Below are 72,089 nucleotides of genomic sequence, written 5' to 3'. Positions count from 1 at the left end.
ATGCGTTCATTGCCGGTCTGTCTTCGAGCGGGATACGCCGACGATTGTTAGAAAACAGAAGTCTGGACTTTCAAGATGCATATGAGCTAGCTCGTGCTCAGGAGCTCGCAATTGCAAACACTGAGGCCTATCAAACATCAACCAGTTCCATGGCGTCCAGCGGTGCATGTGCGTGGGAGTGGCCAAACGGACAGGAACGACTTTCCAGTCAGCAAGAACCGCAGTGCGCCGAACCAGAGCTTCTTCAGGCAGCTTATGCTAAGCAACTGTGTTACTTCTGCGGAGAAGCTCGCCACCCCAGAAGGGAATGCCCAGCAAGAGATTCAGTTTGTCACTACTGTTCCAAAATCGGACATTTTTCGAGAGTCTGTCAACAACGTTCTGTTCGTTCTAAATCTAAACAATCACAGCGCACCAAATTGAACACTATCCGAAGCTCAGTACTAGCTACAGCTAATCTTTCAGCAACGCAAAACAATAACAACGTTTTTTGTGATGTTTTAATTGACGGTTTTACTGCAAAATCATTGATGGACACGGGGTCATCAGATTGCTACGTTACCAAAAGATTTGTCGATCAACATTCCTTAAAGATTCATCAAACATTGGGCGAAGTAATTTTAGCCGAAACATCTGTTCGTTTGCCAATCTTAGGGCAATGCTTTGCTACCTTGATTGTAAACAAAAATGAATATTCGAATGTTGTTACGGCCAATCTCTATACAAATCAAACGTCATATAAAACCGTTCAGGTCTACTGAATCTTACGTCATGGAATTTTTCTTAGAAATGAGCCAAAATTGCATCATCGTTCGTAAGACTTGTGTCAAACCTGTTTAAACATGAAGTATTGCATCATCATCTTTGAACACCTGTTTGAATTGCGTGACAATGTCTTTCACTATTACGTCACAGTACTGCGTACGTGAGTTTGAGATATTGATATCTATTCTGGTCATTCATTTTAAAATTGTTGCTTGAAGAGGTTGGTCGCATGTTTAACTGGTTTGCTTAGTGCTTGTCAGCTGGACGAAAATTTCCGTCTTTTATCCAAGTAATGTGTTCTGTAGTGACAAGTTTTAGTGGTGTACGGCGTTGCATCCCATTTTCGACAGCCAGGTGGCTAATTTTACAGAAATACAATTTTGAATAGACGTTTCAAAGGAGTGTTTCTTTTTCGGTCATTACATACAGACGAACGGATTCGAGAATCTTATGTTACAATTTTCCCACGAAGAGATTATGGTTTACCGCTGTGACCATAAAAAATAAAAGACGTGACTTGTTAGCTGGTAGGCCAAGAAACACTAGAAGCACATAAAGAATAAAAGACGTTACTCTGTCTAGTGTTTGGTGCAGAAGCAAAAGAAAATTAAAGACATTTCTTCTCAGTTGGTACTGAAGAACTTCAAGCTAAAAGTTAAAGGCGTTTCTTTGTCGGTTCTGAAGAAAAAACTACATTGACATTCATTGGCAAGATAAAGGATTAAAGACCATCGATCTGTGCTTGAAGATTCAAGTCGAAGAATCCAAGCAAGTTTTGTGGAACTTTAGGACTTCATATACCCGTACAACTACGGTATTGTGCATTTAAATTCCTTTTTGTATTTTTATGGTCTTTGCAGTTAAGTTTTTTATAACTACTGTAATAATTTTGTGTGTTTGTGTAACTTAATTTTTTAATTGGTAAATTTGGCCTCAACATTTAATAAGTCTACACTCGGTGGCGACAAGGACTCGGCCGCCGTCGATTCGACTGAGTTTAAGCCTGATGATGTTCTTAGCGGTGGGCAAGCCATTCTGGGGAGGGACCCAGTAACGATGAGGCTAAGTCAGTTCGAGAGGCCCGGCATCTTAGAAGGGATATTTTAACTCAAATTGGGGAACTTTCTGTAGCCCTAGGTTCTTTGAGTGATAAGCAGGAACTGTTAATTTTTAGATCTAAGTTCTCTACTTTAGAAGAGGATTTACGGCATTTCCATTCTCTTTTGACTAAAATTTTTAACTCTGCAATCTTGGCAGAACTTCGTGATAAGGTAGATCCCGAATTTAACTCGTTAAAAAATAACTTTGAACAAAAAGTAAGTAAGTTCTCAGATATGTTGGATGCTGACATACATCCTGAGGATAGCGCCTCAAATATAAGCACTAGAATGTCTGAGAGCTCGTCACGGATAGTTGCACAAATTAACCTACAGCTAAGACGAGAGGAGCTCCAGATCCAAGCCGAGGCCGAAGCGAGAGCTGCGGCCATACGAGATGAGGCCAAAGCAAAAGCTGCTGAGGCCGCCGCGAAAGCTGAGGCCATGGCGAGAGCAGAGGCCATACGAGCTGAGGCTGCCGCGGGAGCTGAGGCCGAAGCTAGAGCTGCTGAGTTCGCACTCAAGGACGCTCAGTTGAGGGCTGAACGTAAAGAGGTAGTTTTAGCTGAATATCGTTCAGAGTTGGGCTCCCGGCGTAGCTCTAAGAAGGGATCTTCTAGGCATTCCAGAACTGAACATCAATCACAGTTTAATTTACATAACCTTTTCCAGACGCCTGTTCAATCTGTAAGTGGACCAGTGCAATCCACACGTTTTCAAGCTGTTTCAGGAGGTCTTGGGGCCGCAGCTAAGGGTGTTCCGAAGGCTGTAGAGCCAAGGCCTGTGAATTATAACCGAACTCCTCCCCCAGAGCGTGCAGGTCACGGGGCCGCCATTAGCAGTACTGCTTTGCCCGATTCACAGTTTTCTGCGCCGCTAGTTTTTGATCGCCCAGCTACACGTAATTTGCGTGATTGTGAGAGGCGTATCGCGTCTTCTGATGTTAACTTGTGTAAGGATCGTGATCGTGCTGTGCATGTGACTGAGCCCCTCAGCCCCTTAAGGGATACAGCTTGTCTTCTTCCGCTAAATCGAGTTCTCAACAACAGGATTGCTTTTTTGAATACCAAAATAGTAGGACGTTTTTCGATAAGGCGGCCTTGATTGGTTACGATGGTAATAATATGCCATTTATCTTCTTTAAAAATCGTATTACGGCCTTAATGGCAGCTTCGCCCTTTAAAGGAACTCGTTTGACTTTGTTACAAGCAGTTTGTGTTAGAACAGCTGCGCAAACGATTGCTAATTTAGTTTCCGACACTCCTGGCTTGTCAGAAGAAAACAGGATAGAAATGTCGTTAGCTCACTTGTCCCAGCGTTTTGGGGTTCGTGGAGGTCTTTTTGCAGAACCAGAAATTAGAAAGTATCGCTATGGTAGCAAATTGACTTCGATCTTTTCCAGTGATTTGAAAGAGTTTAAAGATGAATTGTCGCAGTGTCTCCTCTTATGGTCAGCGTGACAAATTGGAAGGACGTTTTGTTTTGGAATTTGCTAAGCGACTCCGTTGGACGCTAAGCAGCGTTACCTTGACTTTTTAGGTGATCAGTATGGTGGTACTGATGAGCCTACTTTTCAGAGTTTGTTTGAATTTGTAGTACGGGAGGAAACGAGCAAGTCGACTGATTTTAGCATTATGCTAATGGGCGATTCTGGTGAGTCGCAGCATTTTAAAAAGTTTGGCAAAGGAAAATTGCCTTCATGTCCGGTTAGGCAGACGTCGGTAAAACCCCATGATAATGTGATTTCAGGGAGTTCGCAGTACTCGACTGCTGTTGGCGCACCGCGCGGTGGTGTGGCCAGACGTAGTGACATACCGGCATGTTTTTATTGGTCAAGTTGAATATCATTTTTTGTCTAATTGTAAAGAATTTTTGCGCTTGACACCTAAAGATCGAAGAGATGTCATTGTGAAAGCTGGCAAATGCTTGAATTGTTTGCGCCAGCATATGGTTAGGGATTGCGTTCATGCAAACAACTGTCGTAAGTGTGGGCCTAACAACGATAGGAAACACTATTTTCTTCTGCATGATTTTTATGTGACGTCACGTGATTCTCTGGATTCTGTTGGCAAAGATGATGCTGGTGCCAGAGTTCCAGTGCGTAATGTTAAGATTGGAAATGTTAAAGCAGCTTTTAACCGCGTTACTGCTGCTCGTGTTTTGAATCCAATAACTGGCAAATCGAAGTTGGTGTATTGTCAGCATGATCCTGGTTCGCAGTTGACGTTTGTTTCGAGTGATTTGGTGTGCGAACTTGGCGTTAAACCGTATGACAAAGCGTCGTTTAAAATGGATACTCTGGCTGGTCAGAAACCTACTTGTGCTAACCTTGTTAAACTCAACATCCAGTCGTTAGAGACGAATGAACTGTTTTGTGATATAACTTCGGTGGTTAACCCAGCTTGGGCTGACGATGTTAAAACTTTACCCCATAAGCAGGATTTAAGAGGTTTCCGTCATTTTCATGACGTGAATATGTTTCATTTGAATGATTGTAGTACTGTAGATGTGCTGATTGGCAACGACAACGCTTATTTGATGTGTGCTAAAGAAGAGCGTGTTGGTGAAAATCGTAGTGAACCACATGCTTTGCTCACTCCTCTCGGTTGGTTGGCTTGTGGTGGTAAGTCACCCTTGGATGAAAGCGTTGCAAATGTGTGCAGAGTGCAGACGTCTTCAGAGTCGGATGTCATCTCTGGCTTTCAGCGTAAAATTGAGTCTCGTGATATGGAAATAGCAGACCTGAATAAAGTCATTCAGGATTTGACCTTGCAAAATGAAACCTGTGAATTGTCTCGCAATGACATTTTGGCTAGAGAACTTGTCGAACCGAATATTGAGTTGAAAGATAGTCGATTCGAGATACCTGTTCCGTTGAAGGAAGATATTGATCTACCTAACAATTTTGTGTTGGCGTCAGATAGAGCTGCTGCTTTAAGGAAGAAGGCTTTAAAACAACCTGAACTTTGTGATTTCCTTACTGACACCATGAAGGATCTTAAATCTAATGGCTATATTGAGCGTGCTGGTGAAGCAGAAAATGTAAAGGGATTTGAATGGTATTTACCATACTTTGTGACGTCACAATTAAAAAAGCGTATTGTTTACGATGGCAAGTCAGAATTTCGAGGAACTTGTGTTAATGATGTAATGTTTTCGGGTCCTGATTTGTTAAACTCTCTGGCAGATCTCTTGGCTAGATTGCGGCTTGACAGATTTGGTTTCGTGGCCGATATGACCAAGTACTTTTTTCACATTTTGGACTCTTCAATTCGTAAGCCCAATTTTATTGAACTGCTTACGTACACAGGCAGTGCCGTTCGGATCGTGAACGAACGCCCTTTGGTACCTTTGAGTGACGACCCTAGGGATTTTACTGTCATCACCCCTGCCTCACTTTTGACTCCATACTTAGACCCATACTGTGCTGTTGGGAAACCACATGATCGTGACCAATTAAGAAGGGATTATCGGTTCAATTTGTCACTTTCTCAGCAGTTTTGGAGTAAATGGATCGATTTTTACTTGCCAGGTCTTCAGGGCCGGAAAAAATGGCTAAAAATGGCCGAGAATTTGGAGCCTGGTCAACTTGTAGTGGTGGGTTCTCTTCAAGACATTGGTAAACGTGGGAAGTATCAACTTGGGAGGGTGCATGAGGTAGTTCCACAAATTAGGAAAGGAAAGCCTGTGGTTCGTAAAGCCAAAGTTGCCGTCTGCAACCTATGATGACAGTACGGGGAAAGTGAAAGTAGACTACGTGTTGAGGGATATTTCGTGCCTCGCCCCCGTAAAGAACACCTAAGTGATAAGGTTTGAGCCTGGTTTTGTCTGCGGTGGCCGACACTTGTCTGAGCCCAGAACAGTCGGTTATTATCGTAACTATTGTATGTATATAGCGTTATTTTAGCGTGTACCTATGGTACCAATTTCATGTATCGTCGTGTTTATTCTTATTGTTGTTCATTCTTTGCATGCCCTTTGTATTTGCGTATTAACTTAAAGTGAGTGATTCAAACAATTTGTGTATCGTGTGTTTTATTCATTGGCTCACGATTGTCCTTAAATTCCTTTTTTAGTTATGCCATGTTAGACTGTCATAACTAGGGGCCGCTATGTTACGGCCAATCTCTATACAAATCAAACGTCATATAAAACCGTTCAGGTCTACTGAATCTTACGTCATGGAATTTTTCTTAGAAATGAGCCAAAATTGCATCATCGTTCGTAAGACTTGTGTCAAACCTGTTTAAACATGAAGTATTGCATCATCATCTTTGAACACCTGTTTGAATTGCGTGACAATGTCTTTCACTATTACGTCACAGTACTGCGTACGTGAGTTTGAGATATTGATATCTATTCTGGTCATTCATTTTAAAATTGTTGCTTGAAGAGGTTGGTCGCATGTTTAACTGGTTTGCTTAGTGCTTGTCAGCTGGACGAAAATTTCCGTCTTTTATCCAAGTAATCTGTTCTGTAGTGACAAGTTTTAGTGGTGTACGGCGTTGCATTCCATTTTCGACAGCCAGGTGGCTAATTTTACAGAAATACAATTTTGAATAGACGTTTCAAAGGAGTGTTTCTTTTTCGGTCATTACATGCAGAGGAACGGATTCGAGAATCTTATGTTACAATTTTCCCACGAAGAGATTATGGTTTACCGCTGTGACCAAATGTTTCCTTCAACATTTCAGACAATTTGGCCACGGATGCAATAATCGTACAGAAAATCTTTAAAGAATACGAAAGCGTTGTATTTAAATTCAATGGACATCGTCCTGTGCTGACTCTTAACGCCTTACCAAAAATGAATTCGCTTCACCCTAAGCCCTTCGACCATTTAACACAAGATTGCCATCCGTTTGCTGAAAAGACCAGACGATACTCCAAACAAGACAGAGATTATATTCATGAAAAAACACAACGCTTGCTACAAGACGGCATGTTATAGTCGTCATTTTATTTACGTTGAATATATGTAACTCGTGACCAGCGTCACTACATAATCACAGTTCAGCGTTTTCTGGTACAGACGTTGGAATTGATTACCACCGCACTGCGCGTGTAATCAATTGAGCGTTCTGTACCACGTTCCTCAGTTGATTGCTTTGCGTTTCTTTCTTACTATATATTGCGTTGATTTCATACACTGAATCAGTAAGTAACAAGAGGTAAATGGTTTTCTCACTTGGTTGGCTATCGCTACAATTATTATTGTTTATTTTATATTAAACGTCTGGAAATACAACAGACATTTAACTGGCGTCGTCGGCAGGATCTTTACAGAATTTCTACAGGATTTTAGAAACATGGAGAAACTGATCGAAGTCCTGCAACAACAAATTGCCAACCAAGAACGCCAAACGAAGGAACAAATTGCCAACCAAGAACGCCAGACGAAGGAGCAAATTGCAAGACAAGAAGAACGTCACCGAGAACAAAAACAACGTCACCAAGATCAGACGAAACTACTCATGAAGCAACTACGAGAAATGCGAGCCCAAACTTCAAGACCACAACCAACAACAATACAACAGCAGGTAACTTTACCTAAGTTCGTAATGTTTGATGCCACCACTGAACTGTGGGCAGACTATTGGAAGAGGTTTAATACCTTTGTAGCAGCACATTCAGTCGCACAAGACAAAATGCCGCAGGTTTTTCTCACCAATCAATCACCTACAATCTACAAAATGTTAACAAATTTGGCTACGCAGGAAACAAACCCAAAAGAAGTCAACGATCTCACCATGACGGAAATTACAAATTACATGGCTCAACAATTCGACCCAAAACGCTTCATCGTGAGGGAGCGATTCCGTTTCTGGAGCGGAATGAAGCGCAAGCACGGTGAAACAGCTCAAGAACTAGCCATCCGCATACGCCAGGCAGCTGCCACCTGTGACTTCTCGTCCATTTCAAATCCATTGGACGAAGCTTTACGTACTCGTTTTATTTGTTCAATAGGTAACGAGGCGGTGCTTAAGGCGTTATTCAAAATCAGAGCTGATGAACTTACTTTCAAACGTGTGGTGGAGGTTGCATCAGAAACCGAAGAGGCAGCCAAGGTGGCCAAAGAAACTGTTTACGGCACTCCACCAGTACCAGTTGCGAAAGTAAGGACCATCAGCAAACCTCCAAAAACTAGGCAACTTACAGGTACTTTCTTTTCTTCTAAAAATAAAGAATGCTATCGCTGTGGTAATTCCAACCACAACGCCAATGACTGTAGGTTTAAGAAAGCCACTTGCCATTTCTGCAATATTACGGGACACTTACAGAGTGTTTGTCGAAAGAAAGCTAGACAGTTCAAGCCTTCTAAGGTAAATTGTATCGAGGAAATTAACATGCTTTCTAGTTCTTGCAGAAAACCTCGAAATTCAAAGTTGGAAGTACCGATCTCCATTAATTCGGTAACCACACACTTAGAACTGGACACAGCTACAAATGGAAATTTCCTTTCCAACGACGTCTGGACTCGGGTAGGCGCACCTCAATTGCAAGCACCAGTGTCGCAGTTCCAATCTGCTACCAAGCATCTAGTACCAATCACGGGTTCTTTCACGGCCCAGGTAACTTGTCCTTCCACGGGAAGGTCAGATAATATTCCTTTTGTAGTCACGACAGTCAAAGGACTGAACTTGCTAGGTCGTGATGCAATCTCGTCTTTAGGAATTTCTATCGATAAATTCCTTCTGTCTAACTATTCTACTTTACAGAGTATCCAGTCATGCGACAAGCCTGATAAGAGTCTGGAGAAAGCATGCTCCCTCTTATGTGACGAGTTCAAAGATGTTTTTAAGCCTGAACTCGGGTGCTTACGAGATTATGAACTAGACATAGATTTTAAGTCTGATGCTAAACCTGTTTTTCTCAAACCTAGGCCTGTACCTGTCGCGCTAAAGGAGGACTTAGCACAAGCCTATGATTCGGGCATTGCACGTGGTGTATGGACACCAGTTCAGTTTTGCGATTGGGGCACACCGGTTGTTCCAGTCCGTAAGCCTTCAAACTCTTCAGAAGCGAAGGCCAAGTTACGCATATGTGGCGATTATTCAGTCACGGTGAACCCTTCCCTGGAGACCCATCGTCACCCGTTACCCTTACCAGAAGACTTAATGCAAAAGTTGGGTGGTGGGTACGGTTTCAGCAAGATAGACTTGGCTGATGCCTACAATCAGATTCGACTTGGTCCTGACAGTCAAAAACGACTCGCATTAAGCACTCACCGTGGCGTACTTTTACAAAATGTTTTACCTTTTGGCATATCTTCTGCTCCAGGTTATTTTCAGAAGATCATGGACGACCTTACAGCCGACCTTCCAGGGGTCGCAGTCTACCTAGACGACATTCTTGTCAGTGGCACTACTGCTGAGGAGCATCTCCAGAATCTTAGACGGCTCCTCGATCGACTTCACTCAAAAGGCCTGAGGTGTAGGAAAGACAAGTGTAAGTTTGCACAACCTCAGGTAGAGTATCTCGGACACATTTTGTCCAGGCAGGGCATCTCCAAAGGTCCCAAGGTAAACGCCGTACTGGAGATGTCTGCCCCCACTGACGTATCTTCTCTTCGTTCGTTTTTAGGTTCCTTACAATTTTATTCGAAGTTTCTACCGTTGAACGCTTCTACTGTAGCAGAACCACTATACCATCTCACGAAAAAGGACATTCCTTGGAGATGGGGAAAACAAGAGGAAAACTCTTTTGCTCAGCTGAAGCATCATCTATCTACTGATGAGGTTCTTACACATTTCAATGCGTCACTTCCGGTAGGTATCGCATGTGATGCTTCTAGTGTGGGCATTGGTGCTACTTTGTTTCACCGTTACCCAGATGGCACAGAACGGCCTATAGCAAACGTTTCAAAAGTATTAACAGCCTCTCAGAGAAACTATAGTCAAATTCAGAAAGAGGCTTTGTCGATAATTTTTGCGCTAAATAAATTCTATCAATATCTTTTTGGTAGATCATTCATTTTGGTCACAGATCATAAACCATTGCTTAGTCTTTTTGGCCCGACCAAATCGACACCTTCTTTGGCAGCAAATCGTTTGGCTCGTTGGGCACTCTTTTTGTCGCAATTTACATACACTATTGAGTACAGGAAGACAAAGGATCATCAAAACGCTGATGCTTTGAGTCGCTTACCAGCAGGAGGGGATAAAGTCTTCGATGAAGAGGAAAGTGCGGATGACATTGATATCGTCTGTGCTATCGATGCTTTGGATTTGCAGGTCCAGACCCCAAATGCTGCCTCACTGCGTAAAGAATCTTCTAAAGATCCTATCATTTCCACGGTAATGCGTTTCATTCATGAAGGATGGCCGGCCAAGTCTTCTCCACAAGACCTGGTCGAACCGTTCCGTAAGTACGCAGACTCTCTTTCTACTTGTTACGGATGTCTACTTTACGGTTCCAGAGTGGTCATCCCTTCCAAACTTCGTCCTTTCGTCCTTTAGTTGCTTCATGAAGGACATTTCGGCATTGAGAGAATGAAGCAGTTGGCAAGGACGTCCGTCTACTGGCCAAACATCGATCGAGACATCGCGGAACTTTGTCACAAGTGCAGTACCTGTGGCGAATATCAACCGCAATCTAAAACCCAGGTCCAATCATGGACGGTTCCAGAAGCACCGTGGAGTTGCTTACACATAGATCATGCGGTAGAATTCATGGGTTACCATTAGTTACTCAGCATTGATGCTTTTTCTAAATACCCTTGTATTCATGCTACTACTTCCTTATCTTCAACAGCTACTATCAACCTGCTTGAAGAAGATTTTGCTCATTTCGGCTATCCCCATACTGTAGTTACCGATAATGCTACTACTTTTAAATCCACAGAATTCCAAACTTTCTGTAAGGAGAGGGGTATGGTACACATCACGGGTGCCCCTTACCATCCGGAAACCAATGGAGCGGCGGAACGCCTCGTACATACGTTCAAGCAAGCACTTCGCAAATCTTCCCTGCCCCCGAAACAAGCAGTCTTGGAATTCCTACAGCAGTATCGACGCACGCCCACTCCGAGTGGCTACTCTCCAAGCCAATTACTCAACAATCGTCAGATTCGAACCAAGATCGACACGCTTCTCCCCACACCGTCTCAAGTGGTACCCCGACAAAACCCTCACAACACGAACGCCTCTGAAGTTACAAAACGACATTTCAAACCGGGAGATCCCTGTTACGCGCTATCATTCACTCCACGACGGAGCCAGGATCCTCGTTGGGTTCCAGCCGAGGTGATTAAGCGACAGGGTAGCCGAATCTTCCTGGTACGTCTGCTGCCACATGGTCCGACGTGGAGGCGCCATGTGGACCAACTGCAACCTCGCTATGCATCATCGGAGGACCAGGAGCCGGGAGAAACTCCTGCACCAACGGTCGACTCCTCCGCTGTCTCCACCTCAGCTTGAACGGATTCGGACGACACACCGACTGTACCGGAATTCGGGCCACACAACCCACGAAGGTCGAGCCGTCGCCGCAGACCTCCGGCCCGTTTCGGACTTTGAGAGTTATTGTTTAATTCGGTGTCTTGTTCATATTTTTCTTGTGTATAAAAATTATCGGGGGAGGTGTTATAGTCGTCATTTTATTTACGTTGATCATATGTAACTCGTGACCAGCGTCACTACATAATCACCGTTCAGCGTTTTCTGGTACAGACGTTGGAATTGATTACCACCGCACTGCGCGTGTAATCAATTGAGCGTTCTGTACCACGTTCCTCAGTTGATTGTTTTGCGTTTCTTTCTTACTATATATTGCGTTGATTTTATACACTGAATCAGTAAGTAACAAGAGGTAAATGGTTTTCTCACTTGGTTGGCTATCGCTACAATATTTATTGTTTATTTTATATTAAACGTCTGGAAATACAACACGGCATGATTGAACCAAGCAATTCCCTGTGGAGGGTTTAGGTTTTGGTTGTCAAAAACGAGCAATCAGGGAAAAGGCGCATGGTCATGGATTACAGCAGAACTATTACAGTCGTGGCCAAAAGTTTAGGACCACCATTCAAAATTCTGGATCAGACAACAAATAGCATATTTACTCAGAAATAAACTCATGAACTTGGTATATTATGTGAATATTGCACATAGTGAACGATTTTACACATAAATCGTGTGCGTTTAACACAGAATTTTTAGAAAAGTCAATATTTTGTTGGTCCGCCATTAGATTTGATTACATCCTCCAAACGTTTTGGCATGCTCTCCACAAGACTTCGGCAGTAGTCAGCTGATATTTCAAGTACCCAGACTTCTTTGATTGCTTTTGCCAGTTCCTTAGCACTACTTGGCTGTTTCTCCGAAACTTTGTCCTTCAAAATAGTCCACAGATTTTCGATTGGGTTCAAATCAGGACTGTTTCCAGGCCAGTCCAGGACTTGGATTTTCTTCGACTTGATGAACTGAGTTACAATCTTGGAGCGATGGCATGGTGCTCCATCGTGCATGAAAATTGTGCAATTATGAACGGCCATGTGTATTTCCAACTTGTCTTTCAACAAATCAAGCTATTTTTGGCCATTCATGGTCGTTCCTGGTGGTAGGAAAAACAATCCAGCCGTTCCGTTTACCGATATTCCCCCCCAAATCATGACACTTGGGGGGTGTTTCATAGTTTGTACAGTGTACCGTTCATGAAATCGTTTTCCAGTGGGTCTACGGACATACCGCTTGCGTGTAGTGAACTGCTGTATGGATGATTCATCCGAAAAAAGCACCTTTTGCCACTGTTCAATTGTCCATTTTGCGTGTTTCTTGGCAAAGGCCAAACGCTTAACTTTCATGGCCGTTGTGAGTCAAGGTTTTTTTGCCGGTTTATGGGCTTTCAAATCAAAACCATCAACCGAACGTCGACTTACAGTTCTGCGACTGACGTCAGCACCTTTAGCAAGCAGCACTGACTGTATCTTGCTTGCAGAACTCATTGGAGACCAAACAGCTATCCTCCTCATGACATGGTCGTCCCTTGGTGTGGTTTTTCGTGGTCGACCAGACCTTTAGTTATCTTAATAAGACTATGTTTTCTGAAATTTCACGACTGCATTATGCACTGCTGTTTTGCTACACCTTACTTGTTCACTAATTAATCGTTCAGAATATCCTTCCTTGTGAAGAACCACGATTTGAGCACGCTGAACATCAGAAAGTGAAGATTTTCGACCCATTTTCGTGGGTTTTCAAACACTCAAAAACAAGCTGAATTCAGTCATCAACAGATGATTACTGCTTGATGGGCAATTTAAAAGTGACTGCAATAACCAGGAAGAAGAATGGTGTAATATGATGCAATGAATTTGATTTATGATGCAATAACTGGGTTCAGCAGTAAAAATGCTAATTTCTGCATGGTGGTCCTAAACTTTTGGCCACGACTGTAACAGTTTCACTCAGCTTGATGCATATCCATTACCACTAATCGAAGACATTGTCACCGAACTTTCTAAAAATAAAGTATTTACCACTGTCGACCTAAAGTCCGCTTACCACTAGATCGAACTTGATCCGAAGGATAAAGAATAGGCTACACCGCTTTCCAGGCGGGCTCTGGCCTGTATCAATGGCGACAGGATATCAAATCGAACATCAGTCAATCAAACCAGATCCAGACAGAGTGCAACCACTTCTCGATTTACCAGTACCCAAAACGCACAAAGAGCTCCAGCGCCTGGTTGGACTATTTGCTTATTAAGCACGCTGGATTCCTAACTATTCGGACAGAATACATCCGCTTATCAAAGCTTCATTGCCTCTGCCAGAAAGCGCCAATCAAGCCATTCAAGAAATCAAGTCAGTGCTGGCTACAGCTTCGTTGCATCCTATCGACAACTCCCTACCCTTGACCGTGGAAACTGACGCTTCCAATTTTGCTATTGCTGCGACTCTTAATCAAGATGGACGCCCAGTTGCCTTTCACTCACGAACCTTGTCGACGGGTGAACAGCGTCATTCTGCTGTGGAGAAGGAGGCATATGCTATCGTGGAGGCTTTGCGCAAATGGAGACACCTATTAATCGGACGTCACTTCACATTAATCACAGACCAAAAGAGTGTATCGTATATGTTCGACGTCAAACACGCAAGTAAAATAAAAAACAAAAAGATAACTAGATGGCGAATTGAACTCTCTCAAGTTAGTTACACGGTCTTACACAGACCAGGGAAGGAAAATGTAGGTCCTGATGCACTTACACGTGCATTCTGTGGTGCAATTAGTAAAGACAATTTGCGTGAGCTTCATGTTGCTCTGTGTCATCCTGGCATTACTAGAATGACTCACTTCGTGCGAAACAAGAATCTTCCTTACTCCGTAGCAGAAATACGAGACATGGTTTCCAAGTGCTCCGTATGTGCTGAAGTCAAACCACGCTTTGTCAGATCGGACCAATCTCAATTAATAAAGGCTACCCAAGTATTCGAAAGACTCAACTTGGATTTTAAAGGACCTCATACCAACGCAACGAAAAATAAATATATTTTGACCATCGTCGATGAATATTCCCGATTTCCATTTGCTTTCCCATGTGCCGACATGACGCCAACAACAGTAATCAAGTGTTTAACGGAACTGTTTGCTACTTTTGGAATGTGTTCATATATTCACTCGGATCGCTGGTCTTCCTTTCAATCTCAAGAATTAAAATCTTGGCTGCACTCTCATGGGGTAGCTGCCAGTCGATCGACCAGCTACAATCCTAGAGGAAATGGACAGTGTGAAAGATACAATGGAATTATATGGAAGGCGGTCCAATGTGCGTTAAAATCTCGTCAGTTGCCACCTTCCCATTGAGAAGACGTTTTGACCGATGCCCTGCATTCAATCCGTTCATTATTATGCACGTCGATCAACTGCACACCTCATCAACGATTCTTCCAGCATGCTCGACGCTCGGTCAACGGAACTACTATTCCGTCGTGGCTTAAACCAGGTCCAATTTACGTCAAAAGACACGTGCGTAATAAGAATGATCCTTTAGTGGACGAAGCGGAACTGCTTGAAGCAAACCCAGGTTATGCTCACGTTCGTTTAACCGTATCTGTTACTGGCGTAGACCTTATGGTCTCGCCCTCTGCTAATTCAGCAATTTCACATAGAAGCAGTGACGCTAAAAACCTGAGATTTCTTGACTTTTACTTTTTTTTCTTGCCCCAAATTTTAATCCCGATTATGTTGGTATCGGATAATTGTGAAGTTCACAATAAACCTTTTGTCACAGCCAGTTATGAAATGCAAGAGATTTGCCGATATTCAATAGCTTGATTGACAGTTTACTATTAGCGTGCGGTTTCATTTTGTGTTTGTCATTCAAACTGGGACAGCGCTAAAGTTCCATTCTTCATGGCGAGTCGGTCTCTGACCAACGACGCGATATTTTGGTCTTGCCTCCATGGCTTGGCACAAGAGAATGCGCATCATTTTCTCATGTTACATTTTTTCAACGTGTGGTGATAGAAGTATAAAGTATTTTGAACTTTTATAAACGCCGTAGAGAATGACTCAACTCAACCCATAATACATTAATGCTGTTATTGTTACGACATCACATTTGTTCCAGTGTTACGTCAGTTTTACATTAGCCTACTATGTAATATATAACTCTTACAACGATTAGAGATAAAACTTCGTCTTGTATCTGGCTGGAACAGTTTGTTTTTGTCCCGACAATCGAACATCTACCAACGTGGAATCAACATAAACGTAAGATTTAGTATAGATGATCTGACCATTGCAGTTGGCCTATATATTTCTTTCAAAGTTTTGTGCCACTTCAATTTCACTGTTAGAATCCAGTTAGAACATCAGGTTTACAGTGTTTTGTTTGAAAATTTATAATCTGTTATATTTGAGGATAGAATAATATACATGCAGAGTAATGTACACCAGAAATTATTTAGACTGTTTGATAAAAAATTATTTACCATTATAATACATTTTGCTTTATTTGTTTGTTTCATGCATTTTAAATTTAAATATAAATGTGCTTTCAACTCTAACCAATAATTTTTTTTACATAATTATGCTAGCTGAAGATGCTATTACTATGGCGAAATCGGTTCTTTGAATATATTATGCTTAGAAATTTGATTGTTGTGGAAATGCCAGCATTTTGAACTACAATGAGATAAATGCATATTAACAGTACTTAGTCATAGCAATATTGAATGTTCTAGGTGGACAAAACTAGATACCTTGTAATGGCTTCAAATTCGAATGAAACTTATAACGCTATTCAAGCAGCAAATATACTTGCAAACATAGAGGACGAAAATGAAGTAGACTTTTCCGACAGTGACGAGGATTTGCCGTTGTGTGATGGCGAAAACGATCCTATAACGTCGGGGGAAAGCAGTGATGAGGAGGTAATTATTGCAAGACCGAGGCAATCGCAGCAACGGAGGCATCATGTCGTCAATTTGGTGGATAATGCGCTAGACGAAGACAATTTTCAACCATGTCCTGATCAGGAGGAAGAGCGAATTTCGGTTGTAATTGATAAGAGAACTAAAGAAAGTGTGGTGTGGACAACTAATCGTCCTACAAGAATAGGGAGACAAAGTTCAGCTAATGTTATTCATAACACTCCTGGAGTCAATCTTCCCTATAGAAACGCCATGACATCATTCGTGGCCTGGCGCAATTTTTTCACTGTCGAAATAATTTACATTATAGTAGCAAGCACCAACGCAAGCATTCGAGAACGATTGGCAAAGATATCGGATGAGCAGCGAGTATCTTGGCGTGCTCAATATTTGGTGGAAACTAATGCGACAGAGATTGAAGCATTTATTGGTCTATGGTACGTGAGAGGGTTACTGAAGCATACCTTTCACAGAATTCAGCATTCTTTTTCTCATGTGTATGGCCATCCAATATTTGCTGCAACAATGTCGTTGAATCGATTTAAATTCTTGTCGGCCAACCTCAGATTTGACGACAAGTCATCCAGAACCCGTCGTTGGAAGAGCGATCGATTTGCCGCAATGAGAGAAATTTTTATTACAAACTGTGCGGCAGTTGTTACTCCAGAAGATTTTTTGTCTTTAGACGAAACGTTGTATGCTACTCGTGTGGGAGTAGCATTTCGTCAGTACAATAGAAACAAGCCAGCGAAATACGGATTGCTATTTAGAAGCATCAACAGTGCGCGTGTACCCTACACATATACGTCCATTGCATATGCTGGAAAACCAACTGGAGATCCAGGACCACATTACCTGAGCAATGTTTTTGAATATGTTCGCACTCTTGTGTATAATTTAGAGCAAGCGACCTCGTTAGAAGGGCGTAATATTTCCCTTGACCGGTTCTATACATCGCTGGAGCTGGCAGAATGGCTGTGGATGAAACGAATCACGTTGGTGGGAACGTGGCAAACCGCCAGGAAAGGTGTTGGCGATATAAGCTCTCTTATCGATAGAGAACCGCTCAGTACAAAAGTTTATTGGGAAGAATCAAAACCTCATCTTACTGCTACATCTTACGTGGTCAAGCCGAAATCTTCCGCAAAGCGAAATGTCCTGGTACTTTCAACCATGACTCCTATTCTAGGAGTAACTAAAGATGACGGTAAGAGGAAGCCAGCTATCATAAAATTTTACGATTTTACGAAAGGTGGTACAGATGTAGTCGACCAAAAGATGGGATTTTATTCTGTCAAACCAAAATCATCAAAATGGACGGTGTCAGCCTTTTCCTATCTATTAGATGTAGCTCGAGTAAACGCAACGACGGTTAGCTATATGAATAGAGGGATGCAATTGGCAGATGCACGAGCAGACGAAAGCTTCCTCGAAGGTTGGGAGCTCGCTCTATCGTTGATAAAGCCTCACATGTCGCATCGTCTAGATAACACGCCAACACTCAATGATCACTTACGGAAGACGATGGCGTCGTACCTAGGAAGAAGTATTAGGCCTAATCCTCCGCAGTTAGATCAGCAACCTCAACCCTCAAAGAAGCAATGCTCTACATGTTTAGACGGAATCAGAGGTACAGGATATACAGCAAAAAGAAAGAAAATTGGTAAAACAGTGTATTGTTGTGAAAAGTGCTCCAGCCCGCTTTGCATAAAACACGCATACAAATTGTGCCCCTCGTGCAAATAAGTTATTCAAGTCAGTCGTTCATCATTCTGGTCGTCAAAACTATGTGAACTGAGTTGCAGTGATGTTGTAAATATTTGGGCTAAGAAGTGTTTGATATTATTCAGAAAACTCTTGCTCCACTTGTAATATTTCATTACTGTATACTGCAAGTCTGCTTTATAGTCTGCCATTTATGCGACGTGAATTAGCTGAGCGCACTGTATTGCCAGTGTACAAAATGGCCTGATTTTGTGTTGATGGAACGTCATGAGACATTGTATCAACACACCTACGCGATTAATGTTACCAAGTGGAGTGTAATTTGAATGAACGGGTCAACCAGGCTGAAGAATACGAAACGTTGTTATAACATTAAATTTCTTTTACCCAACAGGAATCTATGAGCCAAAATATTGGTAAACATTTGATCTAAAACGGAGTCCATTTCTATTATTCTACAGACGATAAAAACCGCTTTGTTTGAAACGTTTAGATTCAAATGTTTATAAGTAGTTTGGCCCTTATATTCGTTTTACTTTATATCATATAATCCCATATTTTATGCTCCAAAAGTCCTTCTGTTCTAACTAATGTGTGTAATAGATTTCATTTCATTGAGGTTTTCTTTTGATTATAAATTTCCCTCCGACGTGCTTTCCCTGTTTTTGTTGGTTTATAAACAAGTTGCCGAATTCGAGCTAACTGCGATGATCAAAAAGCAAATTCACACAATCTGTAAAAAAGTTGAGTGAACGCTTGCTCAAACGTGCGCATCCAACCGCATCCGACATATTTTCGTAGATTTATCATCACTATAAGTTGAAAACTACGCATTGTCTGTCGACAAAACAGTGGCGCAGCTTAGCCATAGTGCAGGCAATGTCTATCCAGCTAGCAAAATCAGCCGTTTTTACGTTGATTCAACGCCCGACGACATTGAATCAATGTAACAACGACCGATTTTGCTGGCTAGATAGGTGCCTGCCCAGCTAGAAAAATCACCCATTTTTCCATTGAATCAACTTGGGGGATTTAAAATTGGGGGATTTTGCTAGCTGGGTAAGTAATAAAATTTCTATTACAAATTTTAGCAAGTTATCGAAGAAGAAAATGATTTTCACTACAAAGTAATTGAATTGTTTTGACGCTTTGAAACATCGAATATACACGATTTTATTCAACTTTGGATTAAATTTATTGTATCAATGCAAATAGAGTAGTGCAATGTAAAGAAACATGATATATTTTCCGTAATCACATGCTTGCTCTATTCTAGCATACAGAATATTAAAAACACGAAGTAAACGAAAAATAGAGTGAATTTGTTTGTTTTTTTTGACATATCATATGACATAGTTTTTTTCCAGAAAGAATCTGTTCAATCTCCTTAGTTAATACCAGTAGTAGGCTAGCCCAGTAGCCCAACATAAGCTATTTAGCGAGCCTGCATAGTCTATATGGTGTCACCTTTTAGAGAAAGTTGTATTCGAGGTAACCTTACAACCCGTTATCTATTCTATACTGAGCTACTGGTGAATTCTATGCTTCTTACAACGTAGTAGCGTCTTGCTGTTTTTTTTTAGTTTTTTTTTTGTTTTGTTAGGAAGTCTACTGTTATCCTATGAAGTTACAACAGAACAAGGCTGAGTGCATCCGTGTTTGAAGATATGTTCACGTATAATTGTCACTTTGGTTAAGTGATATTTTATGAAACAACATGAGAAAACATGAAAACAAATACACCACTCAAAAATTAAACAAACGCATCATCGATTACTGTAACCTTTTTCAAAAATTCACAGCATCTCGTAAGCCATTGAAGCTTTAAAACAAACATGTCAAATGGTTGCTGAACTGTCTCTGGGTGCAAACTTCCTTCCTTTCGCCAAGCTAGAAACACAAGGTTGAAAGTTACAACAAAGTCGCTAAGTGCAAAACAGGGACATCTAAAAAAGGGATACGAAGGCTCACAGCGATTGCCTTATTCACGATACTACCAGGGCAGTAGTTTGTAGCGCGTTAAACATGTGGTTCTTTTAGAAATTGCCAAAAGTTTTCTTTGTTCAGTGGTACAGTCAGCTACAGAAAAGTTAGCAAATGTTACGCAGAGTAGGCTATATTTAAATAATACTTGTTTGAAAAGACAGTTGAAAAGTTACCGGTAAGCCGATATTCTTAACAAAGCTTTTGCAATAGGCTAAGTTAGATGTAGAACAAGTATACGGGTAGTTGAATTGACAAGTAGGCTAACCATGAGCAATGAGCATTGAGCATGCAGTGAACACCCAGACCTGATGCTAAAAGCGAAATGCAGGTTATCAGAATAAAAATTATTGAACTAACATCGGTACCAATTGCCATTTTACGATAAACAAAAACCCTTCTTTTGTCAGACGTAATAAAAGCCTTCGTATTCCCTTCTTTAGATATCCTTGGTGCAAAATACAAATAGGCTAAATGGTATGGCCTCAGCCATGGCCACCTAAAGATACGGCCTGATTTGTCACATTTTGCAGAAACTTCCAGGTTTTTCTAACTTTGAGCAAACGTTTAAATAAATTTTTCTAAAAATTATATTCTTAGGCTACGCTTTCTTTATTTTTTTCCCCAGATGGCACAATAGGTTTTAACATTCTCACATGTTGAAAAGCAAAGAAAATTTGATTTTGTAGATTTTAGTCAGACTGTTAATTTTCAATAACAGTCTGATTTAGCGTTTTTCAACTTACTTTTTCTCATTTACTACTGCTTCCCCAAGGCAACAAAAAAGTTTTATGCCATTAGGAAACCGCAAAGAGTAAAAACATCTCAAAAAATGTCAGTCAAGCACTAGCAGTAGCTGTAATCAAAATCTGCAAAATGTGACAAATCAGGCCGCATCTCCAGGTGGCCATGCCTCAGCCTACATGTGCGTGTAGGCCTAAATTGATTGCTGGAATTTGTATTCGCCTCTAGCAACTTAATTAAATCTACTCAGCCTGGCGTGATTTTTTGGTGTAGTTTTCAAGTAGCAAAGTTGCTTGGTTGTTTGTTTGCCGTGCGTAAATGGATTCAATCGGAAAGCCAAAGCACTGTAAGCCTCTACAAGTACGATTACATGATTGAAAACAAGAGTAGGCTAATATCGTACTTGAAATAAACTCCTTTTAGCTCTACAAGCTCGTCATGAGTTCCGATCTCCACAACTGTTCCATTATCAATGACAGCGATTTGATCAGCGTTTATGATTGTCGAAAGATTGTGAGCGATAACTATGCTTGTCCGTCCTCGTCTAGCGACATCCAGCGCGTTTTGGACAACCTGAATTAAAAAGCGGAATGAAAGCAAATTGTTTGCAATTTTATTTCTCTGCCACTCGTCTACGTAGGCTATATTCAAAAAGGATTTTTTAAATCTTTCCTGATCCAAGAAAACAATCAAATAAATAAACTTAATTATTGTACTTGTTTATCATCTAATGAGGTGGAAATGATCCCAATATTGGTTATCCAGCAATATAACCCATAATACAAAGTTCTCATTTTATCAAGCTTTCGCCAGAAAAAATTCTTGTTGGAGCCTCATGAAAACGTAGGCCAGTTCCTCGACTGTAGCATTCATGTTATCTATCATGTGGTGTTAAAGTTGAAAACCTTCCTGCTACACAGGTGTGAATTCAGAGGATGTGGGAGTCCTGGGAAAGATTATTTCGTTGGTTATTGCTACAAGTTTGTGACAAAGCAACAGCCTCTGTATGCAACTCAGGACATTGACTGCATTTCTTGAGGATGTAATGCTAACGTTGACGTTTGAAAATTGATATAAACCAAACACCTTTTCGCTTTCTGTGTCAAGAGCAGATGTAGCTTCATCAAGAAGAAGTATCTTCGGGTTTCTTACAAGAGCTCTTGCGATTGCAATTCGTTGTTTTTGTCCACCAGATAATTTTCCACCTTTTCCACCAACAATTGTGTTGTAACCCTGGATCAAAAATAGAAGATGAAAAATTACATCAAACAAAACAACTACCTGGTGACTTTCCTTTTTAGACAACCACTTTATCTGGTACGTACCTTCATCAAATCGGGTACGGATCTGAACAGATCTGTTAAAGATATGTACCGTTCCAGTGATGTACGCGCATACAAAAAACATCGACGCCGTCAGCGTAAACGCAAACGTTCGAAAAACCATACGCAGTATGCGTCAACGTAACTTGTAAAAAAAGTTGGCGGCGTCAGCGTCAGCGCATACACTAGCGTAAACTCATTTTGTTTGCTAGGTGCCAAACATTCACACAGTATAAACCACTCGAAACAAACAAGTTTTAATTTGAATTTTCACTAAGAAACACAAGCATCTGAAAGTGTCCATCTGACATTTTGGTGTTTTTTGGTTCCAATATATCTTTGCCCATTGAAAACATTCTTTCAACTGCAGCGCTGGAAGGTATTGGCGTGTTGTAGCGAAAAAAATACATTAAAAAGTATGCGTTGACGCTATGTGCTAAAAAACCGCGAAAACTTTTCGGCGTAGCCTCAAGCGCAAACTATCCAAAAAAATGTGGCGTAAGCGTTAGCGTAAACGAAAATTTTACGCCGCAAGTCTGCGGCGTATCCGTACATCTCTGCCGTTACCAGACAAAATGGTTGTCCGGGCCTTGTTTAGCTAATAGCTAGCCAGTTCAGTTAGGTTTAAACTTTATATGTGCTTGATTTATGCTTTGTTTATTAATTTAGAAAATTTCGGTTTAGTTTTGAAATTAATTGTTTGGAAAAAAAAGTATTAACATCTGTCACGACTCACGAGATTAGACAAATTAACTAAACACGTAAAACTTTTATTGATTGTGAAACAGATATTTATAATTCAACCTTGAACATGAAAAATCTTTTGTGAGACAAGTTTAGTGTCTTGAGGTAACTTACTTCCGGTAATGTGGCCACAAAGTCAGCAATGTTCGCATTTCTTGCAGCCTCCAATACGTCTGACCGTCTCGCTTTGTTACTTCCCTCTCCGTAACTAAGTACATACAGATGATAACCCCAGTGAAAGTGGGAATTTGATTAATGTCTTAAACATTGTTTATAATCTGTGACTTCTATAAAGTGAATTTCGTTGGGTGATGTTCATGCATTGACGTTCATGAAGTGACGTTAATAAAATGATATTCATAAATTGACGTATATGAAATGACGTTAATGAATTGACGTTCATTAATTGACGTACATGAGTGACGTTAATGAATTGACGTTCATAAATTGACGTATATAAAGTGACGTTCACCGAATAAAGAGCTAAATGTTGGATACTGTTGCATTACTGTGTTGGAAGTATTATGGTTCATTATCACAAAAGGTTACTGTAAAAGCTTTTTTACAGATTGGTGCTCATTTTTGTGAACTTGTCCAAAGATACAAACAACAACAAGCAAAATACACGTATAGAGCAGTAGTAGTGTAGTAGTAGTCCAGTTTTAATCCGGTGATGTCCCCGTTACCGAGGGTAGCCGGATTCACCTCCAAGTGCCGCAATCGCCTTCACACCCTGCCTCCACATCGATCTGTCCAACGCGTAACGCGTCCTCTCTTGTCAAACCTACCTTGCTGCTTTCCTCCTCAACTTGCCTTTTCCACGTTTTCTTGGGTCTTCCTTGTTTTTCTTCGACCCTCCACTTGCAACTCAGCGCTCTTCTCAAAACATCATCTTCATTCCTTTTCAAAACATGCCCACTTGCTCCTTCCATTCGCTTTCGACAAGTTATCAACATTCTGATTTAACGCAGGCAAGTTCATGAGTTCATTGGTATTCTTTTTGTCCATCAGCTTCACGCCATAAATTGCTCTCACCATCGCTCTTTTAAGTTCTTCTTAAAATTGCCAATTCGTTTTCCCGTAGGCTATAAGCACCATGTCTCACTTCCGTACAGCATTGAATATCTCACACAACTAGTAGACTATAAATTTATTCTCTCATTTTCAACGAAAATCCTCTACCACATAACAACTCTCGACAATCTCTGAATTTCACTCAACCAAACCTTACTCTTGCAATCACTGCCGCTTCACAACCACCACTGGCATTTAATCTATCTCCTAGATAGCAAAAGGCATTTACTGATTCAACTTCGTCATTTAGCTTTCCAACAGGACCAACCATTTCTTCTTCAGTCTTCTTACATCTTTCACATTCAAACCATCTCCAGATCTGCATGTCACTCTCTTAATCTTTGCACATCTTCCATGCACCCACTTCCTGCATTTCGTACGCACAACAAAATTTGCCATCACTCTTCTTCCACATACGCCGCATGGGTCAATTTTGCTCATTGCGGTCTCCTCTTGCGTTCCTCTTACGTGCCTTTGTCTTTTTGATGTTGACAAGCATACCTTTACATTGAAGCGACTCCTTCCACTTCTCAAATTTCTCTCTCAGACCTTCCATTGTGTCACTCAACAAATAGAGAAAATCTCAATTGAGAGTCGGATTCTGTTGTCTAACTATGCTGTCACTTCTTTTTGTAAAAAAACTATGCATTGTTTTGCGTTTGTTTATTCAACAGATTAAAAGAAATAACAAAGAACGTTATTTGAGGACAAAGAATTGAAAAAATATCAATATTAATTTACAAAAGAAAAATTAACTTAATATTACCGAATATTTTCTTCAATAGTCTGGTCAAACAAATCCGGCTCCTGAGACACTAATCCGATTTGTTCACGCAGCCATGCAACGTTTAATTCCTTTATTTCAACGTCATCCAAAGTCTGTTGAAAATAATTATACAGCACGTACGTTCTCACTTGGTCACTTTCCTCAATAACTTCAAGATGATCCCTGGATCATCTTCACGTTATAACCACAACAATTGTAATACAGTCAAATACCATAACAAATGGAAAGAAGTATGCATGGATGCTTCACCCTGGGACAGGCATGGTATTTAAAGAAGAAGTGCTGACAAACGAAACGTTAGAAATCAGTGCATTGTTTCGTTTCACAATTTTTGGGTATTACGGTCGAAGTCGAAAGAAAATGGAAGACGCCATACTCGAGTGTCGCCCTTATTTGGAATCATCAGTGGTGCATATTTTTCATGCTGTCTTGCGCGGAAATCGAACTTCCGACTTGATGGATATAGTTTGGCTAGAATCTCACAAAACTATTTCCATTAAGTCGGTATTCGATTCCTGCTTAAAACACCTGTGCAAAATCATAAGCATTGCACAAGACACATGGATATGCACCACTGATGATCCCAAACAAGGGTGAAACTTGAATATGGCGTCTTCCATTTTTATTCCATTGGGACTTAAATGACTTTACAAAATTTCCACAATATTTCTAGGTATATTAGAATGCATTAGGCATAATTAAAATAACATTGTCTGCTATTATAGCTTTTAAATACCCTCCATATTATATCTGCTGTACGTACAATCATTCCATTTTGTGGATCATAAAACCTTTCAATCAATTCAACAGTTGTTGATTTTCCACTTCCTGACTGACCAACCAAAGCCAAGGTTTGTCCTGGCTTGACAACAATATCAACATTCTTCAGCACAGGATAATCCGGACGAGTTGGATAAGAGAAGTTTACATCTTTAAATGATATCGCACCCTTGCAGGAGTCCTGCAAGACAAATGTTAAAAATTGTGAATATTTAACCCTTTGAGGAGCTTCAGCCCTTCTATACAACTTCTGACGAGAAAAATATTTTGATGATGAAAGTTTTTAGTTTCTTACACAATTTCCAAAAGGAGTATATATTTTTTGTGCCAAAAACTATGGGATAGGAAGTCCCTATTTGAAGTTTTAAACTTTCATCTCTTGCTGCTTTAATAAAGCTACAAAGCTAATTGAAGTTTTGATGAATTGAAACTAAAAAGTACAACGGTTTGCATAGCAACGAATCAAAATATTAAACCAATATTTACGACAATCTTCTTCATACATGGCATGGGAGAATCTTATTAAAACACAAATTTTGATTATACACTTTGATGTTTCCGTGACATTTATTACATCACGAACTACAATATTGGCACAACGAAAAGCGTACTTTACATAATAAAAAATGTGTTACTAATCACTAACATGCTAGTAGGATGCGTATGCTCAAAACATCTCCTATTGTAAAAAAAAAAAAATTAGAAAAAATGTTTATTATAAAACCTCAACCTCGTGATAGGCATAAGTACAAAACGAACCGGTGAAATTCCTTCGTCGCTATAAGGATCAATGAGTGGAATCTTGCTAAGAATGGCGAACATTCGACGAGTTGACTGCTTCGCTTCTTCGTAATTGGGAATTAAAACCGAATTTTGAATCAAGGCGGTCGCTCCGTTGAGAAGAGTGAATACAACGCTGACAATAACAAAAACGAATAACGTGGTTGCTTTGCTCTTATCGACAACATAATACAGGTGTTTGTGTTAGCATAACTTGCACTAAAATGCTGAAAGATTGTTCAACTGGCTTTAACGTTTTTGTGCATCCTTTACACACTTCATCACCTTTCAAATATGTAAACATAACCTTCATTCAAAATTGATGTCACACAAGTAAAAGTAGCAGACTGAAGAAATGGAAATGGACTAAACCACCCAAACAAGAGCTTTACTTAAAAAAAATAATTGATATATCCTACTAACAAGAAATCAACAATTGCCTTCTGCAATGCGTTATTAGAATGAAGTTCATTGTAATATTTTCTTGGTTTACCCAACACAGGCTTGAATTTCTTAATATTGTTCTATTGTGTATTGTCTATAGTAGAGCATTTCTGCTTCGTGGAAGGCTGCCTCAGTTAGAAACGTAGTTCTAGTTGACTTAAAAATTAGATAAACTTGGGGATTTGAAACAAAAGTTATTCTATAACTTTGTGACCCATCTAAATATAATTCTACTCGTGCTTCTGGTTTTGTCCAAACAACAAAGTTTCATCTGTTCTACCATTGCAATTATGAAACGATGACTACATTTATTTCCGTCATATAAAGTTGTTTTAGCACTCCACTTTAAGGAAAGTAAGGCAAGATTAAGCAGCACTGGTTTGACTCTTGCAGTCTCTTAAGCAACGCATATTAAAGAACAATGCTCCCTATTCAATGACCCACTGTAGTTCAAAGCTTCTACAAGTATGAGAAACTGCCAAGATCAAGCTCTTGAAGAAGCTTTATCAGTCAACAATCAAGATTACCACAACCATCCAACAAAAGACAATCAATAGAAACATAACTCATCAGACTTTTTATCAGTACTATAGTATTTTTTATCAGTACTATATTCCTGATAAAATTATCCGTTTCAGCTTCAGACATTCCCCAATAGAATGTGAAGTTTTCTATAGCTTATTAGATGATGAATTGATTCATATAATTATATATAACGACACTTATTTTAAATTTAATGTGTAAACTTACATGAACACGCTTTGAAAATACACTGCTCCTTTTTTCACCAAATGTATGCCTAATGCATACGTTACAGCGTACCCAATGAGCATGGTACATCTATGGAAAGCATATATGAAAGATTGAATGACCACTTTTCGAAATTCCGATCTGCGATAACACACGATAAAGTTGAAACAATTTAGTTTTGTATCTAGCCTACTACTCGCATCATTCCTGTTCTTCGGATGCTCATGCAATTGTTACCGTACAGGAGTCAAGCCCAACGAATACAGCAAACAATTGCCTTGAACTGGCAATGTTTTCATAGCAACAAAATAGAGCAAAATGAAAGAAATCTTATTAGAGATTCCGTTTTATATCTCCAGCACGTCCTCACCGCAGTCATTAATTATTATTGGAATCACAAACTTCGAAAGCAGCACATGCGTTATTTTATTGTATATATTTTGACTATTATCAAATACTTGGTGTAAAAAATTTAGTTTTGAAATTTGAACTCGAGAAATTGTACAATTTAATCCAACGATTCTAAAATAGACGTCTTTTGATATTAGTAAATTTTTATGAACTGTTTCAAAAATCTTATTAAATTTAGTTGTGGTGCTTTAGTGTTATTTTAGTACGCCAATAATATTCTTCTGAATAAAATATGATTCGAACAAGTTAATTGTTCTGCAAGAAGTGGTACGCTTGGCAGTACAGAGCGTCCAAGTGGTACGAGATCGCAAAAAGGTTGGAAACCCCTGCCTTAGGCTATACCACTAGCGTAACCTGTTGCGAGATTTTTTCCTTTAGCATTTCTTCAGTCTGGCAGTCTCGCTTGATAGCCTACGTAAATGGTTATGCACGTACCCGCACGCAAACACAGTTAGGAGCGAAATATGCAAGTTACCAAATGTTTTATGCCTGGCATAAGAACTTCGATCAAAGCATTTTCCGCAGTCTTCAAAATGTTCTTCTGGAAGAAAACTCTTTTCCATAAAAATAGCGGCTTTTTTCATCTGTATTTCTGAACATCTGGTCGGAAACTAGGCGGTTTTCTAGATGTGTAAAACTTTCGTAACAAGTATCCAACAGATTCATTTTAACAAAGCAATATTGTTAATTGGCTCATACGGCAAAATACAAACTGGCATAGACGTTGACAACTAAAAGTAACCTAGGTTATTTCATCTATAAAAGAAACCCGTTGTGTCGAATAGCACGAAACGTGTGTGGCGAAATGTATAATGCCAGGCGTTAGAACTTCGATCAAAGAATTTTCCCGCAGTGTTCAAAATGCGCGGACGCATTGGGAATTTCTCGCGTGAAGCGTCGCTTTTAGGCCATGCCTTGAAATACCTCGCGCAAGAAAATTTACGTAAGTCGGCACTCTTCTGATTACATCACGTGATGCTCTCCTCCAATTGTTTCTCGACCTGATTTGACGTCCTCTCTCAGTTTTTTTTTCGTAAGGCACGGCGTTTGTTGAATAGTGACGGCGCGTGTCGAGCGGCACTGTCACCGAAAAAGGCAAAAATCGCAGCCCTGCATGTTTGTTTGTCATCTTACATTAGATAGTAAAACAACTTACATTAAAAACAAATTACAAAAGATATAATATTCAACTCACTTATCCTTCCGGTGCAATTCTTTCTCATATCGTTGGTATGTCTTTTCCTCTTTTGTCAAAGAAGCTATCGTCCGAATGTTATAAATAGCTTCTGAAGCTATTTCACCTATGATAAAGAAACATTTTCTTTTTGCCAACAGTTTTCTTCACTTCATAGCGTGGATTTAAGGAACTACGAAATAACCAGTAACCCGACAAGCGAAGGGTACTTTTCGGCAGTCGAGTTCAAGAATGCGTTAAATTTTATTTTTCTCTCGATCTTTTCAAGGAAAAATATCCAATATCTTCTATATCCAATAATACAAACCAGGTTCGACACCTTGCTAGTTGATGATAAATACCGCTCATCTCTACTGGTGTAATAAATTGGGTAGGCATAGTTGCTGAAGGAAAGGCGGCCGAAAGAAAGGAACTGGCCACCCTAGTCTCATTAGTGCCGAAGACTTTGTGTGAAGAGAACCTTATCTTCTCATCTCCCAAGCTCAGTAACTGAGTATAGGATCTTTATCTTTACTTTTACATTATAATCATATTAAAATACTAAAACTTTCACAATCGTACCGGCTGTTTCATGACTTTCTTGAGCGTCTCTTTCCGCTTTCAGAAGATAGTGTTTAAAAATCTTTTGAAACAAAAACTCAAATGGTACAAAAGCTAGGTTTGCTAATGTTAGTTTCCAACTGTATCCTAGAGCAATTCCAACAGCAACAACTAAACATGAAAAATAACTTTGTCACCAATTCTTCAAAGTATGAAATACAAACAAAACTGATAGTAAAGGTTTTCTACAAGCTACTTATCACAAAATCAACCAAAGTTAGCCAAAGTCCACCCCGTCAGCTTAGTGGCTTAGCGCCCAACTCAAGATCAAGGCCAAGCAGCGTAGATTCAACTATCCGGGTGTGCGCTTGCGCAACTGCTCTCCATTCAGCGACATTCTGCTCTCCATTCAGCGACATTCTGCTCTCCATTCAGCGACATTCTGCTTTTCATTCTCCATTCAGTAATAATTCCTCGGCAACAACACTTGAACAACTATTGGAAAATTCAATCTGTCAGTCTCGGTGACCGGGCCTGTGTCAGTGGTTGAAAGACTCTACAAGAATGCAAAACTGCTAAAAATAACCTATACTACCGGTATAAGCTTTGTCCGTTCGAGGATAGAGATTCAAAACCAAAGTTGCGAAGCGGTTTGAATAAAATCAAATAAGTCGAAGATCTAGTACATGATATAAAATATGATTTAACTTAACTTCTTTATTAAAAAAATGTTTTAATTCTAAACAAATATAGGCTAACTTTTTCGGATTACGTTAAAAGCTAAAAATTAAATACATTGCTCATTTCACAAAATTACAAAATGCTCATGTTTTTAATTTAAGCAATGCTGAAGATTGTTACCGAATGTTGAGACATTTGCCAAAGCTAGCCCAAGTCTGGTTCCAGTTGCTCCCTTTACAAGCGACGCGTCTCTGCTCAACCTTGCGCTGATAGCTCCAGTGCTGTTTCTTGGATCATCAAAGTAAGTCATGTCTTGGCGTAGGACTGCTCTGAAAACTTTTTTTCGCAATCTTATCGTCAGCTCAACTCCTGATTTTGCAAATACAACGCACTAGAAACAAAACATCGAGAACAGTCAAAACAAAATACTTTGTGAATACATTGCAATATTTCAGCTATGAAAAACTATTTTAACTCGCACCAAACAAATAGACTTGACTTGGCTATTCAGTATTGTGGATTAGTTTTTTGATGTGATGTTAAATAGCTTGTATCATTATCATTCAATGTAGGCTACAAGTGAGGTTTGGCTCCCTCATTGGTCTGCGAATGTTGCCCAGAGGAATACAGTAAACTTGAAAATAAAAAAAAATACTGACATTACTTACATGTGTGGAAATAATTCTACATTTTCAAACTAAGATGCAATAATCAAATGCACTGAATTAAAAGTGTGAGGAGTTTTAAAGTATCATGAAATTTTATTTTGGAAACAAAATGATTGTGCAACGTCCTTGAAAACTTTTTATCACTTGTCAGGGTGTTGGGATGCACATAGTTTGAGTATGCACATAGTTATAGTTTAACTGCTGATCTTAAAGAAAAATAATTAAACAATTAACTGCACCTGAATGAGATATCCTAATAATGACACAAGTGCTGCTCCAGCAAATATACGGCTTTGAAATAATGCTTGTTGAAGCTGTTCGGTTGGAGTGGCTAGAGCAAAAACCCCAAGAAATAAAGCACTCAGCAAACCAGCTAACGGCAAAATAGAACCAGTAATACATGAAAGCACGCAGCCACCTAAAAAGTAATATCAGTTCTTAATATTTCAAATGCAATATTGGTCAAAGGCACAATTCCACTGGCATTCCGTAAATGGGTTGGCTACAACTTCTCCCTCAAATTAGCTTTGTGAGCGACCGACCTAAGATCACGCAGTGCTGGTTTGGCTCTCGGGGTGTGCACTTGAGGACTGCTTTCCATTCAACGGCATCTAATGGATAGGATAATTTTCCAGCAACAAGACTTCAACAATCGGAACTTCACTCAGTCAATCTCGGTAACCGGCACTGTGTCAAAAGCCTCTACAAGTATGTAAAACAATCAGAAATAACCTTTCAAGCCTTTGTGAGTCCGAAAATAAAGATTCAAAGCCGACCAGCCAATGCTGTAACAGCTTCAAAAATTTCTTCTAACAAATTGATTGTCGATGTTTCGACTAAGTTACAATATGTGTTATCAGGACGAAAAAGTATGAAACTCAAAACTGCCCAGTGTGTGGATAGGATACCACGATTGACTTTTCAATTTATTTTTTCTTTGTTTTGCGCGTCGCGATGTGCCTGAAGACGACCTATTCATCTGAAGAAAATATATAAATTGTGATTGAGAGAGATATTCATGTCGTGGGTTTCTGAGAACGGCGCTCTGTTCCTCAAGCATTCTACTTAGTTAATTATTTCCTTGTTTTCTACACGCTTTGGTTCTACGCTTTCTTCAACCATTCATTCGTTCAGTTCTGTTGTTGCAGCGTTGTGCACTGTAGGAAGGAGTTATTTATGTATTCTTTTCATTGCAGGTATAGTAGCCTTTTATTTTAATAAAGCCTATTCCAGATTGTTATACAAGTGTAGGCTTATTAAGTTCACTTTAATTCATTTGATAAAAGAAGAATGTTACTACTTGCAATTCAACACAAAGACTGATTCAGATGGGGTTAAAACAAATTTAATTTTTGCAAATTATTTTAAAAATTAGCAAAGAAATAATAATAAACAAAGTCATAGCTTACCTGCTATATAAGGCCATTCCGACTTATTCATTGCCAATACTCGTAAAAAAGAGAATTCAGGTAATACTTCCTCGTCGTCTATGTACAACTCTGATTTGGTTCTATACCTCTCTGACGTTTTATGGCTGATATCTAGAGTGATTTTGAACATAATTACTCTGATGGAGAGTTTATCGATCTCCGTCTTAAAAATATCAAAAGAATACATTGAAACACGTTACCGGAGGTATGTCTTGTCTTTGGAACAACCAAATCTGTTTCGTGTTCTTCTATGTGATCAACTTTAGCTTGGGCGTTGGTGAGAGAAAAATAAACACCATCTTTGTTCTTCATAAGCTCGTCATGAGATCCTACTTCCACTACTTGTCCCCCTCGCATGGCAATTATGTTGTCAGCTCCTCTGATAGTTGACAAGCGATGAGCTATTATGATCGTTGTACGTCCTGTCCGTAAAATTTAAGAAAAATACTTTAACCTGTTAAATAATGTTGCCATGCGTCCTACTGTTGGAAAATATGTTCTTCTTCTTTAATAAAGTTTGTTTCTCCTTCGAAGACGTTGAAAATTGTCCAAATCTCCTACATATCCGAATTTTGTTGTAAATACTTTGGGTGATAGTTTACAGTCACACCAATGGATCCCAACCTTTTTATACCGTGGAACCGATAAATGTTTTTAAAAATGTTCACGGTCCCACAACAAAAGATCGTATGGAATATAACCTATTTGTAATCTTTGGCAAACCAAAGTTATCCTTCGTACCATAAATAAGCTACAAATTTGAGACAAAAATTACAACAAAATAGCAATCAAATCAACTCAAATAACAAAATGTTGATCTATTTACATATAAAATCAATGTTACGGTACCAGAAAATAGCTGTTTCGCTGCCAGTGTGCGTTACAAGCAAGATACCAAAAAAATTTCTGAAACAAGGAGCGGTACTTCGGCATTCAGTCGGATTTATTGCTAAAACTAAATATAAAAAAAGATTTCTCGTAACCTTCTTCTTCTGGCTTTATTCCCACTTCAAGTGGAGTCACTGGTGCACATTGCAGTCCTCCCGTCACTCTGTCCGAAGCTTTTTTCTCCACTCTCATGATTACTATATCTTCTGCCACATAATCTGTCTAACTTTTTTCGACCTTCCTCACCTTCTTTCACCAACTTTGAATTGTCTTATTCTTCTTCCGACGTAGGCTTCCTCTCTCTTTACGGCGTGACCCAGCCATTTAAAGCGTGTCTCTCTCAGCTTGTGTTTCAGCTCTCCGATTTGGATTCGTTTTTTTGATACTTTCATTTCTCTTTTCTGCTTTGTCAACTCCAAAGACTATCGCAACATTTTCACTTTTCTTTAATTATAACTTCACTTCATAATAATTTTAATCCTCACATAAGCTTCTAATATACTTTTGTCAACGCATAGGTTATTTGAAAAGCGTCTACCCCATTTCGAGACGCTATTTTTCTACCACTTTTTGTATAATCTCAAAGAAGGAACTTTATCCTCTCAAACTACGACCCTGGCGAATTCAGGTGGGTTCCACTACTATCAAGGACCTCAAAATGTCTTTAATTTTATACTATTGTTCCCAACTATCTTAACCATCTTGACTTTTTCCAAGTTAGAACAAAACTGCCGACTAGGTTACATGGTATTACAAAACTGTTTGAAATCTACACGCAGTTTATGACGAAACAATTTTGAGATGTCAACGAAAGCAAGACACAGTAGAGCAAACTCAGTTTTTAAGAGGGTAACAAATTTGCATTGCTTGTGATTACATACTAGATGAAAGTAAGTAAGTAAGTAAGTAAGTAAGTAAGTAAGTAAGTAAGTAAGTAAGTAAGTAAGTAAGTAAGTAAGTAAGTAAGTAAGTAAGTAAGTAAGTAAGTAAGTAAGTGAGTAAGTGAGTAAGTGAGTAAGTGAGTAAGTGAGTAAGTGAGTAAGTGAGTAAGTGAGTAAGTGAGTAAGTGAGTAAGTGAGTAAGTGAGTAAGTGAGTAAGTGAGTAAGTGAGTAAGTGAGTAAGTGAGTAAGTGAGTAAGTGAGTAAGTGAGTAAGTGAGTAAGTGAGTAAGTGAGTAAGTGAGTAAGTGAGTAAGTGAGTAAGTGAGTAAGTGAGTAAGTGAGTAAGTGAGTAAGTGAGTAAGTGAGTAAGTGAGTAAGTGAGTAAGTGAGTGAGTGAGTGAGTGAGTGAGTGAGTGAGTGAGTGAGTGAGTGAGTGAGTGAGTGAGTGAGTGAGTGAGTGAGTGAGTGAGTAAGTAAGTAAGCAGAGATGGGCAAGATCACCAGTATTGGTGATCTTGAAGATCAAGATCAAGATCACCAAAAATAAGTGATCTTGAAGATCAAGATCGCTTTTTGTGTATTTGAATAAAAATGAAGTTTTTGATCAATGATGTTGCAAAAAATAATTGCTATGAGCAACCTGGGTAAAGGTATTTATAGTTGGTATTGCTAACTTTTAATTTTAACTACTCGATCACTGGCCTAAGAATTGTAATACTGTAAGTTAGTGACTGTTGCTACTTACTTACTTACTGTTGCAGTTCTATGCAAACTACGTCAGCAATTGAGTGACTGTTGCTACTACTTACTTACTTACTCCACCACTTTTTGTATAATCTCAAAGAAGGAACTTTATCCTCTCAAACTACGACCCTGGCGAATTCAGGTGGGTTCCACTACTATCAAGGACCTAAAAATGTCTTTAATTTTATACTATTGTTTCCAACTATCTTAACTATTTTGAATTTAAGTTAAATCATATCTTAACTATTTTTCAATTTTGAAATGGCAACGCTGACCAGATTAGATAGTGACTTTAAATCGTCTTTTGTTGGACACATATTATATTAACAGTGGCTTAATGTAAGTAGTTGCCACTAACTACTTTGTACAGTAGGGTGGAGTGAAAATAACTTTTTCGCAAAATTCAAAAACATAGCCCCCTAAAAAGTTGCTTTTGTTCATGAAAAACACATTTGTGAAAAAAAAAAATAAAAAAAATAATGTATTTGTTTGTTGTTTTGTTTGTTTTATTATCTTTATCCTGCATTGCGGGAAAGCGGACTTGAACGCTATGCATCGGTGTACGCCTTCCGACGTACACCTGACCCACGCTGCAGCCGACGGCAATGTATGTTTCCGGTTGTCTACTCTACTTATGACTGAAATTTGGTACTACCCATTACTCGAAATCGATCACGGGGTAGAGGCAATTATCGTAAAGTTTCTTGCCCAGAGAAACAACAGCAAGTGCGGGTGGCTGGAGTCGAACATGCAGGCTCTCGACTGCGAGCCCAACGCGCTAACCACTCGGCCAATCTCAATCCACAAATCAAAAATGGCCGCCAACTTTGCTTGAAAATACAGTAAATTCACCATAACTTTGCGAATACTTGCCCAATAGGGTGGCTCTTAAAATTGAGATTTTGAATTTTGCATGGGACACCCTTTCAAATGGTGAGGTTGTCATAAAAAATAACTCTTGCAAATTTTTTTTAAATTTGAAGTTGATTTAGAGGTGGCCCTCCCCCCCTAAAGTTCTGTGCCCTCTCTCGAAATACCAAATCTGCGTATCTCGAAAACCACTTGAGCTAGAGATACGGTTTTTGTGTTAAAAGATGCAGAAAACATGGTTTTCTATCTGCTTTCTGAACATTGAATGCATCTATCTTGAGTAGAAAAGCAGTTATTTAGAAAAAACGCATTTGACCAAATCTTGATTTTACAACCTTTTTTGTGACCACGAAACCGTCTACAAAATTTCGTTTTTTTTTCTTAATTTTTGCACCTTAGAGGGAACACTGGTAACGATATTCATTTCAAAATGTAATTCTGGTCAGTACTGCAAGAAGCGATATTATCGACAATATTTTACATATTGCCTTGCGTATCGTGACAGGATGTCTGCGACCTACACATTGTACACAATCGGACAATTTCCCTGTCCTTGCAGGCAACCAACCAGCTGAGTTTTGTCGCGAAGAAGCCATCCTGTCTCTTTCTCGGCATTACGAATCCCAACCACTTGCTCCACTCAAGTCTCTACAAGTCTGTGAGCGAGCAATCGAGCATCCTCGCCAACTGAAATCGAGACACCCATTTGTATGTGACGCACAACTCCTGATGAAAACCGCTGAAAACCAATCCATCAGCGCGGCTACCTGGGAGGACAACAAATAGAGCTCAGAGAAGAAGAAGAACTCCTCAAGGCTCTAAAGTTTTATCTCCGACACCAGCCCCCATCCAACCAGAATGCATAATTTGCCAAGGAAGGCCTGGGTGTGGCACAACCGCCTGCGTGCTGGGCTACTGGAGTCAGACTATTCCGCTCAAACATGCACAAATTGGGGATGGCTCCATCCGCAATCTGTGAGTGTGGCATAGAGGAACAAACCACAGACCACACCATCTGTAACTGCGCCAAATGGTGTGCGTGGTCTGCTTGAACTGGATGACGAATCAATGCAATTGCTACTCGACACCTGCTCAAGCATCTAAACCACATCGGCACTGCCCAAGGGTGGTAAAAGATAGAGCCCCTTGACCCCTGGAGTAACAAAGAAGGTTTAAACAAAGAAGAATCGACAATATTGTTCTTGTTGGAATTTGGATTCAACAGTTTCCTGTGTTCAGTAACAACTTGCAAAAGAAACTGAAGTTGGTACTCATCTTCAGTTGAGAGTTTGTTAAAATCCGGGATTAGACTGAGAGCAACTCCTCTCTCTGCTCTGTCATTGACTACTGAAAGTCCCTTCGCCATGTGTAAAGCTTGAATAAATGCACCATCTTCAGTCCAATGAGCAGGATCCTTTGAAAGTCTAATTATTGCTTCATCTTCACCCAACAGCTGAAACCATTTTGAATTAGAGGTGCAATACTGTTCTAGACCCTTATTGCTAAGAAACGCATCTACTTTGATGCTTCGTCTCCTTGGTGGACGTTCTGCTGTTTCATTTAACATGGTTGCCACCATTACCTTGTTACTTTCCACAGACAATCGAGAGTCAAACAAGGCTAGTTCAACCATTTCTTCAGACAGATACCATAAATGCAGACCAAGCTTTTGCATAAATCGCCTTCGCCTTCCAACAAGTGCAATGCATAGCACCTGAAGCTTGAAAGCAGATTCCACACTCAGGAGTTTCTTCAAGGAATACGACAAAAAACGGGCATTTTAGCTATTCATGAATGCATAAAAGTTTAGGAATACTTATTTCGTTTATTACTTTACCAGTTTTACAGGTTAGTTTATGAACTTTGTTTATTGAATAGCTTGGGCCACAATACTTGTTTAGCACTGTTTTGTGCTAGAATACCGAAAACAGGTTTTTTCTAAATAACTGCTTTTCTAATCAAGATAGACGCAATCACTGTTCAGAAAGCAGATACGAAATCATGCTTTCTGCATCTTTTGACACAAAAACCGTATCTTTAGCTCAAACAGTTTTTGAGATATGCAGATTTGGTATTTGGGAGGAGGGCGCAAAACTTTAGGGGGGGAGGGCCACCTCTAAATCAATTTCAAAGTCAAAAATTTTTTTACAGGAGTTATTTTTTCTGACAACCTCACCTTTTCAAAGGGTGTCCCACACAAAATTCAAATTTTTTTCATTTTTTGCCAAATAAGAGCCACCCTATTGCCCAATTTTCATTATATTTCAACAAGCTTTCCTCGTTCATGTCATAAAACACTAGAAATACGTATGATGACAGCGTGAGCAAATTATGACGTCACCAAATCCAATATGGCCGCCAAATTCATTTTTTTACATGTCCTATCCATGTTACACACTTCTTTTTCGATTTGCTCCAACGTTTAACAGCTATATGGTTATGCTGTTTTCTGTCGTAGGTACGATTGTAATTTTTGATAATAGCAAATACAGATGGAAGCTTTATTTAGTGTAGTATTCATCTAGAAATTAAAAATACCTTCAATAATTGCAACAGAGTAGGATAGGACGTTTAGCCGTTAAGCCCGTAGAATTAACGTTTCCAGTTCACGCCACGTGGAGGTAGTCCTACAGGCTACATGTGAACCTTTTAGGGGACAATCCGGGGATGGAATGCGTTTGTCGCCCAAGAGCATTCTGGGAATTCCAAGGGATATGAATTTCACCCCAGAATGACCTGTTCAATGTAACCTTCACTGAAATTCAAAACTTTGAAATCAGCCTTGCTGTCAAACTTTGGCATTTTGCGCCTGCTCTCTAATCGAGCCCTGATGAAACCATTTCTGTTATCTTCTCCACAAACGGAGCCTGAAGCCTCTGTCACAAGCTTAACATGGCGTTCCACAGCCTGGTTATGACAGGGTAAACTTTCAACTGTGAGAGGACTCATCGTGAATGGATTTGTTTTGATCGTATTAATCAAATCTTCATTGCTAAGGTTCTTGGTGTGGGGAGGTTCAGTGATATCTTCGTGCCAGTTCAGTGTCAGTCAATTATTTCTATATAATTCCTAGCGTGAAGGCTCAAGGTTGGCACTCTAAAAACTCGCACTGTACTGCTGCTCTTGCGTTCTCTGGACTTCAGTATTCGCCTGAGAGCCAGTTCTCTGATACTGATGTTGTTGTCTGCCAACATTGCCAGCAGAAAGTTTTCAGGGTGTGCAAAAAAAGACATTTTTCTGGATAGCATTCATAACAACTTCCTTAAGCTCATCCTCAAGATATCTGGCCTTTGTCTACCATGTTGTGGACATTTTTTGCTCCATCTGTACACAAACATGCCTTTTTAATAGAGAACCACATCGGTGCATACACTTTCAAAATAAAGGTGACAACAGTCTTCAATTCTATCGACGGTGCTTCTGTTGAAATATGCAACCGCAATATGCGATTTGTTAAAGTCAGCCATCTTGCTTGATTAATTGTACCAGGGCATTTGAGTGAAAGGTTCAAGGAGCAACAACCTTTGCTAATAGTCAGATAGATTTCAAACAGATACTTCTGATCGGTGCTTAACCCTTTGAAGGTTGGGGGGGGGCTGTCAATTCAACTTTTTTGTATCAACAGTTGTATCTCTAAAACCACTGAGGCTGCGACTACGAGATTTCTTGACTTTTCCTAACTTTTATTCACCTCTATTGAGCTGAAATTTTGAGCGAATAAAGGTTATAAATTGAGAGATATAAGGCATTTCTCAGCACATCCTCTGAAATATTTCATATTCTATTGTTCAAAATTTTCCCACCAGCTGGATGAAAGCAATTAATTTGGCCCATGTCTCGTTAATCAAATGATTTAAATTGAGATTATGTAAAAAAAAATTATTCACAACATTGCAATGCATGTTTTTCATTACTCTATCAAAAAATACCAAATAATTCAAATGTCATAAGTCACATCAACATTTCAACGTATATAAGCAGTTCTAAAATTTACATAGTTTTAATTTTCGGATATGCTCTGCGTGAATAGTTTTACAAAGTGAATCCCAAATTTTGAAACCGTGCCTTAAAAAATAACAGAGATATCACTCCAAAAGCATAAGAAGAATCGACAGCCCCCCCCAAACTGAGCAAGACTCCAGGAGCCCAACCGCCTAAGGGTTAAGTCTTTTGGTTGCAGTATGTGCTCTAAATCGCAAGGTATTTTGTCAAAATTTACCAGTGGTTGACGGTCACAGGTATGAACGGCTTTGCCGATTGGTCCTGCAAATCCATGGGGGCCAGTAATTGGACCATTTATCTTCTGAAAAAGATACCTGAGAGGAATCTCATTGGCATGCAACAGGCAGATACACCATTATGGTTTACCTAGTGACTCTTCAATTAATCAAATGACTCCCTTCTTTACACGAAGATCTTGATCACGAAGATCAAGATCGTGATCTTGATCTTCAAGATCACTTGTGATCGTAAGTAAGTACGTAAGTGAGTACGTAAGTGAGTACGTAAGTGAGTACGTAAGTGAGTACGTAAGTGAGTACGTAAGTGAGTACGTAAGTGAGTACGTAAGTGAGTACGTAAGTGAGTACGTAAGTGAGTACGTAAGTGAGTACGTAAGTGAGTACGTAAGTGAGTACGTAAGTGAGTACGTAAGTGAGTACGTAAGTGAGTACGTAAGTGAGTACGTAAGTGAGTACGTAAGTGAGTACGTAAGTGAGTACGTAAGTGAGTACGTAAGTGAGTACGTAAGTGAGTACGTAAGTGAGTACGTAAGTGAGTACGTAAGTGAGTACGTAAGTGAGTACGTAAGTGAGTACGTAAGTGAGTACGTAAGTGAGTACGTAAGTGAGTACGTAAGTGAGTACGTAAGTGAGTACGTAAGTGAGTACGTAAGTGAGTACGTAAGTGAGTACGTAAGTGAGTACGTAAGTGAGTACGTAAGTGAGTACGTAAGTGAGTACGTAAGTGAGTACGTAAGTGAGTACGTAAGTGAGTACGTAAGTGAGTACGTAAGTGAGTACGTAAGTGAGTACGTAAGTGAGTACGTAAGTGAGTACGTAAGTGAGTACGTAAGTGAGTACGTAAGTGAGTACGTAAGTGAGTACGTAAGTGAGTACGTAAGTGAGTACGTAAGTGAGTACGTAAGTGAGTACGTAAGTGAGTACGTAAGTGAGTACGTAAGTAAGTACGTAAGTAAGTACGTAAGTAAGTACGTAAGTAAGTACGTAAGTAAGTACGTAAGTAAGTACGTAAGTAAGTACGTAAGTAAGTACGTAAGTAAGTACGTAAGTAAGTACGTAAGTAAGTACGTAAGTAAGTACGTAAGTAAGTACGTAAGTAAGTACGTAAGTAAGTACGTAAGTAAGTACGTAAGTAAGTACGTAAGTAAGTACGTAAGTAAGTACGTAAGTAAGTACGTAAGTAAGTACGTAAGTAAGTACGTAAGTAAGTACGTAAGTAAGTACGTAAGTAAGTACGTAAGTAAGTACGTAAGTAAGTACGTAAGTAAGTACGTAAGTAAGTACGTAAGTAAGTACGTAAGTAAGTACGTAAGTAAGTACGTAAGTAAGTACGTAAGTAAGTACGTAAGTAAGTACGTAAGTAAGTACGTAAGTAAAATACAAGTAAATAAAGAAGGTTCATAAGAAACGTAAGAAAGAAAGTAAGTAACTTCCAGTGGCGTATATTCAGGGTGTTCAAGGTGTGCACTAAACACCCCAAGAAATCCAGAAAAAAAGAAAACTTCCATCGGTTGTCGATGTTCTTTACTTTCATGATATTCTAACATCTTGCTGCATGCTGATTGCTTTCTTTTCAATTGCAAAACTTGTCCCCTTCTAATTTTAATACTCCAAAGTTTGAGGTCATTGCCTTTAATTTTTTTTGGTCATTACCGTTAAGCTGGGTGTGCACTGACAGCTTGGCGAGTGCTATTTAAAATAAACAATTAAGAATAATGACGTCACAAGGCAGCGAAAACAGCAATGGTTTTAGATCGGCCAGGCTGTGCACTCGCTGATCTGCACACCTTGGCGCGTCATTGGGGGAATCCCAGGCAATAGCAAGTTTTAGCTTGTTGGATTAGAGTTTGAGGTGATCAGAGTTGGAAACAAGATAAGATAAAATGTTTTTTATGCACCAAGTGCCAGTAAATTAGGACTAGCTTGTCTGAATCTGCAACAAAGCTTATGGCAACAGCCAATATCATTGATGCACCATTCTAAAACAACACATCTAAATCGTTTTGTAATTAGAGTGTTTGTATGTTACTGGTATTGTACCTTATTGCTGAAACACCTTAATTATGTAGCAGGTGCCAGCTGACTCAAAGTCGTTTTCTGTGTCTCCTGGTTTGTCTCACATTAATTATTGCCTATGTTTATTTCGTCTTGGGTGTACCACCGGTACGGTATATAATATATATATATTAAAATGTGAAGCCAATGAACAAAATGATACCGGTAATGATAATCAAAAAATTGGCTAGTGGCTAAAGCTGCGTTTAGACTACATCCGTTTTTACTACATGTTTGTTTTTAATTCACTTGTACATTTCTCAAGGTGTTGCGACCGTGCCTAATCTTCGCATGAAGTAAATCATTTCCATCTCGAGCACGCTTTAACTTTCGCGTTTTTTCAGACTCCTGCTGTGTTATGGCAAGTAATATTGTTCGTTTTGATGGTCGGAAATAAAAAGTGAACTGAAGTATGTGACTTTAGAAATGCAACTTAATGTTTGATATTATTAAGTCTTTCATTCAATAGGCGCTGTCAAATAAATATTTATTTTGTATTCTTCTCCATTCCGACAACATTATTTTTGTCAGTTCTGTTCATGTACAGAATTTGTACTGAAAATGCTCTCAGAACGCACCAAATTCAATGTTAATTTTAAAAATTTTCTGGGGGAGGCCCCCAGCTGATGCTTTGCCGTCACTGAACACCCTGTTAAAGTGGTCACGGTACGCCACTGGTAACTTCCCAGACTAGCAAAACATTTACGACGCATCGGCACCGGTTCATAGATTGGTCTGGTCTATAGTCCATAGTCCTGAACCGTTGGTCTACACGACGTACAGTAATTAGCTTCACAACAACCAATGAGTTACAACTAAAGATGCTGAATAATTCATTGGCATATAGGTCGGAGATTGTTTGTAACTTTTACAAGTAGGTCTAGTATTTTTTGTTTTTATTTTTGAACATGGGACGATGTATTGCCATTATAGTTATTCCAATTTTCCTTTTTGTGAGCCTAATTCATCACACAGCAATCACAATATCGCATTTCCATTGAAAGTTTTTCGACAGTTTGTCCAACTTGTAGTTGAACCTCAGTAACGTAATCATTTAAGTAAAGCAAAAGTTTTTGTATAATCAATGCTTTCATCTTGAAAAGTAAATAAAAAGTGTTCTGCTTACAGTAAGTAGGCTTACTAAAGTCACACCGTGGTTTAGCATGAAATTTGACATTGGCTTAGAATTTTTTAGGCTAGCATCTTACATACAAACATCACCGTAATTGGTTACCTGACGCAGCCTTTTCTAAGGCTGCTTGAACCAAAGACTCGCTTTCTCTATCCAACGCTGATGTAGCTTCATCCAGGAGCAAGATTTTTGGATTTCTAGCAATCGCCCTTGCAATTGCTATTCTCTGTTTTTGTCCTCCACTTAACTGCCCACCACCTTCACCCACCAGTGTGTTAAATTGCTACAAAAAACAAACAAAAAACGATTAAAACAGTTTTTAGCATTGCATAGACCTAAAAATAATGAGAAAAACTAAAAATTTATAACGGAGCAGAAATAAAGAAGTCTATTTCAATAATGTTTGATTTAGCCAAGCCAAATCGACGTATATTTAGATTTTACTGTGGTGCTCATGAAAACTTAAAGCATTCTCAGATTTGGTGTTTAGCTATAACCACAAATTCTATTGCAAAAACGGCTCATTCCGCCTTAAGTTTTTTTTTCGTATGATATGAGTTGTTTTTACAGCCACTTCATCGAGTATTGACAGACCAACCGCACTTGTTGGAGTAAAAGTCAGGCAGCAGTAAAGTGTGTGGTCCACAGTTTGTTCTTCTGCACCACAGTTGCATGCCATAGACGCTGTTAGGTCCCATTTGTGCACGAACGATCTGAAGCTTCCAATGTCAACAAGAGGGTGCTCAGTCATATCCAGGCAGGTCGACAGAGCTCCTTTCCGGGTGGCATAAGTCAAGCGTCAGGGACAAATGATTGGAGTCTGGAGGTGTTGTGTGTCCACGGCGCTTTCCAGTTGTTAGTAATGCAGATGAAGCACTGATGTTGTGCTTCAGTAAGGATTGCGCTTGAGCAATAAAGAGTTATCTTGACGTGAGGCGTTGGTAGCTGTAGATTGGACAACTCCACTGATCAGTTAGCCAAGGAGAGGCAGCTCTGCAGCGAAGCTCAGCTGAGACGATGTCAGATAAAAACTTAGCGGGTATTGGTTTCAATTATCCCGTTACAATACGTAAGTTTTTATTGATGGATGGGTGCGAGCAGGTGAGTGTGAGCATCGTGGTACTATACAAGGGGGTACCCGGTCATTTGGCCGACAGGACGTTTGGTCGACAGACATTTGGTCGACAGGACATTTGGTCGACAGGACGTTTGATCGACAGGACGTTAGGTCGACAGAACGATTCGTTTTAGAGTTAGGGTTAGTTAACTAACCTTAACCCTAACCTAACCCTAACTCTAACCCTAATTCTAAAATGAATCGTTCTGTCGACCTAACGTCCTATCGACCAAATGTCTTGTCGACCAAACGTCCTGTCGACCAAATTTCTGTCGACCAAACGACCGTACACCATACAAGGGCGCAGTAGTGTATTGGAGTGGATGAGAGTCAAGGAATGGACGACAAATGGCTCCTCGTGCCCCATCCTGTGAGTACCATCTGCTTTCAACCAGATGAGAAACGAAACTTGTCAACAAAGAGCCTCCACCCGGACGGCACAGCTGCAAGGGGCAATTGAAAAGTTCAGACGCCCCACCATTTTGCAGCTCAACATAGAAGGCTACACAACAAGCAAGACCAAAGTTGTGGAGCAGCTCGGCATACCAACCGGGCACTCGTCATCCTCCTCCAGGAGACCCACTGCACTTCTGCAGATAGGCTAGCTATTCCCAACTACACGCTAGCCGGGTCTACCTTAAGCAGGAAGCACGGCATTGCCACGTTTGTGCATGAGAGCCTGAAGTGGACGTTTGTTGACCAATTTCCAACTGATGCCAAGATTGAGTGGGTGTGCAATGTGCATATGTATCTCAGACTACGACATCGTCAACATCTACAAGCCCCCTCCCTCGCGAATGTTGCCTTCATCCATTCCAACGTTCCCCTCCCCCAGTCTCTACGCTGGCGATTTCAACTGCCAGTACATCGACTGGGGCTACAACAACACAAGCAGCGACGGTGAATTGCTGGCTGACTGGGCCTCTACAAACCATCTTGCCCTCCTATTCAATCCAAAGGAACCAGTCAGTTTCCACTCCGACCGCTGGGGAACAGGGACAAACCCTGACTTGGCCTTCGCGAGTGTCGACAGCTCTCTTCCAGACAGACGTGTGCTTGAGAAGTTCCTGCGGTCCCAACACCGGCCATCCCTCATCATCGCCCCAAAACTTGTGGCTCCTGTCCCGAGTTCACCGGTGAAGCGATGGAGCTTCAAAAAAGTCGATTGGAATCAATATAGCCTCTTGACCAATGAGTCTACTGCAATGTTACCACCACCTGAAACATGCAACGCAGACGAGGCATACCAGGACTTCTGCAATGCTATAATAATTGCGGCAAAGGCCACAATACCACGTGGCCATCGAACCAGCTATACACCATGCTGGGACTCTGAGTGTGAAGCTCTCTATCGCTCCTACCTAAACGCCACCCCGGGTACTGCTTCTAACACCGCTGCCACCAGACTACTTGAGCGGCTGGACGCAAAGAAGCTTGAGCGATGGAATGAAGCCGTCCAAACCATCGACTTCTCACACTCAAGCCGCAAAGAATGGAGCATCATCAACAACCTCACTGGGCGCTCAGCAAACTCCTCTCGCCAGTGCCCCGTTTCTGCAAATGCCATCGCTTCCCAGCTAGTGCAGAACGGGGTCTACAAGACAGAGGACCGCGAGACATCCCGCCTTGTCGCCAAGGAAGTGTCTGCCCTGTGGCGAGTGGTAACACCACAAAAAGAAACAATCTCTGGAGATTTCACCCCAGAGGAATTCGCCACCGCCCTCCGCCTAGTGAAACCACACAAGTCTCCAGGGCCGGATAAGATCTGCCCTGAGCTTGTGCTCCATGCTGGCCCTGCCTCAAAGTCCTGGTTACGTAGATTCCTCTCTTCCTGCCTGCACCACCTCACAATTCTAAAAATCTGGAGAAGAGCTTTAGTAGTTGCGATCTCTAAGCCTCACAAGCCACCAGAGGACCCAAGGAGTTATCGTCCGATATCCCTCCTATGCGTTCCTTTCAAAATCCTCGAAAAGCTGATCTATGCCCGCGTCAACCCAATCATCGATCCGCTTCTTCCAAAAGAGCAAACTGGGTTTTGGCGCGGAAAATCCATTGTAGATCAGGTCACACTGTTGACCCAAGATATCGAGGACTGCTTTGAGGCAAAAAAGAAGGCCGGCGCTGTCTTTTTAGATCTCACAGCTGCCTACGATACTGTATGGCATCGCGGCCTTACTTACAAGCTGCTCTCGCCTGCTTCCTGACCGACATATGGTCCATATGATTATGGAACTTGTCAGGAATCGAAGCTTCACCCTCACCACCTGCAATCCACGGCGAAGCAGACTGAGACGCCTGAAAAACGGCGTCCCACAGGGATCCGTCCTGGCTCCACTTCTTTTCAACATCTACACCCACAACCTGCCAACCAAGGTCTCCGCAAAATACGCTTATGCGGACGATCTGGCAATTCTCCACTCCACAAAGTCGTGGGAAAATCTAGAAGACATCTTGAGCCAGGACATGCAAACCATCTCAGCTTATCTCCAGAACTGGCGACTGAAACTCAGCGAAACCAAAACTGTGGCGCAGGTTTCCACCTACACAATCGGGAAGCTGATCGTGAGCTACATGTCCACAACAACGGAAAATCTCTGTCCTTCTGCCCCGAGCCGGGTATCTTGGGGTGACACTAGACAGATCGCTCACATACCGCCACCATTTGGTGTCACTGCGCAAGAAACTCACATCCCGCGCTGCACTACTGAAGCGCCTGGCAGGCTCTAGCTGGGGGGCGAGGGCTGACACTTTGCGAATAGCAGCCTTAGCCCTTGTCTACTCTTCTGCAGAGTACTGTGCACCTGTCTGGTGCCGCAATGCTCACTGCCACAACATCGACACTGCCATAAACAGCGCCCTGCGCACAGTGACCGGATGCCTGCGTCCCACACCATTGGACAATCTCCCCATTCTCGCTGGCATCCAACCTGCTGAGCTTCGTCGCGAAGAAGCCACTATGTCCCTCGGTCGACGGGCACTGGAGCCTAACCATCTTCTCCACCACAAGATCTCTGCTCTCCCAAACGGGAACCCCCACCGACTGAAATCAAGACACCCATTCATGCCAGCCGCTCGGCTTCTGATCAACGAAGCTGATGAACAAGACATCTCTCCTGCTACTTGGGCGACCATAAATGGAATTCTGAATGGAGGTCAAGCACCACCAGAATCAATTCATCCCCGACGCCGACACACGCCCCATCGGCCTGACACTACAGAGACAGGCATGGGTGCGCCTCAACCGTCTCCGTACGGGCGTCGGGCTTTTCCGCTCAACCATGCACCAATGGAGAATGGCTTCTTCCTCCTCCTTTGAATGTGGTGCCGAGGAACAGACCGCAGACCACATCATCAATGACTGCACCATCTTCAAGCCACCTAACGGAGTGGAAGGTCTGCGCGTCATGGATGATGAAACTAAAGACTGGCTGCTCTCTAGCTGCCTTCCAGTGTAGTCCGGGAACATCGTGAATCTGGGGTGATAATGGGATAGACCCTCGGCCCCAGAAGCTCAGACGACGACAAGAGTCAAGGTTGCGGTGCGCAAAATTGTTGCTTTTTCACTCCAGTTTTATCTGCCAGTCGACGAATCAGGGCAAAGCATAAAGTTATTTTTTGTGAATTCATTTCAAGTAATTCCGATGCGATAGAATCCTGTCCTAAACTAACACCTGGGTAGACAGATGTAGGTAGACGAGCAGGACGTTTCCATCAGTGTTGTACGCGTCATTGAAATAAGTTGACGGCGTCAGCGTCAGCGCGAATTGCCTAAAAACTTTACGGCGTAAAGTACTGCGTAAGCTCTTAAAGAAATTGACGGCGTCAGCGTCAGCGCTAATTTCTAGCGCTATTTTTTGCCAGCGTCTCATAAAACGGAAATATTTCAACCAAGTTCAGGCTAACAATAGCTAAAAATAAAGAGCAGATATTATGTTTTGAGACTGTATTGTAATTAGCTGCTTAGCCTATTAGTTATTTCCTTACAGAAAAAGCAAGCATTTCAAAACGTTTGTCTGACAATTTGCTGCGTTTGGGACGCATAGCCTAGGCTATTGTCCTTTCCAAGTGAAAACATGCGTTCCACAGCAGCGCTGGTTGGTATTGGTGTGTTGTATTTCAAAAATAAATTGAAAACGTTTACTCGGAAAGGTATCACTGTTCCTAACGTGCTGTGATAGTTTAGCATGTATAAATCTTTTAACCAGGTTCACTGCACCAACATCGCTCTTTTCAGAGGCATAAAGCTCTTGAAATAAAGTATCTTCAACGTTCTTCAAGGGCCCGCAAAACTCAATAAAGTCAAAAATTTTTAAGGACCTCGTCTATCCACGAATCCAAGAATAAAGTTATTTTTAGCACCTAGGGGACTGTTTCTAAGAAGTTTATAGGTCAAAATAAAGTCAAAATTGACAATAAAGTCAAAATTTGTCAAATTATGGCTTTTGACAAACTTTTTGTGTTTCTTGAAAGTAATTTTTGTCAAAATCCTCGTGGAAACATTGTAACTCAGGAACTGCGACACAATTAAACTATATTAACCCATAAAAGCAGGAAATATGTCACAATGCTGACGGATCAGCAGTACCTTTTATCGCAAATTGCCCATTGTTTATTCATTGTTACGTATTTAAATATTTTTTATAAAAAGCTCCATCTTCACAAACGTAGTCTTTTCGAAAATCAACAGTTTGGATTTTAGGAATAGCCAAGCTAAATCGTCTTCAGCAAAAGTTAGACAGATTTGTGGAGATTTTCCTATCGCCGAAAAACACGACGCACTTTTTATAATCCATAAAAACCTTGACTTTTCGACAAAATATTACGTTTGAGTCTGAAATCGACAAAACATTATGTTTGGATAACTAGTATCAATTCAAGGAAGAAATGTGACCTTTACAAATAAGCAATTTCGTTAGGCCAAAATAAAGTCAAAATTTGATAAAAATAAAGTCAAAAAATTTTTTTTTTAGGTCAAAATAAAAATGGCCCTAGACTGATCACCATTTGGCGAACTTCTTCCGCGTGTATTCCAGGGAGCCATTCCAACCAACGCAAAAGCCGGTAATTCGGATGAGTCGCGCTGGCCAGAATACATTGTGAAACCATAGGTGAAACTCTAATTGTGAAACGAGATTTTTCATTTTTTTTCCATAAAAATAAAAAATGACGCATAGCGCTTGACGCTTAAAATCGGCAAAATAGTTGACGGCGCTATCACTTCCGTCAACTGAAAAATAAATTGACGGCGCTAGCCTCAGCGTCAACAAAAAGTTGACGCCGTCAACGTACAACACTGGTTTCCATAGATATTGATGTTTAACCGTATCTGTTACTGGCGTAGACCTTATGGTCTCGCCCTCTGCTAATTCAGCAATTTCACATAGAAGCAGTGACGCTAGAAACCTGAGATTTCTTGACTTTTACTTTTTTTTCTTGCCCCAACTTTTAATCCCGATTATGTTGGTATCGGATAATTGTGAAGTTCACAATAAACCTTTTGTCACAGCCAGTTATGAAATGCAAGAAACTTGCTGAAATTCAATAGCTTGATTGACAGTTTACTATTAGCGTGCGGTTTCATTTTGTGTTTGTCACTGATAATGATTGAGTTTGTTTTCTTAGCTTGAGGAAAACGCTTTCAGCCATGCAAGTCAATGAAGAGGTTACGTTGATTTAACATCTACTAATGTCAAATTTACCTAAGATGAGATTTTTGACTAAAGAATTTCGCTATCGCCTATCCAAGTCGAAAATAATTGCTACAGGGTTATGTACAATTATTCGACATTACTTGACGTGGAATCGACGTAAATATGGACACCAACCCATTAGTTACTTTCACGTAGGGGAAGGGAAGGTAATTTGATACGGAAGGTAATTTGATACACCCCCCCTACAGAAATGTACAAAAAATATTAGTCAAAAATATTGTCATTAGGTGGAAGATCTGTGAAAATAATGCCTACAAAAATTGCACCATGCAGCTAACTCGTGCTTTTATGGCATAAAATTGTAAAAGTGTGTTTTTTGAGTATTTTCGTAAAATTTTTAACTCATGATTATTTTCGTCTACAAAATTAAAGAAAAGCTCCTGAAAGATGAAACCAAACTCATTTGACAGTTCATTGATAAGGCTTCAAGGGCTTGTCACGTTTTTTCTGCAATCTGCATCCAAGCATACAAAAATCAGAACTTTATAACTTTTTTTGAAAAAGGTAAATTGATACATGTGGAGAAGGTAAATTGATACAGTATATTAAACTCTTTTTTGTGACTGTAATAGATGTTGTCATTGATCTAGTTGATTTAAATAAGTTATTCTTTATTAACAAGACCTGCTACTTTGGGAAACAACAATTATATGGGCTTTCGTAGGCTTACACGCTATCTGCTTTCAAAAAATGAGAAAAGCGCAAAGCACCCCCCTTGAATAAGAACTCCAGCCAATGATCTTTTCCATGTCCATCCCGCTGCAGAAGCTTCGCCGCACACATGGTTCTCAACAGTTATCCTTGCACCCAAGCACGCCAACCACATAATCAATTTTCATTTATTGCTTTGTTGTCAAAAGGGATTTCTGTATTAGTTTTACTGTATCAAATTACCTTCCGGGTGTATCAATTTACCTTCCGTGGAAGGTAAATTGATACATTTGAGTGACGTTTTTAAAATTTCAATTAAAAAAAAAGTAACAAAAATAGAAAAGTGAAAATGCTTTTAAAAAGTGTGTAAGGGATCAGACTTTCATTTCAGCTTAAAATCAATAGTTTATGTCACGTAATTTTCAGTTAACAGGCAAAAATGTTAAAAGTGTATCAAATTACCTTCCCTTCCCCTATGGCATTTTATGACAGTTCAGACGTTCACACTGCATGAAGAGAGACCGCGCTTCGAATGAGTCATTCTTTGCTGGCAGACAATAATTAGGAAAGTAATTTGTTATTCGCGCATGGTGCATGGTGCAAAAAGTGCATGGAATACTGTTTGCACAGGAACATAAAAATTAAATTGATGAAATTCTGTGTTCAAGGCAAAAATACTTTCAAAATAAAATGTGAACTGAGAAATTTGACCAAGAAATGGCGAAAATAGGTCAAAAACCGAGTCTTTATCACCTTTTCTACCTAAAATACACAATCACGAATATATTTTGCGAAATAAATTGATTGAAGTGATAGATAAGGCTTTTGACCAACGGCATACTTTTTCCCGTTGTTATTTGATATAAGCCGACGGAGTAATTAGCAATAAGAGAGACGTAGACCTGATGGTCTCGGCCAGTGACTCTTGACGCCAAAAGGAAGCAGTGACAGATACGGTTAACTTACACCTTGCTTCCCTTATGTTTAGATGGAAAGCAGTCGACACCATTTTAATTTTGCTGAGCCTTCAGTATCCACTTGTGGGGGTAGTCTAATATTTAAGCTATATCCTGAGTTAGATCCCAATTAGTGGGGACCTTTCTGAAGCATTATGCACTACTGTATACCCAGACTGTACAGTAGATATAGGTATACACGTTAGATGGTTGTGGAAGGTTGTGGATGCAAACATCCAAAAAGAGCAGAGCCAAAACGGATTCCTGGAGTCTGCGTTCTTACAACATTGTGACTTGCTTTGTCGTCCTCGTCTGTTAGTGAGAGTGAAGCTACGGTTGTAGACAAGCTTCATGATCATTATAGTTATGTTCCTGACTGTCAGAAGGCGAAGAAGTTTGCAGACAAGGCCACAGTGACATATTGTGTCATATGCAGTGTACATGAACCGTTGGAGGATTTTACAGGGATACATAGGAACGAGATGAAGTGATAGCTCTTGGAATCATTCAATGGCTTGTTATAATTTAGTGTGGCGTTGCTGCTCTGGACTACCGCCGTGTGACACACGACGACGAAGAAGAAGTGTAGCTATGACGTCAGCGGGTCTTTGTACTTTGAGGTTAGGCAATAGTAGCGGATTATAATGATTGACTCTTGCATGGGACTTTAAATTCTCTAGAGATCTGCAGTAGACATGATGACAGACTAAAAATAAGTCTTACAAGCAGCTTTTCTTTTTTCGCTTCAATGTAAGAAAATATTTTTAGCTATATCTACTTTTCTTGAGGTAGACAAACTTTCTTTACGCAGATGAGTAGCGATAGCGATTTTGAGATGCGCTAGAAGATTAATCGATATTAATTATTACCGGTTCAGCATGACGCTTGAATGAGTTTTTTACGGTTGGGTGACTTTCCTTACTTTCAAAACTCTCCGTTTATTCTGGTTTGGGACCAGTTACATTCCTCAGTCAAAGAAAGTATTTGTGACATCACAATATGATTAGCACTGAAAGAATTCACCCAAGAACCTAGAACCTTTTTAATCTTTGTTTCTTCCCATTGTTGACATATAGAGTGTGGCATAAAGTTAAACATCAAAGAAACTGTTTAGAAAATCTTGAAAACATTTTTGAAAAAACATCAAACTCAAATTTCTCCGTCCGAATAAAGATAAAACTATGGTTATTACGATTATTACGTCACCCATATACAGTAAATTTAAAAATAACAATAAAGACAATTTTTGTACACTACAGTACTTTTGGAAATGACATGATGAAGTCGTAAGCGTTTGCTTGCTTTGCTGCGTCAATCATCTCTTCATCAGTTATCCCATCGCGTCCCCAACGAATGTTTTCTGCAATCGTTGTAGCGAAAAGCACAGGCTCCTGAGAGACAACTCCAATTGTATCCCGATATTTTCGTAGATGCAACTCCCTTATGTCCTGGCCACCAACTGTTATCATTCCAGCCTGACAATATATTTTGTTGTTTCAAAATCGGTTACGAAATATCACATAAAAAATTGAAGTGTAGGCCTCGTAGTAAAAAGGCCTAACCCTAAGTCATAACATATGAGTTTTGTTGGTTTAATGTCAGTTTTATTTTGAGCTACATCTAGTTGACTGTGAAACTTTTATCCCATTGTTCTATACAAATCTTTTCAAACGTAAATAAGTACACTTTTTTAATGATGCTATCATCAGTTTTAATTTTCTTTAGACACTTTTCCATCATGTTACTTTTATGTCAATTTTTCCACTCCGTTATGCTACAATTCTTATGCCGCCAAATGGAATTTGTTTATGTCAAGCTCCTCAGTTAATTTGAATTCTTCTGATTAGCCAAATGTCACAATCATGTGTATTGCCTCGCGATGGGTTGCTTTGTGTCTTCAACGAGCGTTGTTGTTTTGATTGTAAAATTCTGGTGCAATGTGTTATTATCGGTTATGACCTGAAGTAACCTTTGATGCGAACCTCGAACTTTCTGTTGTTTTCTCAAACACCAAATATCGTTTGTCATGATGTCACAAGGATGTTTACCAATGGATCTCTGATTGCGAAATCGTTATTATGTAAGAATCTTCTACCCTACGTGATTTTCTTTAGACTTCTTTATGCTTCTGCTTGTTGACATTTATTGCAACTTGACAGAACAATGTGACATTACGTAACCTTCTTGATGTTACTAGACCGAAACAACCTTCTATAAATAGTGGTGTAATTTGCGTAGTAATGATTATTATTGAGTTGATTATGGAGATTTATTATGATGAGTTGGTGATGGGAGATCATTGTTTAGTAGCAGTTGTTAATAGACGCAAAGATTATTGTTGATCGAGAGTTGAAGTATTGAATACGAGTAAAGCAAAGTTGATGCTAATATAATTTCTGATTGAAATTAGAATCGTATGAGAAGCTGTGAGTGGATCACGTTAGACTCGATCAAAAGCCGCATGCGTTGGAATCTATTGCTGTTTACTGTTACTTTGATTAATTGCTGGAAGTGGTGAACCATTCGTTGGAATCCTTCAAGCGTTTTCATATATATATCATTTCACTAGTAGAACTATCCGTGAATTTAATTGACTGCTTTTCGGTTTAACCCATTAAACCACGTCATTGAACCTTTCCAAGTCTTTTTCCTGGTAAGAGATAGAAAGAAATCGTGACACGAAATATACATTTCGTTTTTCTTCTACTAAAAGTAACACCAAGTTGGCAATCTACTAAAACACTTGCTGTTGTTTCTCTGGGCAAGAAACTTTACGATAATTGCCTCTACCCAGTGATCGATTTCGAGTAATGGGTAGTACCAAATTTAAGTCATACATAGAGTAGACAAGCGGAAACAGACATTGCCGTCGGCTGCAGCGTAGGTCAGGTGTACGTCGGAAGGCGTACACCGATGCATAGCGCTCAAGTCCGCTTTCCCGCAATGCAGGATAAAGATAATAAAACAAAAAAACAAATACTTCACCACATTTAGATAAGTTATATTTCATTCTGACGTTAATTGGCTCAGTGGCCGAGGGTTTTCTTCTTTGGCTCTAGTGCTAGTGGATCTGAGATCGATTCCAAGTCGGGTCCTACCAAAGACTCTAAAAACAGTAGCCTACCGATTGCATTTGTTCTTGCATAACGCAGTGAAGATAAATCGGGTAACAATGTGGTGACATCGTAAATCTGCCACAAAAATTAAAAATGTGCCCTTTCGCTAAACGACCCTAGCAGTTGTAGAGCGACAATAAATAAAACGTATTATTATTACAAAACAATAACACCAAGTTGGCAATCAAAGCAGCTAAATTGGCGCATTTATTCTTTGATTCAAACTATTTGACCATCACATTAACAAGACTTGTGCACATTTTTTTATCCAACATAGTTGGCCAGTTGGCTATCATCTATACGTAACTTCCAATTGGAAGATATTGCTAAATAATTTTTAAAAAATCTTTCGATTTTTATTTAGTAAAACTTATCATTTTAGCATCAATTCAACGAATAAACGTTGCAACTACAGTATCTGAAAACCGTAACTTTTGATAGCTAAGTAAACCACACAATGAACTAGTGCTTAAAGTGCCTCTGACAGGAAAATAAATTCGCTAAATTTACCTAAGATGCCAAAGAGATGACACTAACAAACTTCCCTGACCAGCAAATTGTAAAAAATATCAACAGGCTACTAAGTTACACGCTTGTAAACTTTCGTTCACTTTCGGCGAATCTGGCACCATTTAATTGCGAAAATAAAAACGGCAACACCGCTGTGACGTCACCATGGGTGGGAAGGATACTTTCTTTCTCTGTGGTGAGTTGGTAAGGTATGGTACGACTACTACATAACGTCAATGTGTGGGGCTCTATTGGTCTAAACTTTAAAGCATGTGCAAAATGAGAATTACCGAAATGAAAAAGTCAACTTATTATTACTATCAGGTTTAAATCAAATAGGTTGAGTTTATTTTTATCAAACAGCATCTCAATTCAATTGAAATTGCAGTTTTTCTAAACTCTTGTAGGGCTACAATTTTGATAATTTTTTATTTGTTTTAATCTGGCTATAGCCATTTGCAGTGTAACACCAGTTGGCTACCACACAAACAGTACCCTTAATTAATGGTTGAGGTAATGCCTGCAAATTGCTGTTTATGTGACAGTGTCAGTGACTGACAAAGACGTGTGCTATCTTTTTATGCTTTCAAACAAAACAAGGTGCTGAGAAGAAAATAGTCAAAGTTTTCTTCAAGTATTCGAAAGTAGATGGACCATACAAAACTAGTCGTATATGTTCTCTTTACTTCACTGGAGATGATTTCGTTAACACCACCAACCCGATTTGGATCTTCCCAGCAACCAGTGGCGTGCTGAGAACTCTAGGTTGTGCGTTTGCCACAAGTGCGAGTCTATGTCCCAGCCCAATGAATGTGTAGGCTACGTTGCCATGAATTGCCACAAACGAAAGAACTTTTGAAGAAAGACGCATCTATAGCTGTGTTACCAATTTGACCGATTTTGAGGCACACTTACATTCTGTAGTTCTGAGGACTTTTTTTATGAGGATCAGGAAGAACTGGAGAAAAAGCAATAAACCGAAAGGAGAAAACGGAGACCTATCAAACGAGTAAGGATGCTACATTAGCCTAAAACTACCCTAAACGCTAAAGAATGCACACTAAAAGAATTAATTTTACTTCCTTGCAGGCAGTATCGGTAATTAGTCGCTTACAGGCGTGTATTGGAGTGGATACTACAAGGTGATGCTCTCGGAAGCAACAGTCGGATTGTGCTGCCGCCATGCATTGTTTGGCGAATCCGAAACAATTTTCAAGTCCAGATGGCCGTTACACCGGATTTCAATGGCCAACTGAAGGCACATTATAAGAGAGAGAGAACTTTTATTTATTTATTCATTCATAGCTTGTCACGCCAGTGTCGGAGCCAGGTAAGAGCATTGTTTGTGATGTTTTTGAGATCGTTGTCATCACATGAAGGGCCAAGGGGGCAGTTGGTGAGGATGTGCTTCATCGTTTGATTGTCTAGGCCGCAATCACACGTAGGGTCAGGAGTCATCTTCCATCGGAAAAGGTTGCTTTTATTTCTCCCGACTCCGCAGCGGACTATATTTATTTATGAATAGTGATGAATGATGATGAATTAAATATGAATGAATTAAATAAGTATATTTTAGGTTTTGTAGGAACGTATCCAGTACAGTTTTATTAACCAGTTAAGCGCGTATTATTAACCAGTCATTGTGTATAAGCATTTAAATGCGTCTTACTGCGCGATACTGCACGACTACAGCTTGCGGCGTTTTGCAAAAAAATAATTACACACTGGGGGAACAGACCCAACAAATAAAGGACACGCTTGTTACGGCCAATCTCTGTACAAATCAAACGTCATATAAAACCGTTCAAGTCTACTGAATATTACGTCATGGAAGTTGCTAGAAAATGTGCCAAAATTGCACCATCGTTCATAGACTTGTGTCAAACTTGTTAGGACTTGTTTGGGCCTGTTTAAACAGGAAATACTACATTAGCTTTAAACACCTGTTGAAATGACTTCATAATTGTCTTTCATTATTGCGTCACAGTACTGCATACGTGAATTTGAGATATTGATATCTATTCTGGTCATTCGTAAAATGATTGTTTGAAAGTTGGCCGCACATTTAACTGTTGGCTTAGTGCTTGCTAGCTGGACAAAAGTTCCGTCTTTTATCCAAGTAATTTGTATTGTAGTGACAGTTTTTAGGTGTACGGCGTTGCACCAGTCATTTCGATAGCCTCGGGCTAATTTTACTGGAATACACTTTTGAATAGACGTTTCGAAAGTGTGTTTATTTTTGGGTCATTGCATGCAGACGAACGGATTTGGGAATCTTACGTTACAATTTTCCCACGAAGAGATTATGGTTTACCGCTGTGACCATAAAAAATAAAAGACGAGTTCTTGTTAGCTGGTGGGCCAAGAAATTAAAGCAAAAAAAATAAAAGACGAGTTCTTGTTAGCTGGTGGGCCAAGAAATTAAAGCAAAAAAATAAAAGACGATTCTCTGGCTAGTGTTTGTACGGAAGCACAGGCAGCATAAAAAAATAAAAGACGAAGTTGTTGGTTGGTAGGCTACAAAAGCAAAGAAATAATAAAAGAAGATCTTGTTGGTTGGTAGTCTAAAGAAGCAAAAAAAATTAAAGACATTTCTTCTCGGTAGGCAACTGAAGAACTTTAAGCTAAAAAGTAAAGACATTTCTTCTCAGTTTGGTACAGAAGAAAAATAACTTGACATTTATTGGCAAGAAAGAAGATTAAAGGCAATCCATCTGTGCTTGAAGATTCGAGTCGAAGAATCCAAGCAAGTTTTGTGGACTTTAGGACTTCATACTCGTACAGCTACGGTATCGTGCATTTAAATTCTTTTTTGTATTTTTACGGTCTTTGCAGTTAAGTTTTTTATAACTTAATTTTGTGTGTTTGTGTAACTTAATTTTTTTAATTGTTAAATTTAGCCCTAACATTTAATATGTCTACACTCGGTGGCGACAAGGACTCGACCGCCGTAGACTCGACTGAGTTTAAGCCTGATGATGTTCTTTGCGGTCGGGCAGGCCATTCTGGGGAGGGACCCATTAACGACGAGGCTAAGTCAGTTCGAGAGGCCCGGCATCTTAGACGGGATATTTTGACTCAAATTGGGAAACTTTCTGTGGCCCTAGGTTCTTTGAGTGATAAGCAGGAACTGTTAATTTTTCGATCTAAGTTATCTACTTTAGAAGAGGAATTACGGCATTTCCATGCTCTTTTGACTAAAATCTTTAACTCTGCAATCTTGGCAGAACTTCGTGATAGGGTAGATCCCGAATTTAACTCGTTAAAAAATAACTTTGAACAAAAAGAAAGTGAGTTCTCAGATATGTTGGATGCTGACATACATCCTGAGGATAGCGCCTCAAATGTAAGCACTAGGATGTCTAGGACTTCGTCTCGGATAGTGGCACAAATTAACCTGCAGCTAAGACGAGAGGAGCTCCAGATCCAAGCTGAGGCCGAAGCAAGAGCTGCTGAGGCCATCGCAAGAGCAGAGGCCATACGAGCTGAGGCCGCACGAGCAGAGGCTGCCGCGAGAGCTGAGGCCGACGCGAGAGCTGCTGAGGCCGCACGAGCAGAGGCTGCCGCAAGAGTTGAGGCCGAAGCCGAAGCTAGAGCTGCTGAGTTCGCACTCAAAGACGCTCAGTTGAGGGCCGAACAACGTAAAGAGGCAGTTTTAGCTGAATATCGTTCTGAGTTGGGCTCCCGGCGTAGCTCTAGGAAGGGCTCTTCTAGGCATTCCAGAAGTGAACATCAATCGCAGTTTAATTTACCTAACCTTTTCCAGACGCCTGTTCAATCTGTAAGTGGACCAGTGCGATCCACACGTTTTCCAGCTGTTTCAGGAGGTCTCGGGGCCGCGGCTAAGGGTCTTCCGAAGGACCTAGTGCCAAGGCCTGCGAATTTTAGCCGAACTCTTCCCCCAGAGCGTACAGGTCACGGGGCCGCCATTAGCAGTAATGCTTTGCCCCCTTCACAGTTTTCAGCGCCGCTAGTTTTTGATCGCCCAGCTACACGTAATTTGGGTGGTTGTGAGAGGCGTATCGTGTCTCCTGATTTTAACGTATGTGAGGATCGTGATCGGGCTGTGCATGTGACTGAGCCCACTCAGCCCATTAAGGGATATAGCTTGTCTTCTCCCGCTAAATCGAGTTCTCAACAGCAGGATTGCTTTTTTGAATACCAAAATAGTAGGACGTTCTTCGATAAGGCGGCCTTGATTGGTTACGATGGTAATAATATGCCATTTGTCTTCTTTAAAAATCGTGTTATGGCCTTGATGGCAGCTTCGCCCTTTAAGGGAACTCGTTTGACTTTGTTGCAAGCAGCTTGTGTTAGAACAGCTGCACAAACGATTGCTAATTTGGTTTCTGACACTCCTGGCTTGTCAGAGGAAGACAGGATAGAAATGTCGTTAGCTCGCTTGTCCCAACGTTTTGGGGTTCGTGGAGGTCTTTTCGCAGAACCAGAAATTAGAAAGTATCGCTATGGTAGCAAATTGACTTCTATCTCTTCCAGTGATTTGAAAGAGTTTAAAGATGAATTGTCGCAGTGTTTGCTTTACGCGCAAGCTTATGGTCAGCGTGATAAATTAGAAGGACGTTTTGTTTTGGATTTGGCTAAACGACTCACGTTTGACGCTAAGCAGCGTTATCTTGACTTTTTAGGTGATCAGTATGGTAGCACTGAGGAACCTACTTTTCAGAGTTTGTTTGATTTTGTAGTACGGGAGGAAACGCGCAAGTCGACTGATTTTAGCATTATGCTAATGGGCGATTCTGGTGAGTCGCAGCATTTTAAAAAGTTTGGCAAAGGAAAATTGCCTTCATGTCCGGTTAGGCAGACGTCGGTAAAACCCCATGATAATGTGATTTCAGGGAGTTCGCAGTACTCGACTGCTGTTGGCGCACCGCGCGGCGGTGTGGCCAGACATAGTGACATACCGGCGTGTTTTTGTTGTTCGTCACGTGGTCAAGTTGAATATCATTTTTTGTCTAATTGTAAAGAATTTTTGCGCTTGACACCTAAAGATCGGAGAGATGTCATTGTGAAAGCTGGCAAATGCTTGAATTGTTTGCGCCAGCATATGGTTAGAGACTGTAATCATGCAAATAACTGTCGTAAGTGTGGACCTACCAACGATAGGAAACACTATTTTCTTCTGCATGATTTTTATGTGACGTCACGTGATTCTCTGGATTTGGTCGGTAAAGATGAGGCTGGTGCCAGAGTTCCTGTGCGTAATGTCAAGATTGGAAATGTTAAAGCAGCCTTTAACCGCGTTACTGCTGCTCGTGTTTTGAATCCAATGACTGGCAAATCGAAGTTGGTGTATTGTCAGCATGATCCTGGTTCGCAGTTGACGTTTGTTTCGAGTGATTTGGTGTGTGAACTTGGTCTTAAACCGTATGATAAAGCGTCGTTTAAAATGGATACTCTGGCTGGTCAGAAACCTACTTGTGCTGACCTTGTTAAACTCAACATCCAGTCGTTAGAGACTGATGAACTGTTTTGTGATATAACCTCGGTGGTTAACCCAGCTTGGGCTGACGATGTTAAAACTTTACCGCATAAACAGGATTTAAGTGGTTTCCGTCATTTTCATGACGTGAATATGTTTCATTTGAATGATTGTAGTACTGTAGATGTACTGATTGGCAATGACAACGCTTATTTGATGTGGACAAAAGAAGAACGTGTTGGTGAAAATCGTAGTGAACCGCATGCTTTACTCACTCCTCTCGGTTGGTTGGCTTGTGGTGGTAAGTCACCCTTAGTTGAAAGCGTTGCTAAAGTGTGCAGAGTGCAGACGTCTTCAGAGTCGGATGTCATCTCTAGCTTTCAGCGAAAAATTGAGTCTCGTGATATAGAAATAGCAGACCTGAATAAAGTCATTCAGGATTTGACTTTGCAAAATGAAAAATGTGATTTGTCTCGCAATGATATTTTGGCTAGAGAATGTGTCGAACCGAATATTGAGTTGAAAGATGGTCGATTTGAGATACCTGTTCCGTTGAAGGAAGATATTGATCTACCTAACAAATTTGTGTTGGCGTCAGATAGAGCTGCTGATTTAAAGAAGAAGGCTTTAAAACAATCTGAATTCCGAGGAACTTGTGTAAATGATGTAATGTCTTCTTGTCCTGACTTGTCTGCCTTGTTAAACCCTCTGGCAGATGTCTTGGCTAGATTTCGGCTTGAAAGATTTGGTTTCATGGCTGATGTGACCAAATACTTTTTTCACATTTTGGACTCTTCAATACGTAAGCCCAGTTTTATTGAACTGCTTACGTACACCAGTAGTGCCGTTCGGATCGTGAACGAACGCCCTTTGGTACCTTTGAGTGACGACCCTAGGGATTTTACTGTCATCACCCCTGCCTCACTTTTGACCCCATACTTAGACCCATACTGTGCTGTTGGGCAACCACATGATCGTGACCAATTAAGAAGGGATTATCGGTTCAATTTGTCACTTTCTCAGCAGTTTTGGAATAAATGGATCGATTTTTACTTGCCAGGTCTTCAGGGCCGGAAAAAATGGCTAAAAATGGCCGAGAATTTGGAGCCTGGTCAACTTGTAGTGGTAGGTTCTCTCCAAGACATTGGTAAACGTGGGAAGTATCAACTTGGGAGGGTGCATGAGGTAGTTCCACAAATTAGGAAAGGGAAGCCTGTGGTTCGTAGAGCCAAAGTTGCCGTCTGCAACTATGATGAGAGTACGGGGAAAGTGAAAGTAGACTACGTGTTGAGGGATATTTCGTGCCTCGCCCCCGTAAAGAACACCTAAGTGTTAGGGTTTGAGCCTGGTTTTGTCTGCGGTGGCCGATACTTGTCTGAGCCCGGAACAGTCGGTTATTATCGCAACTATTGTATATAGCGTCATTTAGCGTGTACCTAATACCTATGGTACCAATTTCATGTATCGTCGTGTTTATTCTTATTGCTGTTCATTCTTTGCATGCCCTTTGTATTTGCGTATTAACTTAAACGTGAGTGATTCAAAAAATTTGTGTATCGTGTGTTTTATTCATTGGCTCACGATTGTCCTTCAATTCTTTTTTAGTTATGCCATGTTAGACTGTCATAACTAGGGGTCGCTATGTTACGGCCAATCTCTGTACAAATCAAACGTCATATAAAACCGTTCAAGTCTACTGAATATTACGTCATGGAAGTTGCTAGAAAATGTGCCAAAATTGCACCATCGTTCATAGACTTGTGTCAAACTTGTTAGGACTTGTTTGGGCCTGTTTAAACAGGAAATACTACATTAGCTTTAAACACCTGTTGAAATGACTTCATAATTGTCTTTCATTATTGCGTCACAGTACTGCATACGTGAATTTGAGATATTGATATCTATTCTGGTCATTCGTAAAATGATTGTTTGAAAGTTGGCCGCACATTTAACTGTTGGCTTAGTGCTTGCTAGCTGGACAAAAGTTCCGTCTTTTATCCAAGTAATTTGTATTGTAGTGACAGTTTTTAGGTGTACGGCGTTGCACCAGTCATTTCGATAGCCTCGGGCTAATTTTACTGGAATACACTTTTGAATAGACGTTTCGAAAGTGTGTTTATTTTTGGGTCATTGCATGCAGACGAACGGATTTGGGAATCTTACGTTACAATTTTCCCACGAAGAGATTATGGTTTACCGCTGTGACCAACGCTTAACTGGTTAAACTGCAAAAAGCAATAAATCTTTGAAAAAAGCAACCGCTTGTACCAACTCCGACCAAACTGTGATCCACCAATTACATCTAGGAAGCGTTTGTTTCATCCGTTGCTAACGACGTCCACTTAGGATGACGCAATACCACCAAAGTCGTCCCAGAGCAGTGAAATATGGAGTTTCGCCTGTGGTGGCGCTGCAGAGCAGTCGTTTTGTATAAATTTCGCCCTAACCGGTCGAGCTTCGAGGTTGAGATTAAAACGTTCGCTAAGCATAATTCTGCGCTAGGAAATGCTTAGAAAAGTCACTATACTTGAGTCCAACCTGTCAGGGGCACTTTAAGGTAGTAAGCAAACTTACGCTAATGTTATAAAATCTTTGAATAAGTTGAATGATTGTGCTTTTTCCAGCTCCACTTTCCCCAATTATCGCCACAGATTGTCCACTCTTCACTGTGAACGAAGTTTTGTTCAACGCCTGAAAAGCAAGTTTTTATCATTTGTATTGACTTTTAAAGATTATGACATTTTCTCACGATACACGACACGATCACGACACATAAATTTTAAGTTGAAATAAAAAAAATTAAACTTAAGAATAATAACACTGGGCAACATTTTACAACTTATTTTTTATTTCTTGCTCGTTTCAAGTTTGCTTAGACTAATGTGGCCATGCTGAATCCAAATCTGGCCTTAGATTTTTTCTAACACATCACGTTTTTGAGATATGATAATAAAAATACCTTGTTTTTGCCAAAAGTGGAAGATTTGGCGTACCGTTTACCACCAACATATGCAGCGCCATAGTGAAAGGTTAGTGTTAGACAGGCCAAAATAGCTTAAATAAGAATTACTAGACAAGCATTGCCATAAGCCTTCTTAAATCTTTGTTATTTCATGCAAAACATAGACAGGGTGGAGGTCAATTGTACTTTTAGCTTCACTTTTAGCTTGATATTATTGCTTTGTTAATAATGTTGCTTCCAAAACAAATTAGTATCAAAATTGTAGTTTGTAGATGTATTTCAGCTATATATGCACCCCATGGCCTGGATTTCTGGATGCAACACAATGTGTATGTGTAATAAACGCAACGTCAAACCTTACACTTTTGGCAAAAGTAACAATTTGCTGTTATCATATCTCACAAACCTGACGTGATAGGATAAATCTGAGGTCAGATTTGAAATCAGCATCCCAAAGTTAGTCTAGGTCATATATTTTCATTTGAGGAATAAATTTGATGTTGTCCAGTGTAATGTTTCAGGCAAAATCTGACATTTTAGTATCTCGTGTCTCCTAATAAAAATAAATGTTTTATGTTCCGAAGTGTCACACTTGGAAGAATTGCATAACTCCCGACGCACTTCTGACGATTGATGACATTGACGATGTTATGTCATCTTCTTGCGTATGAGGTGGTAACAGTCACGTTATTTCATTTAGTCACTGCAGCCGTTGGAGTGTGTTGCTATCAATTTTTGATAGGCATTTCCATTTTAAGGTCCGTAAATCGGGCAGTGATGAATGAAGGCAGTGATACGTTGTGCAGTTTGGGAGGCTATTTTACATACACAGAATGACGATTCGAAAAGACCCCACTGGAACATATTACAATTAAAACGTCCCACTCCAGGAAGAAGACGATTGAGCTTTACCCAATATTTGGAAGGTAAGTCTGATCCTGATGGGAGTGAGGTGCTTGAAGGTACTGTCAACTACTCTGGTCTTACAGTCTTATCCCAAAGTTTACTCTAGACTCTTTGAAGGTTAAAATTAGAATCATAAAGATCTGTAGCATGGCGAGAGAAAGGTTTGCGAGAATTAAGACTTGGAGGCTGTAAATTAAGTTTCTCCTTTAGAACCAATTGATTCGTGGGATGATCTCCATCCATTAGAGCTCGCTGTGTAAGCTGGTGCACCAGTTTGTCTCTCCGCAAATTGGCTGGGGAAATTCCTGACAGTAGGCTACAGGTTGGAAGTCAGTGGGAGATTATGTCACGTCATGTCATGAGCTATATGTTGGCAGACAGGATCAACACCCAGTTAATCTAGGCAAGTAATCAGTAATCTATATCCTGAATTAATGTTTTTCTATAATTTTTTCGAAAATTAATAGAGTTTTTGTGAGCTTTAGGTTGACAACACGTTTCACAGTCATGGAAAAAGTATGATTTACGGTACTCAATAACATCTGCATTCCTAAATTGAGCGTTTAATCTGCTATTTTAAAAGAATTATTTTGAACAAAACCATATGTACTGTAATCTTATAAAAAGATTATCTCTTACGTAAAAGTTGTTTGGTTAGAAAACCGAACCATGGTGCAACGGCTTTTAAAATTTCAAACGACGCATCAGAGCGTCGCGACGCACAGTTTGAGAATCACTATAGGCTAATACACTAATAGCCTATAGCACGACCAATTTTTAATTTCGTAATTAAGCAATCATGCAAATTCGGAAACTTTCACGGACCTCTTGTGGTCCGCGGACCCCTGGTTCAGAACCGCTGGTTTAGAGATGCATATTTACATACCGTTGCATCAGGACGTGTTGGGTATACGAAGCTGACATTTTCAAACACAATATCTCCACTTTTTGGGTTTGGATCGACGCCATCTTCAGAGAAAATGTCAATGTCTGGCTTTCGATCGATAGACTGAAATACTTTCGAGCCGGCAGCTTTTGCATCAATTGTGAAATCGAAGAAACTGCTTGCCTGTATAATGAAAATCTAAGTTTCAACCAGAAAACGTGCGATTCCTACTATGCCCACCACGTTTCGTTTACATGGCAGACAAAAATCGAGATGTTTTTCAAGAGAATATTTTCGTCAATCTACAGTAGATAGTTGGTGAAAAAACATTCACTAGACCAGTGAGGAAAAGGTCAATTTTCTTCTTTCATTTAATAGAAGTTTCGCTTCTTCTGTTTTGATCTGAAAATGTTGGTCTTTCGTTCTAAAACTTTAAGCACTTGCAGTAGCCTACTTAGGCTATCAGTAGCCTACTACAAAGATTTGAAGATCCAGTAAACTAAGAAAAATAATTTTTTTTTTAGACATAATTGCCTTTGGCATGCAGCAAAGCCACGTCATTAAAAACAAAAGCGAGATAACGTAACAACTTGGTAACTACAAGTCCCAGAGAGGGCAATGGAGCTGCTGAAACATAAGTGAAAAGCATACAAGCGGTGAACTGAAAGAGAAATGTGTGCGACATTTAGAAGGTTAATGCTTAACAAAATAAAAGACTTACTCGACCGACAGCTGAGGAAGATAACATGACTCCAGTGAATGTTGTCATGACATTCGCGATTGGTATGTCTGTGTCTACGATCAGGTTGGCTCCGTACCAAAACACCAAGCTATATATTGCCATCATTGTACAGTAAATTATTCCCAGGAAAATTCCTTGCCAGAATCCTCTTTTCAGTTCAACTGGTTTGGCGGACGTCAAATTTTCTGAATATCTGAAAATCGTAGAAAAATACAAAGCATATGATCTTTTAATGTCCTAAGCAACATGCCTTTTGCGCATTTAAATTATGTGAAAAAAATCTTTGAATATTTTTATTGATAAAGTAACTATTTCTCTGAACTGAGGATATTAAAGTAGTAGCCTATACAGTATATTTATTTATAAGTTTACAAAAGCTATTGCTATAACGTGAACAAATGCTACATTGTATCTGTCTTACCTTAGTATCTCTTTCTTCTGACCTCCAAAAGCAGTTACCGTCTTTATTGATGACAAGGCTTCTTCTGCAATTGAACCTGCTTTAGCGTAGGCTTTTTGTTCTTTCTTTACGCTGGCGGAGGAAACCTGAAACAAGTAATTCTACAGTAATTTTATGGCATTGTGTCATTTTACATAGCTGGTCAATGGTCATATTTAAAACCTTTGGGGTTTAAGCGAACTTTACACTAGTTTGTCAATGATTGTACTGTACACACACTGGTCTAACCTTATGATTTCTATAGCCAGTTTTATGTAGTACAGTACTATGTACGGTACCTTTCAAGAATTTCTACACTATGAACCCTGCAACAACATCAACAACCTGCTTTGATCCAGCAACCGGTTTGAAAAGTTTGTGATGATGTTAAAACTCGGTTTGTTCTTACTGATGAGAACTAATAGAAATGGAACCCGTTTCCCTGTTATTTGTGCTATGAAAGTCACTTGAGAGGGTCGTAGCCTACTCTTATGAATACAAATCGTCTACAGAAGCTCTTACGATAACCGGTGGGATTCAAAAGAAAAAGAACTGTAAACCAAGTCACTTTGCAAACGTAAAAAATTGGTGGACATGAATTTAACTTAAACAATTTAAAGTCAGAAGCAGTTTTCTTTAACATCACCAAGGCATATGGTAGTTTTTGACACCAAGATTTTACTCATAAATTGTAATATAACTTTGGTTAAATACAGTGTTGTACGTTGACGCCGTCAATTTGACGGCGTCATTTGACGGCGTCAACTTTTTGTTGACGCTGAGGCTAGCGCCGTCAATTTATTTTTCGGTTGACGGAAGTAATAGCGCCGTCAACTATTTTGCCGATTTTAAGCGTCAAGCGCTATGCGTCATTTTTTGTTTTTATGGAAAATCTCGTTTCACAATAAGAGTTTCACCTATGGTTTCACAATGTATTCTGGTCAGCGCGACTCATCCGAATTACCGACTTTCGCGTTGGTTGGAATGGCTCCCTGGAATACACGCGGAAGAAGTTCGCCAAATGGTGATCACCCATGTATTGAGAACGAGGGATCAGAGACAGAAAGCGAAAAATCCATGAATGGCATCGCGGACGTTGGAGATATTTTATTTCAAGAGCTCTATGCCCCTGAAAAGAGCGATGTTGGTGCAGTGGACCTCGTTAAAAGATTTATACATGCTAAACTATCACAACACGCTTGGAACAGTGATACCTTTCCGACTAAACGTTTTCAACTTGTTTTTGAAATACAACACACCAATACCAACCAGCGCTGCTGTGAAACGCATGTTTTCACTTGGAAAGGACAATATGCGCAGGGGCGCCGGAAGCGGGGGGAGCAGGGATGCCCCCCTGCGCTCAAATTTCTGTGGATAGGGAGGGAAGAAGGGACAATGGTGCCCTTTTGAGGTCATGTACGCTACTGCACACTTTGCAATATAGCAATTTATGCTATTCGCTTTTAGCCTAATTAGAATGTTCTATTTTTGCCTCAAAATAATATTCACAACACAATTCCCTATCACAGTAAGTTATATTACATCATTATAAAATAGCATGATGCCCTTCCGTGCCATCAGGTGCCATTGTTCTTTGTATAGCGGACACTTGTATCATTACTCGATAATGAGCTGATAGATGAGCATTATCGCTATATCTTAAACTTTAAAAAAAATTGGCCTTTCAGCAACAAAAGTGCCCTTTTTTCATACTCCTGCCCCTCCAGTCAAAAATTGCTCCGACGCCCCTGAATATGCGTCCCAAACGCAGCAGATTGTCAGAAAAACGTTTTGAAATGCTTTTTTTCTGCAAGAAAATAACTAATAGGCCTAGGCTGAGCAGCTAATTACAATACAGTCTCAAAACATAATACCTGCTCTTTATTCATAGCTATTGTTAGCCTGAACTTGGTTGAAATATTTCCGTTTTATGAGACGCTGGCAAAAAATAGCGCTAGAAATTGGCGCTGACGCTGACGCCGTCAATTTCTTTAAGAGCTTACGCAGTCCTTTACGCCGTAAAGTTTTTAGGCAATTTGCGCTGATGCTGACGCCGTCAAATTATTTCAATGACGCGTACAACACTGGTTAAATACAACAGAATGTATTTTGCTATAAAATTCTATAATTGTCATTACATCATACATCAAGCCAGCTTTTATACTATATATATAGGATAGGTATTATAGGCTACATATTGTCATTGAAAATTTGGTTGTCTCACTTTCATCAGAGAAAGTTGAGACAAAACTATCAGTGGTGTTAGGCTGAGTCCAACCAAGCCAAGTTGCCAGGAATAGATCAAAGCTATTGTCATCCCAGAAATTCCCCGAACTAATTGTTGAATGGCTAAGGATAGATTTGTACCAATTCCGTCCTTAATTGTAAGTATATCACTAAAACATAAAAGAAAATGATTAAGTATAAATATAGTATGATTTATTATGGTACGGTTAACCAGCATTGAACAGAGCCGTTTTTGGGTGCCAAATCGAATAGTGGCTCAGACTTACCATACAAGACACCTTAAAAGAAAACAATCGGACTCCGAAAAATATACGGTGTCTCCTGTATTCTCGGATCGGACCCACTGACAATAGCCGTAAACTTCAAGGCGTTTGTTTACGTGACAAACAATATGAAAAAAAATGATAAGATGATGGTTTGTTTTACTATTAGCCTTCTGTGATTGTCACATGAAGTAGGCTACCGTAAGTATAAAAGTAATAATAATCCTTCATTTATTATATTTACTAACTCCGATAAAACCATGCTTCTGAAAATAGAAGTTTATCTAACTATTAGTGCCGAAACTTTGATTTTTGATTTATTATGGCAATCTTTATTTTTTGACTGAGAAAGGTTATTATAGAACTCAAACCTGGCGAACAGCATTTTTAATTAGTTTTTGTTTGATGAGCTGATTGGTGGGTTGCTTGGTTGTGGTTTGGTCTTTCTTCGTTGTGTACCTACCACTTGCAGCACTGTAGCTTACGTTTAGATTGGGATAATTAGCTCAGACCTGCTTTAATCTCGATGGATAGATATTCAGTTTTTGATTGATCTTTCACGTCTTAGACGTCTAACAGTTTAAGAATGAAGTTTCAGTTGAAGAGTTAACGTTTTCGATTCAGGATTCATTTGAGATGTCTATACGCTTTAAACTTTTAATTTTTGCATCCTCCCACAAAAACCGAGTAGGTTATTAGCAAAACCATATCAAACAAAAATAGCTCAAGTCTTCTTTGAGAAACATCACGATTAGAGCTACAAGGCTGTATGTAGAATTGAACTAGTTTTGATCTTTTTAAGTGCGTGACCTAAACTTAAAGTAGTTTCAATGCTTGTACGTTGGGGCATGAGAGCCTCTGCTGCGTGTCAGTGCAGTGTGACGAAGCAAACAGCCAATCACATCATTTTGGCTGTCCCATGTATTCCCCTCCCAACGGAATAACAAGCCTCCGCAAAATTGATGACCTGACGAAAAATTGGTCCAAGTCCTTCCATTCGGTTGATCAAAAACTTTCTGCTTCATACAAACGAAGACGATAGTAGCTTAAAGTTTCACGCTACATCATTTGACAGTATTTACATTATCATCGACGCCAATATCATTCGAGCGTATTCAGGAACAAAAAGTTATAGTAAATATTCGATGGCCAGAATTATGTGGGATAATGATGTGGTAAGATTTACAGCCTGTAGCACTATTTTTTCATTTCCCACTACTAACCATAGCTATTCATTTTATCTGGAGAAGTTTTTGCATTGAAATCGCCACCAACTGTTGTGACATCATGGGCTGAAATTTGTTTTTTGGAGAATCATTGGTCGAGCTGTGACAATTCTTTTGATGTTGGTTGAGCTAAATAATCTTTGCTGGGGTTCCATTGAATGTCGCTTTAAAAAGTCTTGAATTTAAGGATATATTACATTCAGTAGCGTGACCAACTGACCATTTGTTTCAGTGTCCGCTTTTTCGGTAAACTTTAAGCATGCAGTCTATTTGTATGTAAAAGAAAAAAAACAAAAAAAAAAACAGTGGAGGTGACTTGAGTGAACTGCACCCAGCGCTTTTTGAATGGCAGGTAGACTACAGTAAAGGTTGCAAAGTGAACACCCAAAGAAATGGTCATGCCATCCCACTGGTTAAGCTACATTGTAGGCCTATATGGTCTTGAACGCCTTCGACTCGGCAGTATGCCAATTCCTTCAATTGTTTATTTTCCCCAATTCTTGTTCGCAAAAGTTAAGACAAGCTGCCAGCCTTTGCCAACAGTTTTATAAAATATTCTAGTACAAGGGTGATAAATTTTGTGTTGGTGAATACTGACCACATTAAGATGTAGTTTTTCTGCAAGGGATGTTAATTTTTCTACCGTACTGTTGCAGATTGTTGAAATGTGTGGTGCTGGTTTTGAATGTTGACATTTTGTTTGTCTGCTTGCACTTGATTGGTTCGCTTCCTCCAGTATCACTTTTTCACCAGTGAGCAATTGTCCTACATCTGTGAGCAAGAGGCTGCGCTTTGATGAAGCAAGTCTAGTGAGGCCATGACCCAGTTGTTTCTCAGATGGACATTGGACTACTTGAAGAAGGGGAGATATGCTGCTTGACCATGTTTGTAATTACATCGTACCAAGATTTATGATTGCATTTTACCTTACGAGCCTGGTGTTGAGCAAGCCCGCGGATTGAGCGTCGTGATAAGCAATTTCTTGGCGCAAAATGGACTTGAACAGTGCAACTCGAAGTCTTTGGGATTGTCTGAAGCACAAACGCATAAGGTTATTAAAGTTAATAAGGCATAAGATAGTTCAAATGGAGATTATCAATACTTTCATCTGTGACGTAGGCTAAACATGAAACGTTGAAGGGCCCCAAATATGGCACCCTTCAAAATAAATCTCTTGTCGAAGTACAATGACCTATTGTTTTAAATAAAATAAACGTACTTTGTTTGTTTTTAACCGCAAATTTCTTATTTTACTGTTTTAATAAGGAATCCCCAGAGATAGTTTTTACAGGTAAGCAGAAGAACGAGACAATTCCACTACTGTTTCTCTGCAGTCGAATGCAGCAGAAATTGATAGCAATAAACACAATGTTTCGCAAAATTTTATGAGTTTGAATATTATTTAATTTTTAAGCTCTGACACATATTTGCATCACAGAACATGTTTGAGTATGTTCTTGTGATACACATTTCAGGCCAACCGGACACGAAGTATTGTCTTCTAGTATCCCATCTAGTAGGATATATTGATTGTTTGATGAATACCTTGACAGAAAGTCTTTAAAAATGTTTTGCTTAGATTTACGTTTTGACGTATGTCTTATAACTGCCAATGAGAATAACTTAAATAAAAAGATAAGTACCTAAGTATAGTTAACCTACTTGAGCGATAGCTGAGTGTAAGCAAACGTGTGAATGAGACCGACGACAAATCCTATGGCAGCAACCGCAAGAATATATTTAACCGCTTCGTATCCATTGGATTCAAAATCATCTAGCTCAGGTTGAATTACGAAATTCCAAACCCT

General features: G+C 39.9%; 1 protein-coding gene across 1 annotated transcript; it reads right to left on the bottom strand.

Annotated features, from left to right (window-relative positions):
• Positions 1-19,167: 19,167 nt before the first annotated feature.
• On the bottom strand, positions 19,168-71,298 carry LOC145780912 (phosphatidylcholine translocator ABCB4-like). Its single transcript, XM_082592573.1, has 22 exons — positions 71,208-71,298; positions 68,770-68,941; positions 66,528-66,652; positions 66,086-66,299; positions 65,365-65,547; positions 63,185-63,301; positions 52,807-53,019; positions 43,212-43,392; positions 32,499-32,720; positions 32,278-32,409; positions 31,108-31,286; positions 30,381-30,591; positions 29,541-29,690; positions 28,980-29,085; positions 27,374-27,514; positions 26,159-26,315; positions 25,383-25,580; positions 24,599-24,711; positions 22,873-22,966; positions 21,779-21,925; positions 21,096-21,265; positions 19,168-19,855 (listed from the first exon to the last, which is right to left on the bottom strand). The coding sequence occupies exons 2-22, from the start codon at positions 68,860-68,862 to the stop codon at positions 19,804-19,806; spliced, it is 3,198 nt and encodes a 1,065-aa protein (XP_082448699.1). The 5' UTR covers positions 68,863-68,941; positions 71,208-71,298; the 3' UTR covers positions 19,168-19,803.
• Between the last annotated feature and the right edge of the window lie 791 nt (positions 71,299-72,089).

This window comes from Aplidium turbinatum, chromosome 12 (genome assembly GCF_918807975.1).
Source record: "Aplidium turbinatum chromosome 12, kaAplTurb1.1, whole genome shotgun sequence".
Classification (NCBI taxonomy): domain Eukaryota; kingdom Metazoa; phylum Chordata; class Ascidiacea; order Aplousobranchia; family Polyclinidae; genus Aplidium; species Aplidium turbinatum.
The sequence above is the reverse complement of the archived record's forward strand: the minus strand, read 5'-3'. Positions and strand labels throughout refer to the sequence as shown.

Coding starts and splice junctions, on each gene's coding strand:
- LOC145780912 (XM_082592573.1), bottom strand. CDS start 68,862: ATGACAATAGCTTTGATCTATTCCTGGCAACTTGGCTTGGTTGGACTC. Junction 24,712..25,382: donor ATCCACAAAATGGAATGATT/GTACGTACAGCA, acceptor TATTTTCAACAG/ACTTTGGATGACGTTGAAAT. Junction 19,856..21,095: donor CTAAAAGGAGTTTATTTCAA/GTACGATATTAG, acceptor TTGTGTTTCTAG/CTTGGCGAAAGGAAGGAAGT.